Source organism: Vicia villosa, linkage group LG2, assembly GCF_029867415.1.
Source record: "Vicia villosa cultivar HV-30 ecotype Madison, WI linkage group LG2, Vvil1.0, whole genome shotgun sequence".
Taxonomy (NCBI): Eukaryota; Viridiplantae; Streptophyta; class Magnoliopsida; order Fabales; family Fabaceae; genus Vicia; species Vicia villosa.
In genome coordinates, this window is record NC_081181.1 from 91,722,708 (window position 1) to 91,794,796 (window position 72,089).

Consider the following 72,089-nt stretch of genomic DNA (forward strand, 5'->3'; position numbering starts at 1 on the left):
TTTCAGGAAACATATAAAGAGTATGCATAATTCAGCGCTCAGAAGCTTTGTCTCAAGGGTTCAGCATGCAACATCAGAACATGGTCTGGCAAGACATCAGAAGATGGTCGAAGCAGAATCAGAACATGGCTCTATGGAAGCATCAGAAGAACATGAGATCAGAAGCACTGAAGTTCTGATGGTATCACGCTCAGAAGCACTTCAAGGTCAGAAGATCAGAAGATGCTTTGCACCAAGCTGTTTGACTCTGATGATATTCAAACGTTGTATTCACAAACATCAGATCAGAAGGAAGTACAAGTGGCAAGCTACGCTGACTGACAAAAGGAACGTTAAAAGCTATTATAGGCAACGTCAATAGACACAGCGTGAACAAGGCTCGAGGTAGTTGACAAAAGCGTATAACATTAAATGCGATGCTGTACGGAACACGCAAAGCATTAAATGCACTCAACGGTCATCTTCTCCAACGCCTATAAATATGAAGTTCTGATGAGAAGCAAGGTTAACGATTCTGAACAAAACAACTCATATTAACTTGCTGAAACTCTGTTCTACTTAAAGCTCAGAATCTTCATCTTCATCAAAGCTCACTACATTGCTGTTGTAATATATTAATGAGATTAAGCTTAAACGTTAAGAGAAATATCACAGTTTGTGATTATAGCTTTTAAGAAGCAATTGTAATACTCTTAGAATTGATTACATTAAGTTGTAAGGAACTAGAGTGATCGTGTGGATCAGAATACTCTAGGAAGTCTTAGAGGTTATCTAAGCAGGTTGTAACTAGAGTGATCGTGTGGATCAGAATACTCTAGAAAGTCTTAGAGGGTATCTAAGCAGTTGTTCCTGGAGTGATCAGTGTGTGATCAGAAGACTCTGGAAGACTTAGTTGCTGCCTAAGTGGAGAACCATTGTAATCCGGGCGATTAGTGGATTAAATCCTCAGTTGAGGTAAATCATCTCTGCGGGGGTGGACTGGAGTAGTTTAGTTAACAACGAACCAGGATAAAAATAACTGTGCAATTTATTTTTATCTGTCAAGTTTTAAAGCTACACTTATTCAAACCCCCCCCTTTCTAAGTGTTTTTCTATCCTTCAATTGGCATCAGAGCGCCGGTTCTAAGGTGCAAGCACTTAACCGTGTTTAGAAAAGATTCAGGAAGAGAAAAACGCTTCAGTAAAAGATGGCTGATGAAACTGCAAAGTCTACACCTGCATCTACATCTGGCTCTGCTGAGCAACACAACGGTAACAATGGTTATACTAGACCGCCGGTATTTGATGGTGAAAACTTTGAATACTGGAAAGATAAACTGGAAAGTTACTTTCTTGGTCTAGATGGTGATCTATGGGATCTTCTGATGGATGGTTACAAACATCCAGTAAATGCCAGTGGCGTAAAGCTGACAAGGCAAGAAATGAGTGATGATCAGAAGAAGCTTTTCAGGAATCATCATAAATGCAGAACTGTTTTGCTGAATGCTATCTCTCATGCTGAGTATGAGAAGATATCTAACAGGGAAACGGCCTATGACATATATGAGTCCTTGAAAATGACTCATGAAGGAAATGCTCAAGTCAAGGAGACTAAAGCTCTCGCTTTAATCCAGAAGTATGAAGCCTTCAAGATGGAGGATGATGAAGACATTGAAAAGATGTTTTCAAGATTTCAAACTCTTACTGCTGGATTGAGAGTTCTTGACAAGGGATACACCAAGGCTGATCACGTAAAGAAGATCATCAGAAGCTTACCCAGAAGATGGGGTCCTATGGTGACTGCATTCAAGATTGCAAAGAATCTGAATGAAGTTTCTCTGGAAGAGCTTATCAGTGCCTTGAGAAGCCATGACATAGAGCTGGACGCAAATGAGCCTCAAAAGAAAGGTAAGTCTATTGCATTAAAATCCAATATCAAGAAATGCACTAACGCTTTTCAGGCTAGAGAAGAAGATCCTGAAGAATCAGAATCTGAAGAAGAAATGAACTGTCCTTGATCTCCAGAAGGCTAAATCAACTCTGGAAGAACAAGCAAAGGAAGTTCAGAGGCGTCAGAAGTTCAAAGAAATTTGAACGTGGAGAATCTTCTGATGACAGAAGATTTGACAAGAAGAAGGTCATGTGCTATGAATGCAATGAGCCTGGACACTTCAAGAATGAATGTCCAAAACTTCAGAAGGAAAATCCCAAGAAGAAGTTTCATAAGAAGAAAGGTCTTATGGCAACCTGGGATGAGTCAGAAGATGATTCAGACTCTGAAGATGAGCAGGCTAACTGTGCGCTGATGGCGACAGAAGATGACGGATCAGAATCTACATCAGAATCAGATTCTGAAGAGGTATTTTCTGAACTTACTAGAGATGAGTTAGTTTCCGGTCTAACTGAACTTCTGGAATTCAAGTCTCAGATTAGTCTCAAATACAAAGAGCTGAAAAAGCTATTTGAATTTGAAACAAAGAAGCTTGAGTTGGAGAATTCTGAATTAAAAGAAAAACTTTTAAAATTATCCAATAATGTTGGATCTCCTTCTGATTCAGAAAAATCCACTCCTAGTCTAAACCATATTCTGAAAGAATATGATTTAAGTTTCAGGAAGTTCTTATCTAGAAGTATTGGCAGAAGTCAGCTAGCTTCTATGATATATGTTGTGTCTGGAAACAAAAGAGTTGGCATTGGTTTTGAGGGTGAAACCCCATACAAACTTGAACCTGTTGATGAAATGAAATTCACATACAAGCCATTGTATGATTAGTTCAAGTATGGCCACTCCCATGATATTAGGCACACTTCACATGCTCAAAGTTTTCACATAACACACACCAAAAAGCATGTGACACAACCTAGGAAATATCATGAAACTCACATTAAAAATTATCATGCTGTTCCTCCTATTGCTTACAATGTTAAACCCAAGTTCAATCAGAACTTGAGAAAATCTAACAAGAAAGGACCCAAGAAGATGTGGGTACCAAAGAAAAAGACTATTTCTTGTGCAGATTCACTTGGCGACAAAGAAGATAAAAGTCAACATGTCATGTCACCTGGACTCAAGTTGGTCTCAACACTTGAAGGGAAGAAGGATTGTCTTCCAAGTTCTGGTACTTAAATCTGTTGAAGAAACTATGTTCGTAGGAGATCAGAAAAGAAAGTTTATTAGTCTTGGAACCATATGTTTTGTTTGTTTCTATAGCAATGATGTTTCGTTCTTGAGTATTCTGAATGCTCTAAATGCTACAGAATATACAATATTGAAACATTGATTGTGAACGAATCAATAAATATCTGGTTTGATGATAAACTTGTTTCTGATGAAACAAAGCAGCTTAAGAATTTCTGCAGATACAGTTTTGTCTTATCAGAAGCTGCAGAACAATGAAGTGAATCTCCAGAAGCTGTGTATATCAGAAGTAATGGATCAGAAGATCATTCAAGACTTATATCAGCACACTTCAGAAGGAGTGTTTCCAGAAGAGAAACTTGATCAATTCAGAAGCAGTGATCGGAATCAGAAGGCGTAAAGCCTATTGAATATTTCACACCTGTCATCCATTATCTGATGATGAACACGTGTCTCTACGGTCAGTACGAAGCGTGCAGTTGAAAAGACGCCGACCTAGGTAACTGTATTAAATCATTTCATTTACCATGCTATCTCTCCTAATGTCATTTCTCATTTAATGCAAAATGATTTAATTTATTTTCAAATCTTTTAAATAGCCCGCTTCAACTTCATTCTTTTCTCCGTCTCTCTATTTTGTTGTACATTTTTTTTCGCTGCATCTGTTTTTCTTTTTCAAACCCTAGTCTTTGTTCTAATCTTCGACATAATCATCATGAACTCTTCCTCTTGTTCATCTTCCTCAAAAGAAAGACTTACTTCTTCACAAATCCTTCTACGAAATTATGAATATGCTCCTTTGAAAACTTGCTTGATACCCACGAAGGACTTGGAGGTTTTATGTGAAACTGCTGTGGACTTAAACAATCTTAAAGCGAATGGCTTTAAGTGTGATGCAAGAATCCTTGAGCAAGGATGGTCCAAGTACCTTAATAGATTGGTTGGTCCAATTTATCCTGATCTTGTGAAGGATTTCTGGGTACATGCAACGGTTACCCCAACGGCCATCATTTCATTCGTGCTAGGGCATGAAGTGGTTATCTTTGAAAAACTGATCAGAAAGCTATACAATCTGAATGATGAAGAAGGTTGGTCTGGTTTTCGACATGCATCTGTTGATTGGTCGATAGTTGAAAAACAAATCTCTCAGACTTCTGGGATTGACTCGAATAACACAGGCACCTTGAGGCCATTTTATAGAGTATGGGCTGAGATTATTCTAGGTTCTCTTCACCACAGAAAAAGGATGCTCTCCTCTTCTTACATCAGTCCAGATCACAAGCACACTCTTTTCTGCATTGGCAAAAAGACTGAGATCAACATTTCTCACATTCTGTTTGAGAATCTGAAGACTTCAATCCTTGAGTCAAGAGAAGAGGAAAGGGCGAAGTACCCTCATCTTTCAAGAACGACTATTCCGTTTGGAAGAATGATTTCAGACATTCTTACTGAAAGCAAAGTGCTGGACTCCATCAGAAAACTCAATGCATCCCATTTGCTTGGAGTAGTTCAAGGTCCCATTTTTAATGGTGTGGATTTGTTCAGATTAGAACTCATTCAAAATGTACCTTCGGTATGCCCAAGCTTTCCTGACATTCTCTCAAGAAGAGTTGCTGTTGAAGGTTTTGCCTCCTTGTTTCAAGAAGAACTGCATCAGGTTGTCAAGTCTTACCTGGAAGATTGTGTTAGGAAGCAATCAGATATTGATCCTGCTTGGATCCGTGGCAGAGTACTTCCGTCCAAGGCTGACCTTTTGAAGAAGGATCAGAAGGAACAAAAGGCTAGGATTAAAAGAAAAGCCCGAGAAGATGAGGCTAAGAAAGCCAAGAAGTTGAGAGTCACCTTTGATCCTGACAAGGTGGACTCTGAAGAACGAAGGGAGAAAAGGATTAGAGATTCCTTTCGCAGAACCAGATCTTCTTCTTCTGTGCAAATCTCCAGGCAGGTTTTTACTCCACCTCCCTCTGTCCCTAAACCATCTTTCCAATCACCTCCATCTGAACCAAAAATAAACTTCACCTTACCAAATCTTTCTCCATCAACCTCCTCCTCTCCCATTCTAAATCCCACTCCTCTAAATATTCTTCCCCCAACTCCTTCTGATAAGACTTTCTCACCAATTCCCTTTACAAATAATCCATCCTCGTCAATCATTCTCTCAGCTATTCCCTCCTCCTCATCCACCGCACCTCCACCTTCTGTATCCAATCCCTTACCTAACAGAAAATCAAAACCTTTTTGTCCTCTCTACCCGAACTACAAATTCACCCTCAATCCGTCTGAACCTGAACTCTCTACCTACCTGGAACTTTTCAGATATGAAGTAATCAATGGCTTAGACCTTCTGAAGGAAGCCTTCCTAAATGGTCTGAATGATGTTTCTACAAGAAATATCTGGAAAAGATTTCGCAAGGTGTTTCAAGAAGAAGCAATGAGAGTACAGAAAAGACTTGTGGCTGCTGCCCCACGACCTCGTGGAATCCTAAGGAATTATGAAGACGTCTGGTTTGCTAGTCTCAAAGGAAGACATCTGTTGGAAGAGAAGCCCTTCTTGGATGAGATGGAACAATTAAGACTGGCTGCTGAAATGGAAGCAAATCCATGCAGGGATATTGTTATCTTTATTCCTGATTATCCTGTTCTGCTCGGAGACTTCAAGACTCTCTTTGACTATCTGAGGGAAAACCCTTCTGAGAAAGACCTAAGCTTGGTCATTCCAGAAGTTGTTAACCCACCAGAAAGTGAAGGTCCTTCTGCTCCCAGGAATCTAGCTGCCATTCTTCAGGCACTTGAGAATGGAGTCTCGGAAATTCCTGCTGCAGAATATGGAGATGCTTCTATGCAAGAAGCAGATGCTGAAGATCATGTTGCTGAATCAGATCCTGTTGAGGAAATCCCTGCAAATGATCTATCCATGGAAGCTACAGATCAAGTTGCTATTCCTGTGGTTGAAAGCGGTGAAGCTTCTTCTGATGAATCTTCTCGTCTTGCAAGGACTCTGGAAGAAATTCAGAAGAGACAGGATGAGCAAAGTTCACTCAATGCTGAGTATAGAGCTTTCATGGTGAGGCAAGATGGACACAACAATGAGGTTCAAGAGATGCTGGCCAAGATCTTGTCAAGGCTAGGGCCATCTTAGATTGAGTCTGTGCTGTTTCTTTCTTTTCGTTGCATCTGTCTTTGTGCATCTGATCTTACTTATCTTCATGTACTTCTGTACCTGATGTTTGAACTTCAATGAAATCATCTTCTTCCTCCGTGTGTTTCGTTTTGTTTGTTGTCATACCATAATTTTTGACCCCCCTGAGATGACATATCTTCAGGATTTTTCATCAGGTCAAGACAAGTACCCAGAGCAGTCATTTCTCCATCTGGTACCTAATCGAGGATGCTCAAAGACAAGAAAGCTCAGGCAAAGGATCAATCAATACAAAGACTAGTCTCTAATACAATCATGGGGCTCAAAAACTTCACTTTTCTCATCTATGATTGATTAGACATCCAGTCATATGAGTACAGGTTTACTCAGGTCACCAGACTAGGGTTTTGAGCCTATCAAGGACTGAAATCAGGGATCACATTTGGGAAACCCTAAAAAACCTCAGAGGATCATTCAAAGACATCAATCATCTTCAAATAACTCATATTACAAGATCTACTGGACATCACACTTCAATTCAAAGTCTACAGTCATTATTTTCACATGGTCGACAAATTAGGGTTTTGACCTAATTCACCAAGATAGTTGACTTCTGATCAGGGCATGAATCCAAAACTCAAAACATGATTCAAGGATATCTACTACCTCCATATAAACCATTTATATCATCCATTTGGGGAGAAGATCTTATTTCTACACAAAAGCCCAAAAATTCACTTTGTCAGGAAAAAGTCAACTGTGAAGGATCATCATTGACTTTTAAGGTTTTTGGTCAAAAAATGACTTTCAAAGATCAATATCATCAATATATGGATGTCAAAGTCATTTGGCCAAAGAAATTCAAAGAAATTCATCAAGGAGCGAAAAGTCGGGAATTAGGGTTTTTGAGGGCATGGTGAGATCTCAAAATTTCACCTACACAACTCAAAAAACTTCCAACATGAAAGTTGTAGATCTTGCCAAATAAAACAACATCTTACAAGGGAACTTTTTTCAAAAGATCAACCATTTATGAAGTTTTGGAAATTTTGAAGTTTAGGTCATAAACACTTAGAAATTTTTCTAAGTGTTTTTAACCTAGTTTTCTTCCAACTTTGGCCTCATTTTTCACAAATTTACCAAAGGATTCTGAAGAAGACATAAACTAATGATTTAAAGTAGATGTTTAGGGCTTTCCAAATTGTTTTCAACCTTCTCAAAATTCAATTTGAGCTAAGAGTTATGCTTGTTCAAAGTTGGCCTCATGAAGTGAAATTATAGGTCATGCATCATTTTGGAACTTTGAAGTTTTGTGCACATGACCTCAAATACATATGCTACATGACCCATAATACATCTGCAAACATGCCATGCATTCATTTTCACCATGCCATGATAATTGAAGAAGATTCCTAAAACAAGAACATGTGATTATGTAATGATTACATTTGAGAATTTATGGCAAATTGATGAATCACCCAAGGAATCTTCTCATCAACCAATTAGAGCTCACTTTGCATCTGAATTGTCCCCTAAGATCAGATAGAATCAATGGATAGGGGAGGTGGCTCGAAAATGCAATGATCACACTTGGATATTCTTTGAAATTTCTTCATGGCTAAGAAACCAAACTTGCTTCACTAAGCAAGCTCACTCTCTCACTCAGTACTGAGACATTTGCCTATAAATAGGAGAGCACAATTCAGTAGAAAAACACACCAAAGCAACCATATTACTTGCTTTCTCTTTCTCTTCTCTTGTTCATTGTTTTTCAAAGTTCTTTGGCAAGAAGAATCGATTTCTTCAAACCAGAGCTTATCTTTGGGAAGTGAGCATTCTAACATCTCAAGGGAGGTCATTTGAGGTGATCCAAGCACCTGGATCACTTCTGTAGGTGGAGGAACACCATTGTTGCTCTCACTTTGGAGCATCTGCAGTTGGAGGTCCATGGAGTGATTCAGAAGGTTTCAAGGCAAGCCAATCATCCAGACACACTCCTCAGGTCATAGTGAAGCTAACCAGATGGCTGCAGCTCATCTGTAACTCGAGAATCAATACCCTCCATGTTCACTTGAAGCTGAAATCGAGGGAGGTCCATAGAACAATTCAGGAGGTTTGAGGTCATTACAAGCATTCAGTTAGCATCACTGAGCCACAAGGAAGCTTTTGGGATCGTTCATACAAGCCCAGTTGCTCTCTATCATTCTCACGATCTCCATTTTCAGAGGTAAGTTTCTGAACTCTCTCTCTTTAATTTAAGTACTCTTTGTGAAATAGCTCGATTCTATCTTGTTCAGCATCATCAGAGGATTGAAAACCCTCTATCATCATCCATTTATCTTTCAGTATAGTCATTTAATTTAATTTTGAAATTTTAGGGTTCTTCACGATTTCTGGTAAATTAATTAGATGTAGTTAATGATAGTTCATGTTAGTTACATATTTAGAATCGTGAGTGAATTTAGAGCAAGTTTCATGTTTACATCGTTGCAAATGGTTGAGAAACGAGTAAGTTCAGAAATTCAAAAATGGAGAGCTTGAGGTTGAAGATGAAGATGGTGGTGGCGCGCAAATTTGAATTCTCAGGGGAGAGTTTATTTTATTTTGAATGGTGTGCGTTTTATTAACGACTGAATAACTTGCCCTAGTGGCCACACATGCGCTCTTAGTCTCCTCATGCCAAAGGTCTGGGGTTCGAATCCCCCTCGCCCCAGACTTTTTGGTTCTTTTATTTTTCAAAGATTTACAACTTGTTTTGAAACATAACCAAATGAAGGCAGGTCACTAACACTGAGCGCGCGTTGGCTCAGTGGTGTTGTTTTGGGCTGGTAACCTCAAGGGCGTGGGTTCAAACCCTCCAAGGGCCAAAACTTATTTTTTTAACACTAATTTCTTTCATTTCTCTTCACAACTTCACATATTTATTTAACCTATCAAAATAAATCTTTTTCACTTCATTTTTTATACACCTATTATTTAATATATCTATTTTGTGAATAGTCAAAAAAATCATAAAAATATTATTTATTTCTTGAGTTTTTAATTAGGTTTAAAATAGTATGTTTTAAGTGTTTTCTTAAATACTTTAAATATATATTATCACTTTATTTTAACCTAATCACTTTGTAAATAAGTTTATGATAAAACCCTAATTATTTAGGTCTTAATTAAGTAAAAATCTTTATTTTTACTTTAATTAAGTTGACTTTTGTCAATTTTCAAAGCTGTTATCAATCTCCGATTAAACGGATGATTAAGGTTTTCAAACAACAAAACCTTATATCATTTCAAATCATTTTCAAACTGCTTTTGTAACCAGTACTGTAAAGTACTGGGCCTCTAATAGAGTGTAAGTCCCAAAAACCTTCTCTTCTTAGCTTGTTTTTAAAAACTGTATTTTCAAAATCTTCTTTCTGTTTTCAAAACATTCCTCTGGTATTTGAAGGGCATTATTCCCGGTGAAACTCTTCAGATACCTATGTGACCTTTGTCCATCTTCACTTCTTCTGTTTTAAAAAACCATTAACTGTTTATCATATATATATTCAACTGTTATCAACAAAACAACAAAAATACTGTTGAGGCTCTGTACATACTTCTTCAATGGCCTCCACTCCATCCAGGTTAGGCTTTACAAGCTTTCAATTTACAGTCTTTATTTAAATTACTGTCAAATATAAACTGTGCATATATATATTAGTTTAGAACTACGTTTGAGTATAAACCCTAGGACAGTTAAACTATATATATATATATATATATTATAGGAATATGACCTAGGATTGAGAATGTCTTCCCGGTGAAGGCTCTTTCCTAATTAGAGATCTGTAGTTCAAACCCCCAAGATGAATTATTCCCGGTGAAACATCTTGGCAAAAACCTTAGAATCCAAATAATAGGGCACATCCACCCAAAGAGGAATTATTCCCGGTGAAACCTCTTACCCATTTGCTTAGAGCCAAAATAAGTTCAAAACCACATAAGCTTTCTCTTGTGCTATAACAAGGACCCTCGATTAGCCTCCTCTTGGGCTTTTTACAAGGACCCACAGGCTTCTTAAAAGCATTTCCAGCTTCCTCTTGAGCTTGTATACAAGGACCCATCAGGTTTCTTATAAACATAGGAACAGGTCTTTAGTCACCTCTTAGCCTACCCTGGTGAGTTTCTTCCAATTTAAAACCAGACTTTAAACAAGCTAAGTTTGTCTCAAATTCACATTGAGTACATTTTTGGAATGAGAGACATGGACAGTCTCTGTCACCCTCATCTTCATCAATCTTCCTTAGCAGAGTCTAGGATCCATGTTTGGTCATCCTCAGCATTGAGTCAGCCTTCATCTTGGGCTTTAAACAAGAAGTCTCCATTAGATAATCTTTCTGCCATTCATTTTAATAAAAACCCTGGAAAGGGTTAGCCTCCAAAATTAACTAATAAATAATTTCATTCTCTTAGGAGATAATTTCCCCAAAAGAGTCAGAATCCCTGGAAAGGGTCAGCCTCCAAAAAACATGATAAAGTCAGTCTTTTAACAGACAAATTCACCAGCTGAGTCAAAATCCCTGGAAAGGGTTAGCTTCCAAAGAAAAACAGTCTTTTAATAAATAAAACCTCCTCAGTAGAGTCAAAACCAACAAAAACAGTTAGCCTCAACCTTGGGCTTCATACAAGGCACCCAAACAATAAAACTCCCCTGTCAAGAGTCAGCCTCAACCTTGGGCATTGTACAAGGCAGATAATAGAGTCTCCCCAGTGAGTCCTTCATCACTCAGTAGCCACAACCTTGGGCTTTGTACAAGGCAGATAAACCATATCTTTCATGTGTCAAAGATTCCTAACACTTAGGATCTTTCCCCATATAATCATCCATACTTAATTCATTTAAGAGTCCGCCACAACCTTGGGCTTTGTACAAGGCAGAAAATAATGTTTTCCCCTAGCTAGAGTTAGCCACAACCTTGGGCTTTGTACAAGGCACATAAAATAGAGTCATTCAATTATCCTCAACAGTTAGCCACAACCTTGGGCTTTGTACAAGGCACACAAATAGAGTCTCCCTAAGTAGAGTCAGCCTCAATTCTGGGCTTTGTACAGAACACAAAAATACCCTGTAATTAATTCCCAGTGGAGTCATCTCCCAGAGTCAATAATATTAATTAATCAATCAAAAAGCCTCAAGCTTGGGCCTCATACAAGCCAGCTAAAAGTCAAATCTTTTATACAGTAGATAGACATAGCTTATCTCCATAGAGAGATATTTTTACTACTCTACCACATTCAAACAAACAAACATTTCATTTCAATTTTAATCAAGTCTCCCATTTAGGATTTTGAAAGGCATGAGCTGGCAGTAAAACCCAGACATGTGGTAACTTTCCCTAATTTGGATGAGCATCTTTCTTTCATTTAAGAGGCATTTGACTGGTATACTTGCACATACACAAGTAAGGTCCCCCTCTTGAATGAAATGAATTCAGTTATTCTGTCACTCCTTTAAATGTTTGTGGTAGAATAGTACAAATACCTCTCTGTAGAGATAATTTCATGTCTCTTTACTGTAAACAGAGATTTAATTCCAAGCTTCAACCTTGAGCTTCAAGCAAGGCACCAAAAATAATTAATTTCCCTAGTTAGTTCCCCGAACTACATTAAGCTCTGACTTCCACTAGGGATATGTAGGCATGAGGTTCACAAGGAATCTCAGCGAGCTAATAAAATACCAAAAATAGTCAGTCTGTCTATCTGTATGTCTTTCTTTAATCAATTCAATTCCCTCTCCTAATACAAAGGAGAAACTTTCCCAATCATTAGCAATAAACACAAACACAAATGACACAGAGAAGGTTCCTGTAGAGTACTACAGATATGTAGGGTGTTTAAACACTTCCCTATGTATAACCGACCTCCCGGACTCCAGAATTTCTAGTCTAGGTGTAAATCCCCGCACTTAGCAAACTCCTAGGGTTTAGTTGAGATCTTTTTTTCCCTTTCCTACTCGTAGGACAAATAAGAAAGTTCGTGTGATATCGTAGGAAGAACTGAAATAAAATTCATCCCACCACGGGCGCATTCTCCTTCCAAATTTCGCGTGAAGGGTTTAGCGTGCCGTCCTCCCAAGTGAAACGGGGAGGTAAAGAAAACGACACCACAGGCTCAAGACCAAGAAATGCTTCAGTTTATAGATATGAGCTAAAACATTACAGGTCCTTTTGAAAATCCACAAAAAGATATCTTTTGTCAATAGGTTACTTAAGCAATTCGAACTTACAAGCATTCGACATATACCTCAACGAGAAAACCAAGAGGCTTACGATTTAGCTCAAGAAGCCTCGGGATACAAGAGTAATGAAGAAGGTGAGCCTATTCAGGTAAGGGAGAAGGTTCGAGCAACCTTGTTGTCTTCTTCAGACTTGTCAATTATAAAATTAGGTGCAGGTGACACCAAAAATTTTGAATTTTAACTGTCGGCAGCAAGCAAGATAGCAAATGGCGTAAGCCGTTGGTCGAATATTTGCACAACCATTCAGGTTCGACAGATAGAAAGATTAAATATAAGGCTCTCAGTTTTGTTTTGATTGGAAACGAGTTATTTAAGAAAACGGCTGAAGGAGTACTACTTAAATACCTTGGGGAAAGTGAAGCATATTTAGCCGTGTCGAATGTGCATAGTGGAGCCTGCGGTGCACACCAAGCAAGTTAAATAATGAAGTGGATTTTGATGCATTCAGGTGTCTATTGGCCCTCGATACTGAAAGATTGCATCGAGTTTGCTAAAGGGTATCAAGAGTTCCAGATGCATAGGGGCATCCAGCACGTCCCTGCAAGTGGACTGCATGCCATTGTTAAACCTTGGCCATTCAGAGGATGGGCGTTAGATGTGATTGGAGAAATAAAACCAGCTTCGTCAAAACAGCAAAGATAAATTTTAGTTTGTATTGATTACTTTACGAAGTGGGTGGAAGCCGTAGCCTTAAGAAATGTCGATCAAGAGGCTGTAATAGATTTCGTACAAAATCATATCATATGTCGGTTTGGGATTCCCGAAACAATCACAACCGACCAGGGAACAATATTTACAGGGATACAAATACAGGAGTTTGCACAGGAAGTTGGCATCAAGTTGCTGACATCTACGCCTTATTATGCCCAGGCAAATGGCCAAGTCGAAGCCGCCAATAAAGTAATAATTAGCCTAATAAAAAAGCATGTAGGAAGGAAGCCAAAAAAATTGGCACCAATCACTAGACCAAGTCCTATGGGCATGCAGAACATCTCCCAAAGAAGCGACAGGGACCACGCCATTTCGACTTACGTACGGACATGACGTTGTGTTGCCGGTGGAGATACACGTTCAGTCGGTAAGAATACAAAGACATCATGAAATACCGACCGAGGATTATTGGAATATGAGGACAGATGAACTTGTCAATTTGGACGAAGAAAGAATGTTGGCTCTCGACTCACTAAGGAGACAGAAAGATAGGGTGGCCAAGGCTTATAATAAGAAGGTAAAAGAAAAGGTGTTCGTTGTAGATGATTTAGTTTGGAAAGTGATATTAGCTATGGATAGAAATGATAGAGTACTGGGAAAATGGTCACCTAATTGGGAGGGACTGTTTAAGGTGATATAGGTCTTCCCGAATAATGCTTATAAACTGGAAGAGTTAGCCCCAGATCGACAAATTTTTAGAGTAAATGGTAAGTACCTAAAAAGGTACAAACCTATCCTTCAGGAAGTCAAAATTTTGACAACATAAGAAACATAAAAAACAGGAGAAAATAAGAAACAAAACATTACATTAAAGATGGTTTGAAGAGACCATTTGTCAAACGTTTACAAGCATTATACAAAACAAACCAAAAAAAGGCCATGCGCAGATGGTCACATAAATTAGAAATGCCCAAACTATTTCTAAAAATCAGTCAAGTTGAAGTGGAGGTTGGTGGCTTGATCTTCCAAAGTTTCGGCTTTTGTTTTGAGTGCCTTTATCTACGTTTCAACTTGAGTCGTAGCGTTGCTGACAACAACGGCCTCCATGGTTATTTTTAGCATTTCCGCTTGAGTAGGAGCAATATCTTGAGCAACATCCTCTTATTGTTTAGTAATAAGCTCCAACTCTGCGTTCATGTCGGACATTTCTTTCGACAATACCTCAAGTCGACGGCGGATTTCTGTAGACCTTTCTCTTTTGGGGGTTTTCTCTTGACGTTTCTGACCAATTTGAGCCTTCAACCCCTCTATCACTTTCTTCACTTTAATCACAGTATCCACGTTCCTCTTCACAACTGCCTGCTTGGCCTCAATCGAGTCTTCGTTCTCCTTCACATTTTTGATATTTTCGAGTAGAAGAGGGAGAAATTTTTCAAAGGCCACTACCATAAGCCTGCAGAACTCAGAGATCTCAAAACGCTTTAGTTGAGCACAAGCATCTAAGAGCTTTGGACAAAGAGTCGAATCCTCGCGCAGCAACTCAGGAAAATCAGAACTGAAAGCATGTGTCCGGATTTTGTCTGTCAAGCATTTGATTTTTGTCGCGTCAGGTCCCAATTTGTCATTGTGCAATTGGGACTGGTCGGAGTCAGAAGAGAAAGTGTAGTGGCTCACGAAGTTGTTTAACCTCGCCAGTGCAGCATCAACATCAATGTCCGTGGATCAATCAAGGTCTTGTCGGTAAAGGATATGGTCGAATCAAGAGTTTTTTCTCCTGAAGGGCCATCAATGTAGGAGAAGATTTGGCTGAACCAAGGAAACTTGGATGTTGGCCAAAAAGTCCATCCTGTAGAAAGAAAGAAAAATTCAAAGGGATGATTTCAGCATATAAAAACAGGTGAAATATTAGCATACCTGTAACGCTTGGTCGAACTCCCATTGTGTGTTCTCCCCTGTCGAAGCATCGACGCCACTTTTTGGTGAATCCTGCACCTCAGCTGAACATGGCGAAGGAGGGGTGACAAGGGCTGTATCCACAACTATAATGTCACTATAGGAACCTGATTTAGTTCAAATAGTCTCGACAAGAATCATACCTCTCCTTTTGGTAACCAGAGGCGCATGGTCATGATCTGACTCTCTAGCCGATTCGACAACCATTGCATCGCTTCGAGCCCCAGGGGATTTTGCTTGTTTTTGTTTTTTAGCCTCACCACCCTTAGGAAGAGACCTTTTCTTCCTCTTTTGTTGCATGGAGCTAGGGGAGTGTCGAGGGGATTTAGCATTCTGAAGTGTTTGAAAAAAGGAAATGACGTTACATGAGGCCGAATTCAGAGGTTGAACCGAAAACCAAGATCAAGTCGAAGGGAGTACCTTAAACCCCTCAGAAGTGTGTTGTTTGTCTTTATTGGACAATTTGGATGTATCAGAGGGAGCAGTCGAAATCATTGAGTGTTTCAGACTCTGACATAAGAAAACATTAGTACCTAATGAATTGGAAGCGAAAAATTCCAATATCATGGAAAAGTCGAGTAGACATGCAGAGAAAACTAACCTTGTTAAGGGAGCGTGAAATAGGCTCCTCATCAGAATTGGCATGGCCGGGTTTTATCTGTAAAGCAAAAAATTTGGTCAGATTAGGTAGCACCAGACTAAAGTTGGTTGAATCAAGATATTTGGTAGAATTTTTGGTCGAACCGCTGTTTTGGAAGGGCTAGTCTTGTCAGATTTGTCGGCAGGAACTTCCTTGGTGGCTGCAAGAGGAATGGCTAAAAAGAAATAGCTAAGTTAATAAAGTGATTAATAAAGTTAATAAATGGATTAGTTAGCAGAGTCCAAATTGTCGAGCCACCAAGTTGGGTTGATAAGCAGCTAAGCTAGGACCCATGCTCATTATTGAATAAGAAAGGAAGCGGGGAACCAGAAGACGCCTCCAAAAAGCCAAAGACTGTTTTTTATGCTCCTCTTCCACAGGCAGAAACATATTAGCAAGCCACGTCGGAGGTTATAGTTCCTGATCTGGTTAGTAACTTCCGTCATCGACGTATAGAGAGTAATCAGTACAAGTTGTCCCAAGGCTATGTTTTCGCCATGATGCAGGTGACTTGCAAGATGAGCATATTGTTTGGCCACTTGCATCGACCTGGAGCAGAAAACACAGCGCGACAACCAGTATGTCAGGAAGGCGACATGCTCCTCTTCAGTAATGTCGGAAGTGTCCTTGAGGTGATGGGTGAGGAAGTTAGTGTAGGTTGGATTCCTGGTGTCTCCAACGTCAAACTTCACAGGTACCAGTTCAACATCCAAATGGTTAAACACAACACCAGAAGGCTTCAGCCATGTACTAGCTGCGACGTCCAGGAGGGTTAGAATGATCATACCACAGCCGGTATGGAAGGTGTTTGACGAACCCTCCCAAAAGTACAAAGATGCTGTTAACATGCTGTGAGAATATGGAAAACATGTGCACGACAGACACAACAAGGTATAAATAACTAATTCCTTCCACAAATCTCCTTTTGTGGGTTCCAAGCGCGCCATCCAAGCACTAAATTTGGGACAATTCAAAGGTGGAGTCGTCCGGAAGTTTTTGTCAAAATAACGTAGGGAGATAGGATCCATAGAAGATATCAATAGATTGGTTTCTTGATTAGTCGGGAAAAAGGCACCGTCATCTGTAACACCCTTCTAAACCCCCGAGAAATTAAATAATATTTTCAGAGTAAACATGCAATTAAGAGCGTTACAATTACTTTATATAAAATAAAACGTCTGTCATGCTATTCCGAGGAACATAAACAATTACAAACATGTTTAAAACACAGCGGAATACTTCATCAGTTGAATACTTAAAACCATCGTCTACCACATTCAAAGCATAAACAACATTATTCAACAATAAAACCAAAATGAGAGTTATTATCCAACTCTAAAACGCAAACGTTCCTCAGTGTTATAAGACCAGAGCATGACACGACTCTAACTATCGAGACATCCTACAAGCTATCCTCACCAAAGCAAGCACCACTACACTTCAATCTGAAAAATGATCAACAGTAAGGGTGAGTCTCATTCGCAATTAAACAATGTTATCAGTTCATAAACGATAGAACATCAACTACATAACATTCACCGAATAGCATATACGTTCAGATTATATACACATCCACAACACAACAGTAAATCAACACACAACATTATAACATTGGACAATCTTCCATTCATGTTATAATAATCCATACACCTAATACAATGCAACTATATGCATGTAGTACCAATCATGAGTTTCACCCATCTCACCGATCCACCATCATCAAGGATACGACTACTTCCACTCACTAATTGCACACAATGGGAATCAGCGACCACTGATCCATCTTCATCGGGATTCAGCCACCATATGATTAAGAAATGCATGCATCATCTATCACATGTTAATCACCACTTCAATCATATGAACGACATTATCATAATTCAACTCATCACACAGTACATACGACAATAATACCTTTTACAATCATGTACCAAGTACATCAAACCAACATAACAACAACAGGGGATTTACATCATCACAATACCACGTATAACATCTCCATCACAATTCATCAATTTCGAAAATACCTGTTGTATAAAATAAAAATGAGCTACTGTTAGTGCTTTTATTGGCTGATTGGCATCTATGTTTGGCTAAGACATAATAGCAGTAAAACATAACATTAATGTGAATCTTGCAAGTTTATAAAGAACAAAAAAGGTATAAGCAAGATGTTAGATGGAATGTCATGACATCGCGCCTGCAGAACTGGAAGGAAGATTCAGTTTGTACTTAATAGATACAGAATATTCTATGTGAATATTATGTAATCCTATGTGGCGCATATTTAAAGTTCAAAAGAATAATTGAAGAATCATATCAGAAGATTGAAGATTCAGGAAGAATCAGATCAGAAGATTGAAGATTCAGCAGTTTCTAATTTAGGAAACTCATGATTGAAAGACCTTATTTGTAGCAGAATATTTTTTGCATATTTGTAACAGCAAGAGTGCTGCGATTTGTAAGCCCAAATCCAATTTGGGATCAGGATATAAATAGGAAACTTTGTAACCTAGTTTGAGATAGAAAACCTGGTTTTAAATGATGTAGTCATTAGGGTTTCTATAGGTACACCACCCAGGTTGTGGGATGGCTGCCATGTCCTTCTCGAAACCTGTAGGTTAGAGAAGAAATTGTCCTCACTCGAAACCTGTAGGAAAGAGTTGAGTATTGTAAACTTGATTGAAGCTGTGAAGCAAGATCAAGTGTGTGTTCATTGTTAATTGTGTAAATAGCTGTTGCAGGGTTGTAACAGTTAGGTATCACCAGGGAGTGAGCAAAGGTTTTCTTATCTTGGATGGAGTTCTGAGATAAAGGTTGCATTGGATAGTGACTAGGTAAACTAAAGGTTGTTTATCTGTAAACCAGAGGTTGTTTATATAAAATAGTACTACTGATAGTGGAATCTTCTTCCTGGCTTGGTAGCCCCCAAAGTAGGTAGTTAGACCGAAATGGGTTAACAATTAACTGTGTTATTTATCTTCTGCATTGTTTGTTCAGTTATGAATGTTACAACTTTGTTTATAACATCAGGTTCAGAAGTGTTAGCTGTTCCTACACAGAACCATGTAAAAATTATAATCTGGTTATGTATACTGAACGTATGTGATCCCAAGTCTTATTGACTCTTTTCTAAGAGTAATTAAATAATGGGGGATCCTGCTATTCTGCTTGTGCTACATTAATAACAGATCAGATGTCTTGACATCGTGATTGACATCCGAGTCTGTCATACCAGAATTTTCAGCTACTGTTCTTTGAATTATTTAAATATATAGGAAATAAAATTATTGACTCAAACCCCAAAACGGCACCCAAAACGGACATACGGTTCAAAAGATATGGCTTTTTGAAAATATATATTTTTCCCAAAAGCTACAGCGTAATGGGTTACAGAAAAAGCGTAACGGGTTACGAACAACAAATTTTTAAAAACAACTTCAGTGTAACCGGTTACAAGGAAACCGTAACCGGTTACGCTTGAAATAACTCTATTCGTTATTATTTTTACGTGACCGTAACCGGTTACGAACGACACCGTAACTGGTTACAAATTCGTAACCAGCCCCAAAACCTCATTTTTCATAACCGTAACCGGTTACAAGCCCGACCGTAACCGGTTACACTAACCTGCAATAGAAAAAAAGCACTTGTGGCAGCAACTTATTTTCCCCAAACACAACCCAATCGAATCATTACGACTGTACACGAAAAACAAAACTAATTTACAGGTAATACATGTTATATCATCAATCAAACAACACATCCAACATCATCAAACATCACAAACATGTAATTATACATAATCTACAAAATTGAACCTAAATTTCAAAACCCCAACCTAGAACATATTTCTCTACCGAATCAATAGCATACAAAATCCCAGTCCTAACGTCTATAACCCGATAATAGAGGTTAATCGAAAGAGTCCCCCCTTACCTTAGCCAATTCTTGAGATCTCTCTTCCTTGTTGACTCTTCTCATCCTCTTCTCTTTACGTGTTCAGCTTCTCCCAATTGCTCTTGTGTTTCTATTTTTCCCAAAACTCTTGTTTTATGAAAACATAACATAACTTTAGTAAGGCCTTAGTTTTGACACCCTCCCTCTTACTAACTACAACATTGGGCCATTACTCATTATTCCATGATTTCTTCTTTAATTCCATTTTAAAATACCGAATTTCTAAATAATTAATTTAAACTCCAATTAAACTAATAAATAGAAAATATGGGGTGTTACAACTCTCCCCCACTAAAAGAGTTTTCGTCCTCGAAAACATACCTCAAGTGAAGAGTTCAGGATAGGAGTCCTTCATCTGACTCTCCAGCTCCCAAGTAACATTTCCACCTGTCGGTCCTCCCCAAGCTACTCTAACTAACGCTCTCTCTTTACCACACAGTTGTTTCAGTTTTCGATCTTCAATCCTTACAGGAAATGTCTCAACTGTCAAGTTGTCTTTCACCTGTACATCATCCACTTGGATCACATGAGAGGAATCAGCAATATACTTTCTCAACTGCGACACATGGAACATATCGTGCAAATTCGCAAGTGTCGGCGGTAGAGCAATACGGTAAGCTACTTCTCCCACCCTCTCCGTAATCTAAGACGGACCAATGAAATGCGGCGTTAACTTCCTAGACTCTAAAGCTCGACCAACACCAGTCGTAGGAGTAACTCTCAGAAACACGTGATCTCCCTCCAGAAATTCAATTGTTCTTCGCCTCTTATCATGGTATCCCTTCTGACGACTCTGAGAAGCTTTCATCTTCTCCTGAATCATCTTAATCTTTTCTGTAGTCTGTTGAACAATTTCTGGTCCAATTACAACACTTTCACCAGATTCATACCAGCATAATGGCGTCCTACATCGCCTAACATACAAAGCTTCAAACGGCGACATACCAATACTCGAATGATAACTATTGTTGTAAGTAAAATCAATCAAGGGTAGGTAACTATCCCAAGCACCGCCTTTCTCTAACACGCATGCGTGCAACAAATCTTCCAATGATTGAATCGTTCTCTCTGTCTGACCGTCAGTCTGCGGATGATAAGCAGAACTCAATCTCAACTTAGTACCCAAAGCTTTCTACAAACCTTCCCAAAATTTAGATGTAAACCTTGGATCTCTATCTGACGGGATACTCGAAGGAATACCATGTAGACTCACTATCTTCTCAATATACAACTGAGCTAATTTCTCCATCAGATAATCCATTCTCATCGGTATAAAGTGAGCAGATTTCGTCAGTTTATCCACGATAACCCAAATGGCTTCACAATTCTTCACCATCCTTGGCAACCCCAAAACGAAGTCCATAGATATGCTGTCCCACTTCCATTCCGGAATAAACAATGGTTTCATAGCTCCATACGACTTCTGATGTTTAATCTTTGACTTCTGGCAAGTCAAACATGAATAAACAAACTCAGCCATTTCCTTTTTCATTCCCGGTCACCAAAAAAACTTTTTCAAATCATGATACATCTTGGTAGCACCAGGATGAATACTCAATACACTATGATGTCCTTCTTCAAGAATACTCTTTCTCAGTTCAGCAACATCAGGAACACAAACCCGATCACCCGACCTCATTATACTATTCTCGTCAATTCTAAATTCACCTCCTTTACCTCGATTAATTAAGGTCAACTTATCAACCAACTCAACATCAGCTTTCTAACCTTCTCTAATTTCATCAAGGATACCACTCGTCAGCTTTAACATACCTAGCCTAACACTATTAGAAGTACCTTCACATACCAAACTTAAATCTCGGAATTGCTAAATTAAATCCAATTCCCGCACGATTAGCATAGACATATGTAAAGACTTCCTACTCAACGCACCCGCCACAACGTTTGCTTTACCCGGATGGTAATTCAATCCAAAATCATAATCCTTAAGGAAATATAACCATCTCCTTTGCCTCATATTAAGCTCTTTCTGATAAAAAAGATACTTCAGACTCTTGTGATCACTGAATACTTCAAACCTTGAACCATACAGATAATGCCTCCACAATTTCAACACAAATACTACAGCTTCCAACTCTAAATCATGAGTCAGGTAATTCCTTTCATACACTTTGAGTTGTCTCGACGCATAAGCCACTACCTGTTGATTCTGCATTAGTACACCTCCTAATCCCATCAATGAAGCATCGCAATAAACACCAAAAGATTCCGCCGGATTCGACAAAATCAGAATAGGCGCACTAGTCAACCTCTTCTTCAACTCTTGAAATCCTTCTTCACATTTCGAATCCCAAATGAATGCTTAACCTTTCCTTGTCAACTTAGTTAACGGTAATGCTAACTTTGAAAAGCCTTCAATGAACTTTCTATAGTAGCCCGCAAGACCTAGAAAACTACGAATCTCGGAAACAGACTTCGGAGCTTCCCACTGAGATACCGCTTCTACTTTCGCAAGATCTACGGCAATACCATTCTTTGAAATCACATGACCAAGAAAACTTACTTCGCATAAAGCTTCTTCTCTTTCAGCAATTCCAATACAACTCTAAGATGATCCGTGTGTTCTTCTTCTTTCCTAGAATATATCAGAATTTCATCAATAAACACCACGACAAAATTATCAAGATAAGAATAAAAAATCCTATTCATATATTCCATAAAAACACCAGGTGCATTAGTAACTCCAAATGGCATCACAGTATATTCGTAATGACCATACCTTATTATGAATGCCTTCTTCTGAATATCGTCCGCCTTCACACGAATTAGATGATATCCAGACCTCAAATCAATCTTGCTGAATACGCACGCCCCAACCAGTTGATCCATCAAATCATCAATCCTCGGCAATGGATACCGATTCTTGATAGTAACTTTATTCAGCTGTCTGTAATCCACACACAGTCTCATCGAACCTTCTTTCTTCTTCACCAGCAACACCGGCGCACCCCTTGGCGAAACACTTGGACGAATAAATTCCTTCTCAAGTAATTCTTCTAATTGACTCTTCAAAATTCAGCCAATTCAGATGCCGACATGCGATAAGGCGCCATCGACACAGGGCTCGTTCCAGGAATCAATTCAATAGCAAACTCGACCTCTCTCTCAGGTGGTAACTCTCTCACATCTTCTGGAAAGACTTCCGGAAATTCACATACTACCGGTAATTCACTACTCACCGCTTTTCCTTTCACTTCCAAAGACGAGATCAACATAAACACGGCAGCCCCGTCTTCAACCGCCTGCTTCACCTGTCTAGCAGTCAGCTCCAAGTCCTTAACATCGACGTCTTCAGGAAAAATAACTGTCTTTGTGAAACAATTGATATGAACCCGATTGAATTGCAACCATTTCATTCCCAGAATAACATCGAGTTGTTCCAACGGAAGGCAAACTAAGTCCATTCCAAACTCTCAACCAAAAATATCGATTGGACAATTCAAACAAGCAAACGAAGTAGTCACTGAACCCGACGCAGGAATGTCAATAACCATACTTCCATTAATCTCAGATATTTCTAAATTCAATCTTTTAGCACAATCCATAGAAATAAAAGAATAAGTTGCTCCAGTATCTATAATTTCAATTAAAGGTGTGCCATGGATAAAACACGTACCTTTAATCAATCGATCCTCAAGATTAGTCTCGGAACCAGATAAGGCGAACACTTTACCACAAGTTTGATTCTTCTTCGGTTTAGGACACTGTGGACTAATATGACCTTCTTCGCCGCATTTATAAAAATTCACAACCTTCCCTTTGCAATCAGCAACAAGATGACCTGCCTTACCACACCTATAGCACTTCTTCTCTTCACTCTTGCACTCATGGATACGATGTCCAGGTTCACCGCACTTATAGCACCTAACAGGAGTACTAGAGTCTCCTCCACTAGGCTTCCTCCAACTGCCAGCTCTTAGATTACCTTTACCATATGGCTTACCCTTATCCATAGGCTTCTTTCCCTTCTTGTCAACCAACTCGCGAGAGTGAGATGACTTCAGCTTGAGATTATCTTCCTCAAAGATTCTGCTACAATCCACCAAGTCAGTAAACCAACGGATCCTCTGGTACCTGATACCCTGCTTGATTTTGTCACGAAGACCATTCTCAAACTTAACAGATTTCGAGAATTCACTAGCCACATCATTGTTGTAATGTACATAATACTTCGCCAGCTCAACAAACTTCGCAGCATACTCTGGTACCGTCATGTTACCTTGCTTCAGTTCTAAATGTTCTATCTCTTTTCTTCCCCGAACATCTTTAGGAAAGTACCTTCTCAGAAATTATCTTCTGAACACAACCCAAGTAATTGCTACACCAGCAGCTTCAAGTTCGTCTCTACTAGCAATCCACCAGTCATCAACTTCCTCGGACAACATGTGAGTACTATACCTTACCTTCAGATTTTCAGCACAATCAATCACTCGGAAGATTCTTTCAATCTCCTTCAGCCACTTCTGAGCACCTTCGGAATCATGAGTGCCTTTGAACAACGGAGGATTGTTCCTCTAAAATTCCCCCAACTGTCTATTAGCACCAATCCCAGCTCCATTGGTATTCCTTCCTAGCACACCAGCAATAATGCCCAAAGCCTCAGCAATCACGCCCTTGTTTCTTCCACCTCTTCCATTAGAACAAAAGTATCGACAGTGTAAACTCTTACACCAGTCGCATACAAGGGATATAATGACAACAAGACTCTGGTAACAACGACCGACTATGCTCTGATACCACTATTGTAACACGCTTCTAAACCCTCGTTACAATTACTTCATATAAAATAAAACGTCTTTCATGCTATTCCGAGGAACATAAACAATTACAAACATGTTTAAAACACAGCGGAATACATCATCAGTTGAATACTTAAAACCAATGTCTACCACATTCAAAGCATAAACAACATTATTCAACAATAAAACCAAAACGAGAGTTTTTATCCAACTCTAAAACGAAAACGTTCCCCAGTGTTACAAGACCAGAGCATGACACGACTCTAACTATCGAGACAGCCTACAAGCTATCCTCACCAAAGCAAGCACCGCTACTCTTCAATTTAAAAAATGATCAACAGTAAGGGTGAGTCTCATTCGCAATTAAACAATGTTATCAATTCATAAACGATAGAACATCAACTGCATAATATTCATCCAATAGAAAATACATTCAGATTATATACACATCCATAAAACAACAGTAAATCAACACACGACATTATAACACTGGACAACCTTCCTTTCATGTTATAATAATTTCATACACCTAATGCAATGCAACTATATGCATGTGGTAGCAATCATGAGTTTCACCCATCTCACCGATCCACCGTCATCAAGGATACAGCTACTTCCACTCACTAATTCCACACAACGGGAATTAGCGACCACTGATCCATCTTCATTGGGATTCAGCCACCATATGATTAAGAAATTCATGCATCATCTATCACATGCTAATCACCATTTTAATCATATGAACGAAATTATCATAATTCAACTCATCACACAGTACATACGACAATAACACCTTTCACAATCATGTACCACGTACATCAAACCAACACAACAACAACAATAGGGGATTTACATCATCACAATACCACGTATAACACCTCCATCACAATTCACCATTTCGAAAATACCAGTTGTATAAAATAAAAATGAGCTATTGTTCTTTGAATTATTTAAATATATAGAAAATAAAATTATTGACTCAACGCCCAAAACGGCACCCAAAACAGACTTACGGTTCAAAAGATATGAATTTTTGAAAATAATTATTTTTCACAAAAGCTATAGCGTAACAGGTTACAGAAAAAGCGTAACGGTTTACGAAAAAAAAATTTTCAAAAACAGCTTTAGTGTAACCGGTTACAAGGAAACCGTAACCGATTACTCTTGACGTAACTCTATTCATTATTAATTTTACGTGACCGTAACCGGTTACGCATGACGTAACTATATTCGTTATTATTTTTACGTGACCGTAACTGGTTGCGAACGACACCGTAACCGGTTACGAATTCGTAACCAGCCCCAAAACCTCATTTTTCACAACCGTAACCGGTTACAAGCCCAACCGTAACCGGTTACACCAACCTGCAACAGAAAAAAAGCACTTTTGACAACAACTTATTTTCCCCAAACACAACCCAATTGAATCTTTACGACTGTACACGAAAAACAGAACCGATTTACTGGTAATACATGTTATATCATAAATCAAACAACACATCCAACATCATCAAACATCACAAACATGTAATTATACATAATCTTCAAAATTGAACTAAAATTTCAAAACCCCAACCTAGAACACATTTCTCTACCGAATCAATAGCATACAAAATCTCAGTCCTAACGTCTACAACCCGATAATAGAGGTTAATCGAAAGAGTCCCCCCTTACCTTAGCCAATTCTTGAGATCTCTTCCTTGTTGACTCTTCTCCTCCTCTTCTCTTTACGTGTTCAGCTTCTCCCAATTTCTCTTGTGTTTCTATTTTTCCCAAAACTCTTGTTTTATGAAAACATAACATAACTTTAGTAAGGCCTTAGTTTTGACACCCTCCCTCTTACTAACTACAACACTGGGCCATTACTCATTATTCTATAATTTCTTTAATTCCATTTTAAAATACCGAATTTCTAAATAATTAATTTAAACTCCAATTAAATTAATAATAGAAAATATGGGTTGTTACATCATCGGTGGTGTAAATCAGCAGGTAAAGGACCTCAGAAAGATAAGGGTTTTCCCTCAAGTTGGAAAGGGATTAATACCTGAGATTGCTAGATTTTCGCTTTCTCGTCTGAAAAGGGTGACTCTGGGACGTAGGGTTTACCGTTAACATGGCGGATTTAATAAGCTTTGGTCGGAGCAGTTTGTTGTTGAGTACTTGCCATTGATGAGTGAAGAAGTGTGTTTCTGAGTTTGAGAAAGGTAAAGGTATTGGAAGAAAATGAGAGTAGTAGGAGACGAAAAGAAAAACAATTGTTCTTGAAGCTAGGCTATTTATAGCCAGTACGTTGTGGGGAAAAGAAGTGGGAAAGTTTGTTTTTCCCAAAGGCCAGATCGTGTCAAAACAAAGGACACGTGTAGCTAGATGGATGCGGCAGCGTGAGGGTCCACCGCTGCCATAAAAAGGCCATCATGACACATTTAATGGATCCGTGTGTCGAGGCAGAAAAGCGTGATAAAAGGTCATGATTGCATGACGTCACGGAAAAGATGGAACAGTAGCTCCACTTTATGAGGTAGTGGGAATGTTTGGGTCGAAATAGAAGTTTTCATAGATGCCATTATCTAATAAATCGACAAACTAAAATTCGAAAATGGCATCTCTAGGGGCATTTTGTTACCCTAAAAATTCTTAAGATATAAAAGGGCACGTGTTCCCAGCTGATAGTCTTAAGAATTAAAGAAAAGTTCCTACGAGTGAGGGTTTACGTGGAAGAAAATGCATAGAAGAGTCGAAGTAAATGTGTGTCGAAAGGATATACCAGTCGAATTAGCCACAATTCGTCGACCACAAAGGTTTTCCACACTTAGGAAAATTATCATATTTCATCCTTGACAGATGTAAGCGTCGAAGCCAGGAGCGGTTAGCTTTCAGAAAATCAAAGGCGGGAAGTTTCAAATTTTAAATATCATAGGCAGTTATTTTACAAGATCGTGTGTTGTAAGCGCCAAACGCACAGAAAGATCTCATGAGACAGTTGCTTCAAGCTTTGATTCCAGCCATAGATTACTATGGGCAGTTATCTTTGTAAAATATTATAAATAGGTCATTCTGATGTAAAATAAGTGTGTTCGCTGGTACATTCAAACTACTTGCTGAAACTCTGCCAAATTTCTGACTTCAAGAAAAAAAAGTTGCTAAGTGTCTTGATGTACGTGAATCACCATTCTTATTTCAATGCAAAGTCTTTATGTTTTGATTGTGTATTTTGAAGCTTTTACTTACATTTTACTCATTGATCAACATTCGTTCTATATTTTCATGTTCACAAAAGAGTCAGTTACTCCTTATTTCGTGTAGAACAAAATCTGGATTCAATACCTCCTGTCAGTCACGAGTCACCATAGTAGGTCGGGGTCAGAATATCCAGATTTGTTGAGTTATTACGTTTAGGTTTGTTCCCGTCGTTCACGAGTTACCTGTCGATCGAACCTAATACGTCATGTGGAAAGTCGTTGTACTTGTTCCTTCAGTCTTAAAAAATTGTTTTTTAGGCTAACATCATCGACAGAACTAGTCAAATTCAAAACCTTAGAACTTGTCTCGAGATTAACTGGTTGATCTTGTAAGTAACCCTTAGTTTAAGGCTTTGGGAAGACCAGCGGTTGTTTACCAATTTCCACAGTAAACACCTGCAAGACACTTCAATGCCAAAGTGAGGTTCAGAGTGAGAAAGCAAGTATGTAAAATGGAAGTGAATGATTACTTGGCCCTCTTGTGAAATAGGGTATTTATAGCCCCCAGCGTTGGGCCAAGATCTGCTGTTTTGGGCTGGATCATGGAGGGCCAAAATAGGAGACTCTCAAAACCCTACGTGGTAGGGTAGAGCTAGCATGTGACTCCCATTCTAGATGGACTGCCCGTAGAGTTTGGATGAGGAAGATCCAATTTTTTGGTGGACAGTTGACGACGTGCTCTACGTGAAGCACGTGACTGTGACACTCCCAACGGTTATGAGCAAGTGAATATTCCGTTGGGCCTTCATGTTGACTTTCTTGGATTGGGCCTTACACGACGCTGGGCCCATCATAGGCCCACTCCAAAACACATTTTTATATATTTCTTCAGAAAAAGTAATTTTATATTAATTTGTGCGAAGCTTTGTATTTTTCCTCCTTCAAATATAGTAGTTGCTATTTTTATAAGAATAAATGAATATTGCTGTGTTTTTTGGTACATGAATCCTGCTATTTACAATATTTTACTTAAAATACGTGATTATATTCTTTTTATTTTTTATTTTTTTCCTTTTATTTTTATTTACTATTTATTTTTTAATTATTCTTTACCATTTATATTTCTTTAACAGAATACCATACTCGTCAAATTACTAATAAAGACAACTATATACATTTTAAATTAAACTTTATAAGGTATTTAAATCATACCATACCATAAATTAAAAATATTTCCATTTCCCATTTCTACCTCTCTGTGCATATCCGTTGAACCAAACCGAACTTCATAAGTATAAAACCCGCTGAAGGCTGAACTTCATTCAACTGCAAACCGTTAAACCAAAGAAAAAACGAAGCAACGTGGAAGCAGAGAGTTATCATGGATCCGAGATATGCTGATCATACTTGGAACGTTCTGGAACATGCAATTCATGAGATATATAATCAGAACGCTAGTACTCTCAGTTTTGAAGAGCTTTACAGGTTCTTTTTTTTCTCTTCATGATTTTGCTTACTGTTGTTGATTCTTAGAAAACTTTGTTTTATTTGTTGTTGTTATTATTATCATGATGATTGATTTTGATTATGATTTTGCATTCTTAGGGGATGTTTGGAAGAGCTTATTTGCTTATCTTATGCCTTAAGTACTTACTTGCATAAATATTTGGACGAAATTACGAAAACGATTTTGATTAGTTCCTCCAAATCCCTTATTGTCATAAGCTGTTTTCGGACTACATGCTTGTTTGGATTAACTTAGTGGAGCTTATCTATTGGCATAAGTTTTGTGAAACTGTTTGGTAGTCTGTGTCAATAATTCTTGGCTTGATACTTTTCTCATTATTATTTCTCGTATATATAAAGGTTACAGGGCTATATCGGTAATTACACTAAATAAATACATTTAAACTAATTCCTATTCACATCCCCCCTCAAATTGATGCTGCTTGTCAATGAGCATCAATTTGCTAACAAGAAACTGATGACGTGGACGCGGAACAGCCTTGGTAAGAATATCTGCAATCTGCAACTGAGTACTGACATGAGGAAGTGATATTATTCTGTCATCATAAGCGTCACGGATTGAGTGACAATCAACTTCAATATGTTTGGTGCGTTCATGAAAAACAGGATTCGCAACAATTTGGATGACACTTGTATTGTCAGCATAAAGTGAAGTTGGCTCTATTTGAGGAAATCCAAGTTCAGCCAAAAGACCACGAAGCCAAATTATTTCAGAACAAGCAGCAGACATGGCACAATACTCAGATTCAGTAGAAGATTTAGAGACTCTCGCTTGTTTCTTACTTTTCCATGAGATCAATGAAGAGCCAAGAAACATGCACCAACCAGTGACAGATCGTCGAGTATCAGGGCACCCTGCCCAATCGGCATCACTATAAGCACTCAATTTAAGAGGAACGCCAGTAGGAAAGAATAAACCACGATGAGAGCTTCCCTTCAAGTAACGAATTATACGTCGAACTGCTGCCAGGTGTAGGTGGCGAGGAGAGTGCATGAATTGACTTACTTGTTGAACAGCAAATGATATGTCAGGGCGAGTAATAGTCAAGTAATTAAGGCTACCCACGAGTTGACGATACAATAAAGGATCATGCAACAGATCACCATCATCACGATGATATTTAACATTAACCTCAAGAGGAGTATCTACTGGATTAGCCGATTGCAGACCAGCCATAGAAATTAAATCTGTGGCATACTTGTGTTGATGGAGGAATATGCCCTTGGATGTAGAATGAACCTCAAGACCAAGAAAATAATGCAAATTACCAAGATCTTTCATATGAAACGCTGCTTGTAACTGCTGTTTAAGGCTTTAAATGGAAGCATGATCAGAACCAGTAATAATCATATCATCAACATACAGAAGAAGTAGGACAATTCCAGTAGATGTTCTATGAATAAATAGAGAAGAATCGTACTGACTCTGAGTAAAGGAAAACCCAAGTAGAGTGGAGCGAAATTTTTCATACCATGCTCTAGGCGCTTGTTTCAAACCGTATAAGGAGCGCTTGAGCTTGCATACACCCTTAGATGACGGAAATAAACCTTGAGGAGGAGTCATATAAATATCTTCCGCCAGGTCACCATGAAGAAAAGCATTTTTCACATCTAATTGATGAAGAGTCCACCCGTTAGAAGCAGCTATAGAGAGTACCGTACGGACAGATGTCATTTTGGCAACCGGTGCAAATGTCTCATCATAATCAATTCCATATTCCTGCTTGTTTCCTAAGGCAACCAAGCGAGCCTTGAAACGGTTAAGGGACCCATCAGAATTCAATTTCACAGAATACACCGATTTGCAGCCAATGGGTTTAACATCAGGAGGACAGGAGACAATATCCCATGTGAAATTCTCTTGAAGAGCTTGAAGTTCCTCATTCATTGCTTTTATCCAACGTACATCTTTAACAGCCTGTGAATAGCAAGTAGGAATAGATATGCTAGAGAGTGTGGCAGTCAGAGAAGTATGTGAGGAATCATACCTGTCTGGTGAATATCTATCTGGTGCTCTAGATATTCGACCAGAACGTCGTGGTTCAACCATTACAGGATCAGGTGGCGGTTCAGCGTCGGGAAGGGGTGTGGGAACCTGCTGTTTGTGTTTTCTGACATATACATGACCTGGTTTATAGCGTTCTATATATTGATGCATAATAGAAAACTTAGGAAGAGTAACAATATCATTCATGACAGGAGAAACACATGGAAACATAAACTGATTATCAAAAAATGTCACATTCCTAGAAATACGAAAACGATGGTTAGTGACATCATAACACACAAATCCCTTATGAGAGTGACTATACCCCATAAACGCACATTGAACAGACTGCGCTCCAAACTTATGCCTTTCAAATGGAGGTAAGTGAACAAAACAAACACATCCAAAGGTATGTAAATCATTATAATTAGGCTGAATTTTAAAAAGACGAAAAAAGGGAGAATCGAGATCAATAGCCGTAGAAGGAAGACGATTGATCAAGAAGACAGCTGTGGAAAGAGCCTCCACCCAAAATCGGGGTGGTACAGAAGCTTGAAGAAGTAAAGTGCGGGTCACATCAAGCAAATGACGATTCTTGCGTTCTGCCATCCCATTTTGTTGGGGGGTATTGGGACAAGATCGTTGAGACAAAATGCCTTTTTGTTGAAGAAATTCTTGAAACTCACGAGACATGTACTCACCACCAGAATCACAGCGAAAAATTTTAACACTTTCATGAAATTGAGTTTCAACATATGTCAGAAATTTCTTAAACATAGAAAACACTTCAGATTTAGACCGAAGAAAATATATCCAAGTAAAACGACTATAATCATCAATAAATGTGACAAAATATTTATAGCGAGCATGAGAAACTACAGGAGACATACATCACTATGAATCAGTTCAAAACAAGAGGAAGCCCGATAAGCACCAGACGGAAAAGGAAGTGTTTTACTTTTAGCTAATTTGCAAACAGAACATGAAAGAGAGGCATTAGAAACAACACTTTTATTTCCCAATAAACCATTTTTAAATAAATGAGATAAAACAGCAGAGTTAGGATGACCCAATTTTCTATGCCAATCCTCATAAGAATTCAAGACATTTTTACAAACAAGAGATAAATGACTAGAAATAAACTGAAGTGGAAACAGTCTTCCCACTTTAGGCCCCTTCGCAACCACCTTCCCCGACACCTGTTCCTGCACAAGGCAACCATCACGAGAAAAATTTACATTACAATTATTATCAACCAATTGACCAACAGATAATAAATTGGAAGCAAGTCCAGGTGCTACAAACACATCCCGAAAATCAGAGTTGAGGTCACCAACATTCGTGATAGAGAGAGCATTACCATCCGCAATTTGAAGTTTCTGATTACCATGGTAAGAATGTAAATTGTGCAAGTATTCAGAAGAGGCGGTCATGTGATTGGATGCACCAGAATCAAGAAACCACGGGCGGGAAACATTCGAAGACTTACCCTGAATTCCCAAGGTTGATAGAGCGGAAAGTACCATCTGTTGGATTATTTCAGGTTGGAGAGCACCACCATTAGATGGATTGGTGATGGAAGGACCAACTGCAGAGCTTGTACTAGCAGAAAATGCTTGCACCGAACGTTGTGTTGATCGTGGAGGACGGGTGGGACAATCAGAGATAATATGGCCCCGCTTCTTGCAATAATTACAAAACTATTTACTGCAACTCTGAGCAAAATGTCCAAATTGTTTGCAAGAGAAACATTGGACATGTCGAATATCACGACCTTTACCTCTACTATGAGGAGCATATGCAAACATAGCAGACTCAGAAATGACAACATCACGAGACATGGATCCTTGAGTAGCAAGACGCTGTTCCTCTCTGAGAAGTTCACCGACACATGTATCTAAAGAAGGAACGGGATTCCTATTCAACAAGGCACCTCTGACAACCTCAAATTCTGCACGAAGCTTCATGAGAAATTGATTTCGCCTACTAGTATTGTAGACCTCTTGGACATCCGCGAGAGAACTTTTGGGAACATCAACATGTATAATTGCAGAGTGTTCTGTCCACAAATTCAAAAAACCAGAATAATATTCTTGAACAGACAGATTGCCTTGTTTGTAATTGGCAATGTCTAGCTCCAACTGAAAACGTTTGGCCGCATTGTCTAGGTTATAGATACGCTTCAAGTAGTTCCACATTTCTTGGGCAGTGGAAAAAGATCGCAAATTATTAATCATGTGAGGATCAATAGTACCAAGAATCCAAGTGATAATCTGAGCATCTTCTATTTCCCATGCATCTAAGTCAGTTGTCTCTAACGGTGCCAATGAGACATCGTCCAAGTGACTCCATAATCCTTTCCCTTTGACATACATCCGAAACTGAAATTCCCAAACAAGATAATTCTTTCCGGTAAAACGAACACAAATATGATTTATCTCTTCTTCGGAAGCCATAATATCAGAGATGACTTAAGAACAATTTTGTTAACGTAACAATTTTGTTAACGTGAAACAAGAAACACCAACGGAACACTGAAGAAAATACTTGCCGACACCAAATCAACACCCCAATTCAGGATACTCGCCGACACCAAGTTAAAACCCTAATTCAGAATAATTGCCGACACAGAGTCAAAACTCTAATTCAGAATAATTGCCGACACAGAGTCAAAACCCTAATTCAGAATAATTGCCGACACAGAGTCAAAACCCTAATTCAGAATATTTGCCGACACCGATACGATAACACGATCAAAGCAAACACGATTTGTAAGCACCCGAGATTAAAATTGCAATCTTGGAAGAGATTACCGAGAACCGAGATGATTTCAAGTACCGAGAAACGAGATCTACCGAGACGATTTCAAGAGCGACCCAGTGGGGTGTCGCTGAATAAAGGCAAGATTAACCTAAAACTCACAGGTTTGATCGAAAACCTACTGATACCATGTCAATAATTCTTGGCTTGATACTTTTCTCATTATTATTTCTCGTATATATAAAGGTTACAGGGCTATATCGGTAATTACACTAAATAAATACATTTAAACTAATTCCTATTCACAGTCTGAACCAAAACGGCTTATGACATATTTCTTAAACTTTTTTGAGTTTCTTTTTCATAACTTTTCCAAAATAGCTTACGAAAATAACTTGGAATATATATTAAAACAGTTTAAGTTTATTTTATCGAATGTTATAAAAAAAGCTTATGCAAGTGTATTCGTAAACGTTTATTTTGATAAGCACTTGAGCTATAAGTTGTTTATCCAAACAGTAGAGTTTACCCTTCCTCTTTGATTAAAGAATTAGGTTCACTTATTATTTTTTTTTTTAAAAAGTGTCACTTATATTGCCATAAGCTGCTTTCAGATTATGATGACTTTGTAAAACACCCATTTTCTTGCTTGGAGTGATTCCTTTTGTAGCATGCCATCCTTGTGTGAAGGCTGTAGGCTTCAAAAAAGGAAATACAGATCTATTAGATTTATGTGATGTTTTATCCTTCTAACATCTGAATAATCTCATTATTTCACTTATTAATTACAAGTGACTTGGTTATAACCTAGGTTTGAAATAGAGATCTATTAGATTCATGTGATGTTTTATGCTTTTTCTCCCTTTATAAACATTTCAATGTAAATGTAGTCATATAAACAAATATTGTCTACCTAAAGTTACCTAGTGTTGTCAAATAGCGGGGATAGCGGCTCTATAGCATAGAGGATTTCACTAAGAAAACCACGACACTGTCCTAGTTTTGCTATTAGGGTAATACTGGCTGCTATTCCAGTTTATGCTAGCTGATGTAGATACTTGTTAGACTTTGTGGCCTACTTTCATTACTGTCCTCTCTTTGAATTAATAGTTTATAAATCTGAAATAATGAATTGCTTTTGCAAATAAGATGATCTTGCTTTACAAATTTTCCTACTGACATGTGCACATCAAATAGATATTGTACTTTATCCTCTTTATTTTGGGTATTTTATCATCTAATATTTTATTGTCTTTATTTTGTGGATTTAGGAATGCTTACAATATGGTTCTTCACAAATTTGGTGAGAAGCTATACAATGGGTTGGTTGCCACCATGACTTATCATCTCAAAGAGATAGCCAGATCTATTGAAGCCATTCAAGGAATTTCCTTTCTGGAAGAACTCAACAGAAAATGGATTGATCATAATAAGGCGTTAGAAATGATTAGAGACATTCTGATGTACATGGACAGGACTTATACCACAATTACCCGGAAGCCCAGAGTTTATGCACTTGGCCTGAACCTGTGGAGAGAAAATGTTATTCATTCAAACCAGATAAGGACTCGACTGTTGAGTATGCTTTTGGATTTAGTATACAGTGAGCGTCTTGGGGATGTTGTTAATAGAGGACTGATAAGGAATATAACAATGATGCTGATGGATTTAGGTCCTGTTTATAGACAAGAATTTGAGACTCATTTTCTGCGAGTTTCAGCTGAATTCTACAGCTTTGAATCCCAGAAATATATTGAGTGTTGTGATTGCGGGGATTATCTCAAGAAAGCTGAGAGGCGCCTGGATGAGGAAATGGATAGAGTGAACCATTACTTGGACCCGAGGACTGAAAGAAAGATTACTAATGTGGTGGAGAAGGAGATGATTGAAAATCACATGCTGAGATTAATCCACATGGAAAACTCTGGCTTAGTTAACATGCTTTGTGATGATAAATATGAAGATTTGGGGAGAATGTATAACTTGTTCGGTCGTGTTAATGATGGTCTCCCGAATATAATTGAAGTGATGATTTCACACATGAGAGAATCCGGTAAACAGCTTGTGACTGATCCAGAAAGGTTGAAGGATCCTGTTGAATTTGTGCAGAGGCTCTTGGATGAGAAAGATAAATACGACAAGATTTTAAACATAGCATTTAGTAATGACAAGTTGTTCCGAGATGCTTTGAATTTATCATTTAAATATTTCATTAACTTGAACCCCCGTTCTCCAGAGCTCATTTCACTATTTGTAGATGATAAGTTTCGGAAGGGTCTAAAGGGACTTAGCGAGGGTGATATAGAGGTTACTCTTGACAAAGTGATGATCCTATTCCGGTACTTGGATGAAAAAGATGTGTTTGAGAAGTATTACAAACAGCATCTGGCAAAGAGACTTTTGTCTGGAAAAACAGTTTCTAATGATGCTGAGAGGAGTTTCATAGTCAAGCTCAAAACAGAATGTGGATTCCAATTTTCCTCAAAATTAGAGGGCATGTTTACTGACATGAAAACCAGTTTAGACACAATGCAAGGCTTTTATGCCCGCCACCCTGAGTTAGGTGATGGTCCTACACTTACTGTGCAGATTCTAACGACAGGGTCTTGGCCATCTCTTGCTAGTGTGGCATGTAACCTTCCGGTGGAAATGTTGGAGCTTTTTAAGAAATTTGAGTCATATTACCTCGGCATTCATACTGGCAGGAGGTTGACATGGCAAACTAATATGGGCACAGCAGACTTAAAAGCTACTTTCGGGAAAGGTCAGAGACACGAGTTAAATGTCTCCACCTATCAAATGTGTGTTCTCATGCTTTTTAACGATGCTGATAGATTAAGCTACAAGGAAATTGAGCAGGCAACTGAGATTCCAGCTTCAGATTTGAAGAGGTGTCTGCAATCTTTGGCTTTGGTTAAGGGAAGAAATGTCCTTAGGAAAGAGCCTATGACTAAAGATGTCAGTGAGGATGATGCATTCTTTTTTAATGACAACTTCAGTAGCAAACTGTATAAGGTAAAAATAGGAACTGTAGTTGCAACAAAGGAATCGGAACCAGAGAAACTGGAAACTCGACAAAAAGTACAAGAGGACCGGAAGTTGCAAATTGATTCAGTAATAGTAAGGATTATGAAAGCTAGGAAGCAGCTTGATCATAACAATCTTATAGCTGAGGTCACAAAGCTGTTACAGCCGCGATTCCTCGCAAATCTAACCGATGTGAAGAAACGGATCGAGTCTCTTATTGAGAGGGAGTTTATGGAGAGAGATAATAGAGACAGAAAACTGTATAGGTATCTTGCATAGAATTGAATTAGCTTGTTTGTTTCGGGGAGGTAAAATACAAATGTTTTATCTTGTGAAAATGATAAATACAAATGTTTTATCTTGTGAACATGATGAAAAATGACGTTTTAACCGATCCATTGTTCTATCGAAAAATATCTATACAATTGAATATAATTTTTCATCCATTTAATATTTTTATCAGCTAATTTAAGTAGTTATATATTAAAGTTTATAATTCATAATTGTTTTCTTTTCACTTTAATCTTGTTATCCTAAATAAATTAAAATTAATTTTTTTTTTGTCATTTTATAACTTGATAAGTTGGTATAATAACTAATTTTACTACTAATTTTACGAAACACTGCAAATTCAATAATTCAATAAATCGTTTATTTTCTATTAGACATCAATTAGTTTATAAGATATCAACTAAAATTTTAACTGCTCTCCGCTAGCAGGGCCGGTCCCGAGTTTTTAGAGGCCCAGGGCAAAGAAAAAAATGGACCCTTGATAATAAATTGATTTATTACTCGCCTTCGAAATGAAAAAGAATCTCGAAGACAAGACCAAAAATTTGAAAAATAAATTCAATACGGACAAGAAGATCATCTGCAAATCGTTAAAGAATTCAAAATCGCAATATGATTAACTGAATTAAGAATAAAAATCTTTTAAGAACCTTAATTGCTCTAATTTCTAGGCAACAAACATCGTCTCAAAGGAATGAAAGTAGTGTTTTCTCTTGCTTCAGTTGCGAAAAACCAAGTCATATGACTAAGAAATATAGGAGTAATTCTAAACAACGTCTTGATAATAATACGTAGGTTTACCTAACTAGTAAAAAAATTATTTTTATGATCTTAAAAATAATAAATCAAAACATAAATAAATAATAGGGAATTTGATTTCATAATAAAAAATTGATAATAAATAAGTTAATTATATTATAAACTTTTAAATATTTAATTATAACATATAAATAATTTCTAAAATTTATACAAAAGAAAATTATGGCTGTAGTGGGGTTTGAACTGGTGACAGAGAGTATTCAATGCAAATGAACAAAGGCTGGGATTAAATGAACAACCGCTGGACCACAATTCCTAATTTGTTTGTTAATTACGGTAGTAAATATATTTATTTTTACTTCAGTATTATAGTTTTTTATATACACCTCCCAAATGGAGGCCCCCATTTTCTTGAGGCCCTGGGCTGTGGGCCTGCTTGCCCTGGCCCAGGGCCGGCCCTGTCCGCTAGCTTATTAGGTATCTGTTATATTTGGTCCAACAAAACAATATAGTTCTTGAATTATATAATCAAAATAAGTTACAAACTCAAACTCGTAAAAAAAGGATTTTTAAATATATAAATTTATAAGTTATATATCGTAATATAAATTTAAAAATTAATATTGCCAAATAGCTTTTAAGTAAAAGAAGTACTTTGTCTTGGTTAAACAGCATAACTAGTAGTTGTGTAGGAACATTAATGAAGAATTGTGAGTTCGAACCCGCGATATCTTACTCGTTCATTTTTAATAAGACGAATTCTAATCGTGAAACCTAATATAATAAATTTTATTCTATTTCGTCACTTTTTATTATTTTTTGTACTCTTCAATTTGGACGAAATGATAAAATTGATATATTCCATAATAAAACATACAAATAATAAAATGAGTTCTTTAATTCATTTTGTCTGTTCCACTCTATTTTCCACTCTATTTTGCTCAATTTATTTTATAATATCTAAACATATTCTAAATCATTAAGGAATAAGAAAGTTTATCTAAATAGAAAATAACCCCTTAGTATAAGAGATTAAACTTTGACATGTCTCAAATTATGGCGAAGATGTGGGATGACTACGGAAGGAGATCCTCTAACTTTGAATTCTCTAACTTCCCATAACTTTAGGCAATTTTGATAAGAGAGAATTGAAAAAAACATGAAAATAAGGAGGGAAACAATATGAGAGAGAATGCACTTTTAGAGTGAGATAGAGAGAAAGGTAGAGTGCATTTCCCACCCTAAAGTTAGAGAATCCTCCTCTGATGACTACAACTTTTATGAATATGTTGAGCACATCGATGAAAGTCCTAAAGAACATAAACAACATGTTGAGTACATAAATTTAACTTATCTGGTATCTCTCACATTGTTTACATGATAAATTACTTTTAGTATTTCAGCATGTTACCTTTTCTCTTACAAATATGTATAACTCTTTACTATGTGGTAAAAATCAAATATGTGTAGACATTATTATGCATTTCCCATAACAAAAAGCTTTGATACACGAGAAGGGATAATAAGGGATTTGGATCCCCTGCTGTCTAGCAGGAGTCCAGCTTTAACTTTGTGTGTGATGAAAGAAAAAGTAAAAAATCAAAATTAATGCAAAGAGCTGAAAGAGATAGAAATGATGAGAGAGATAGACACATGAAGCAGCATGAGGGAGAGCTGCATGGGTTTGTGCAGTAGAGGATCTATATCCGATAATAAGGTAGGGGTAAGTATCTAACATGGACCTCACAACCATGTTTTACTTGATAGATTTGAATGTCATGCGTTTGTGGGGTGTATATGCACAAATAAGATGAAACATGTTACTGATTTGACAAAGTGTTATGCTCCACTGAAACACATACTTGTGTCATTCCAAGATCAAGATTCTAAGAATGTCACTCGGATCATGCAAATATGTAAACAAAAGAGTATGCAACAAAAAGAGATCATAGGTCATATAATTAAGATACAACATTGGTTTAAGTTGATATAGGATGCAAATTATGTTTATTGGAGTAGAAGAAGATTATGGATATTTTTCTATTGCGTTGATTATGGACAATACATACAAGAATAAAAAATACAAACAACTTGATTTTGTGATTGTTGGCATGACAATAACTTAATTGATATTTTTTGTTGTGTTTGCATATATGGAAGTTTAACATTGCTAGCATATCATAATTTTATGCATGTTATATTTTGTTAGATGTTATTGACGTTATATTTATTAGATGTCATTGATGTTACATGATCTAACACTTATAATACACAAGTCTCCAAATTAATGTCAATAATACATAATTCAACACTCATAATAACACATATTAATAAACAAAAACTACTATAATGGTCTTCCTTGAAATAAGTGTGATGCTTGAAAGAAGTGCCTAAACTACAGGTCGTCTTCATCATCATCATTTACTTGCTGGATATGATGTTATAGTGAGCTAATTATTATTGATAACCTAGGATCTTAAGGTCCTGCATCATGGACTCAATCAGACACGACTTCGTGTTCCTCTTGAGGAGGGGGTATTAAATGAGGATGTGATACCCTATAATACTACTACATGTAATGTTGTGAATTGAATACCAAGAACAAAGTATAATAGGGAATTAGGGAGGAGAAGAAGAACACAAGAATTGGTTATAACTGCTATTCTTTCACTTTCTCTTAAAACAAGATTACAAGTTTACAAGAATAACAAATAACCTCTCTCACCCTAAATTAGGATTTGCAGCTTAGCAATGATGAGAGACTAGTATGCTATTTATAATAAAACCTAACATACTAACTAATGGGCTTTTTCAGCAAGGCCCATTACACAAGCCAACTTAATACACAAGCTAACTTAACAAATTAGGGTTTAAACACTAAAACCTAATTTAACATGCTAACAACTCTAGCATCTTCGACATCTGCATGCTAGATCCATCTTCGACTACAGCATGCACACTTCGACACCAGCATGTGAACAATCCTTCGACTTCATGCTTAACTCTGTCGAACTGTCGAACCAAGAAGCTACCCTTCGACAATACTAGAGTTCGATCCAATATCTCACAAATCTCCACCTTGGACCTAACTCTACAACGTCAAGGAACAAACTAGCTTTCTTCATGCAGCTTTATCAACTGCATACAGTGGAAAAACTTGCAACTCGGCAATGTCTTGGTGATCATATCAGCAGCATTGTCTTCAGTCGAAACCTTCAGCACTTGGACTTCTCCACGTTCGATTACTCCTCTGACGAAATGCAGCCTCACATCAATGTGCTTAGTTCGCTCATGATAGGCTGAATTCTTCGACAGGTGTATTGCACTTTGACTATCACATTTAACAGTGATACCTCGACCTTGAAGTTTCAGCTCCTTTGCAAAACCTTCAAGCCACAATGCTTCTTTCACAGCTTCAGTTAGGGCAATATACTCCGCTTCAGTGGTTGATAGAGCAACAACCTTCTGAAGTGTTGCTTTCCAACTAATTGCAGTGCCAAACACAGTGAAAACATATCCAGAAATAGATTTTCTGGAATCCATACAACCTGCATAATCAGAGTCGACATATCCTTCTATTACTGCTTTACTATCTTCACCCAAGGCTCCACCATAAATTAGGACTCTATTCAGAGACCCATTTATGTACCTTAAAATCCACTTCAATGCTTGCCAGTGAGCCTTTCCAGGATTCGCCATGTACCTGCTTACAAGACTGACTGCGTAAGCTATGTCGGGTCTAGTACAGACCATAGCATACATCAAAGAACCAACTATATTAGCATATGGGATGCTATTCATATAGGCTCTTTCGACATCAGTACTGGGACACTGATCAATACTCAGCTTGAATTGAGGGTTTGTTGGAGTCACAACTGGCTTCGAATTCGACATACCAAACTTTTCAAGAATCTTCCGTAGATATGCCTCTTGAGATAGGCATAACTTCGACTTCTTTCTATCTCTTCGAATGTCAATTCCAAGAATCCTGGAAGCAGCTCCCAGATCCTTCATATCGAACTCCTTATTGAGTTCAGCCTTCACCCTCATCACATCTTCGACACTGTTGCTTGCTATGAGAATATCATCCACATAAAGCAACAAAATAACAAATGAATTACCAGGTCGAAATCTGAAGTAAACGCAGTGGTCGAACTGACTTCTAATGAAACTTATGCGTGCCATGAACTTGTCGAATCTCCTATTCCACTGTCGAGGAGATTGTTTCAGCCCATACAAAGATCTCTTTAACTTGCACACATAATCTTCCTTCCCCTTTTCGACATACCCTTCAGGTTGCCTCATCAGGATCGTTTCATCTAGATCACCATACAAGAACGCAGTCTTCACATCCATCTGTTCCAGTTCAAGATTGAACTGTGCCACCATGGCAAGCAACATTCGAATGGACCTATGCTTCACAACAGGAGAGAACACATCATTGAAGTCGACACCTTCTTTCTGAGTGAAACCCCTTGCGACCAGCCTTGCCTTGTATCTTTTCGACGTCACTCCTTCGATTCCTTCCTTAACTTTGAAAATCCATTTACAGCTGACTAACCTTGCCCCAGCAGGTTTCTTGATCAGTTCCCAAGTGTGATTATCATGAAGAGATTTCATCTCATCATCCATGGCCTTCAGCCATTCAGTCTTATTTTGACTCCTCATAACTCCCTTATAATCTCTAGGTTCTTCGTCTAGAACCTCACTTGCAGAGATTAAGGCATAAGCTATAAGATCTGCATATCCAAGTCTTTGAGGTGGCTTGATGACTCTTCTCGACCTATCTCTCGACAATAGGTAGTCATCGTCAGTTTCCTCAACTTCAGCATCTTCTGCTTCTTCTTCGACTTCATCTGGGATATGCAATTCAGCATCAACATGCTCCACCTCAACAGGAATCTCTACCTGTTCCAGCTCTTCGTCAGATGTTTCTGTACTTCGACCAACATCATCAGTTTTCTTAAAAGCCATTTCAGCTTCATTGAAAACAACATCTCGACTGGTGATACACCTCCTGTGACCTGGCTCTAGGCACCATAGCCTATAAGCTTTGACTCCTTCTGGGTATCCCATGAACATGCATTTCAGAGCTCTAGGTTCGACCTTGTCTTGCCTAATGTGAGCATAGGCTACGCAGCCAAATACTCTCAGTTTGTCGAGATCTGGTGGATGTCCCGACCAAACTTCTTCAGGTGTCTTCATATCTAACGCTGTCGAAGGACATCTATTTATCAGATATGTTGCTGTCGAAACAGCCTCAGCCCAGAACACCTTCTTTAACCCCGCACTAGTCAACATGCATCTGACTCTCTCCAAAATAGTTCGATTAAATCTTTCAGCCAAACCATTTTGCTGTGGAGCACCTGCAGTAGTTCTGTGCCTTGCAATACCAAAGGCAGCACAAAAACTGTCGAATGCCTCATTGCAAAATTCAAGGCCATTGTCGGTTCTCAACCTCTTGACCTTTCTGCCAGTCTGATTTTCAACCAGAGTCTTCCAACTTTTGAAATTCTCAAAAGTTTCATCCTTAGTCTTCTGGATGAATACCCATAATTTTCTGGAATAATCATCTACTATGGATAGAAAATACCTTGCTCCTGAATGTGATGGACACCTTGCAGGCCCCCAAAGATCAGCATGGATGTAATCAAGGGATCCATGTGTTCTTTGTTTGCCTTTGTTGAACTTCACTCTGCAAGATTTTCCAAGTACACAGGGTTCACAAAACTTCAGCTTTTCGACTTTGTCTCCACCAAGCAGATTTTGTTTCCCTAATTCGACCAGACCCCTTTCACTGACATGGCCCAATCTCATGTGCCAGATTTCTGTCTTCGACAAAGGTTTCGTGGATACAACATTTGTCGAACCACTTACAACTTCAGCCTCAAGGGTATATAAGCCTTGTTTCTTCACGCCTCTCAAGACTTCCTTCGACCCCTTCATGACTCTTAGGATACTTTTCTCTCCTTGGAAAACATATCCTTTCTTGTCGAATTCACCAAGAGAAAGCAAATTTCTCTTCAAATCAGGAACATACCTGACTTCAGTCAACAACCTTATTGACTCATCATGGAGCTTGAATCTCACAGATCCAACACCTGCAATCTTGCAAGCCTTGTTGTTTCCCAGCAATACTGATCCACCATCTTGATCACATAATTCCTCGAACAAGTCTTTGTTTGGAGTCATGTGCCAAGTGCAACCTGAATCCATAATCCACTCCTTCTTAGAGTCACTGCTTGAAACCACAAGAACATCAGATGATTCGAAATCATCTTGAACAATGGCAGCGTTGCCATTATCCTTACCTCCATGATATTTCAGGCGTTCAGGGCACACCTTTCTTGTGTGACCCTCCTTCTTACAATGGTAGCATCTAATGCCAGATGCTTCGCCACCGTAAGACTTCGACTGGCTTTTGCCTTTCTTCTTGTCAAACTTACCATCCTTTCGTAAGAGTTTTCCTTTAACGGCCAAACCTTCGCCAACAGTCGAAGGTTTATGCTCCTTTCGTTCATTCAAGTCCTTAGAGTACAAGGCTGATTGAACTTCTTCAAACGTCAGGGACTCCCTTCCATACAAGAGAGTTTCTTTGAAGTGAGCATGTGATCGAGGCAAAGAACACAATAGTAACAGCGCTTGATCTTCATCATCGATCTTCACATCAATATTTTCAAGATCAAGAATCAGCTTGTTGAACATATCCAACTGCTCAGCCAATACTTTGTCTTCAATCATCTTGAATGAATACAAAGCTTGCTTCAGGTAGAGTCGATTTACCAGCGATTTGGTCATATACAAACTTTCAAGTTTCACCCATAACCCTGATGCCGTCGTCTCCTTTGATACCTGCCGGAGAACCTTATCACCAAGGCTCAACAGAATTGCGCTGTGTGCTTTCTCGATCATAGTTGTCTTCTCCGCTGCCGTTAATGCAGCATTCATGGCTGCCTCTCCCTTCAACGCTTCCAAACAACCCTGCTGAACCAGTAGGGCTTTCATCTTCAAGCGCCACAGACCGAAATCATTCACTCCGGTGAACTTTTCAATCTCATACTTTGTTGAAGGCATCTTCTCCACGCTCACCGCACCAATTTGTTGTGAATTGAATACCAAGAACAAAGTATAATAGGGAATTAGGGAGGAGAAGAAGAACACAAGAATTGGTTATAACTGCTATTCTTTCACTTTCTCTTAAAACAAGATTACAAGTTTACAAGAATAACAAATAACCTCTCTCACCCTAAATTAGGATTTGCAGCTTAGCAATGATGAGAGACTAGTATGCTATTTATAATAAAACCTAACATACTAACTAATGGGCTTTTTCAGCAAGGCCCATTACACAAGCCAACTTAATACACAAGCTAACTTAACAAATTAGGGTTTAAACACTAAAACCTAATTTAACATGCTAACAACTCTAGCATCTTCGACATCTGCATGCTAGACCCATCTTCGACTACAGCATGCACACTTCGACACCAGCATGTGAACAATCCTTCGACTTCATGCTTAACTCTGTCGAACTGTCGAACCAAGAAGCTACCCTTCGACAATACTAGAGTTCGATCCAATATCTCACATGTAAGTATCATCAATCTCATACGGAGTGATCACCACAACTACTGAACCAAGCACCTTGTAAATGCTAGAATAATAACCAATCCACTAAACATCTACATCAAATGTGGTATAATTGGGAGCTGGAGGTGGTATATACCATTTATAGCTAAATAATTGCATACACCTATTAGAAAATTAGGGAAAAATTATGCTAAACCATCAAAGACATACCTTATATATACATATATCATCAAAAGACAACCCCAATATCAATCACAGTCTTCAATAGTTGGGCATCACTAAGGAGCTCCATGATCTTAGTGCACCTCTAAGCATTAACAAATATTTCTCTTTCGGAAGATATTTTCGATGGTAGACAAACTTCCACTTAGCAACACTTTCCTTATAATGGAAGAACATATTATCAAGAGGAGCGTGGGAAATACTCTTAGGGAGCTTCTTCCCAACAATTGACATATTCATAACTTTAGCACGCTTTGTAACACATTCATCAATATCGTTTTATTCTTCAATGTCACCCAAGATTTCAGTGACATGTTTCATGTTCACTGACACTAGGAACATACTACTTTATTTTCATAAACTTCACAATATTATATTTTTCATATTTCTTCTTCTTCTTCTCAATACTGGTCTTGTTCTTTTCAACACTGTTCTTCACAATCTTTTTCTTGTCACCAGTAAATTCTCCTGTTTCTTCTTGGAACCAACTAAGGAAGACAAAGGTACATCTCCCTCCGACACCTTCTTCACTTTTCTATGGGACTTTATAACAATAGAAGACACATGGACAATATCTTTATTAACATCTATGTTGACAATCTCATTGACATTTTCATTCACATCCTCACTAACTTCCTCAATGACGATATCATTAACATATTCATTGATATCTTTATCACGAACGGGGTTACTAGGTTCAACTTCAGTGGTGGGAACATAAACATTTTAAGTGTCGATTACCACTAAATAATTACCCAAAATAGGTAAAATCTCGCACGGAAAAGCATCGATTGCCACTTAATAATTACCCACTGTATTTGAAATTATTTTTATTTGTTAGAAAATATTTTTAGCTTCTTGTAGGTTCAAATGGCGCGTTAAACAGACATCCAGATAAAAAGTTATGGATTTTTGAAGTTTTACGAAAATGCAAACACCGACATCATACACCGACATCATACACTGACACCACAAAACCTCATTACACACCAACTAAATTTAATTTCCCAAACATGAAACCATTTTTACAATAAATTATACTTTATTATCTTTCCACATGTTCAAACTGCGCGTCAAATGGATTCCCGAGTAAAAAATTATGAATTTTCAAAGTTTTACGAAAATTTCCGACACAACGATGTAACGGGTTACATCATTCATGTAACCGGTTACATCAGTTCTAGAAGCAAAAATGCCCAATTTTTCTTTGATGTAACCGATTACCTCATTTATGTAACCGCTTACATCACCCAAAATACCGAAAAACATGTTTTTCAATGTAACCGGTTACCTCAACCATGTAACCGGTTACATCACTGACAGAAGTACTTTGCTGCAACTTTTTCAAAACGAAAATCACTTTAAGCCATCCCAAAACCCAATTTTTCTTTCAAATTATTTAGCTTATATTTTAACATGAAATAACCACTTTTTAAAAGTTTCAAACCCCAAATATTTTTCACCGAAAACACCCATAACTTAGTTCTGACGTTAACTCGCAACCACATGCAACAACACAACATTCACCATCAACAATTCTATCAAATGCATAATTTTAACAACAACATTACACAATTCACCATTAAATTATCAACCACAACTCAAAAGCATTAGAATACGCTCAAATCACAATTCACAGATACAACACAACAATTACATAACCACCACATCAATTATGGCTCATCCCTCCTATTCCATACTCATTAAACCTGATGCAATGGAGATGGTGATGCAAATTAGGAACTAACATAAGTGATGCCCAACATGAGATAGACAATACTAAAGGATGTCATGCTAGGTTTGGATTTTTGGATAGGTTTTACATATACCATCTGGATGCGACAATTAAGGTTAATGCTTATGATGCATGTAATGCCCTTTTTATCGTATTTATTTTTATATTTAAAAATAAGTGATGTGATATGATGTGTATGTTATGATGTGAATTATGGGGTAGAAACCTTAGAATAAGGTAGTTGCGACATGAAATTAAGGATAGAGGTAGAAATATTTATATATTCGTATTTTTAGGATTATTATTATTATTATTATTATTTTAATAGTAATAATAATATAGTTAATAATTAAATATATGAGATTTATTAATTAAATAATAAAAATAAGGAAGGTAAGATGGGATTATCATATTAGGGGTTTAAGTGTTAATATTGGGAAACAAGAGAGAGAACACATTTGTATCGATCGTGAAACCAGAGAAAAGGAGAACGGAGAAAAAAGGAGAACACAAAGGTTAGGGCAAGGAGATTGCATAGAGAATCAAGAACACTAAGGTAACGGTGGGGTTCTAATACTATAAGGGATTATATGATGGTGAATTATGGTAGAGATAACTAGTATAATTGTATGTTCATGTTTGTGTGAAATTGAGGTTTTGATGTGTATGTGATATTGTTAACGTTTGATGATAATCTTGTGTTGAATCCTCTGTAATTGATGTTATGGAATGCATAGAAACATTGGGTAAAATGGGTGTTGATGATTGGTAATGAGAAACCTTTTTTTGGGTTGAAATTGGGGTTTGGGAGAAATTTAGGGTGCTGAAATGCAGTTTTTTGGATTCTCCACGCTGGTAATCGATTATCAGATATTGGTAATCAATTACTGAAATGTATATTTTTGACATGGTTCTGTGGTAATTGATTACCACATATTAGTAATCGATTACTAGCTATAAAAATCGTTTTTTTTTTAAATTACGAGGGTGGTAATCAATTACCACTTATGGGTAATCGATTACTGCAGGCAGAAAATGTTTTACTTCAAAAATTCATAATTTTCAAACTGTAACTCTGTTTGGGTCCCTGTTTGAAGTGTTGGAAAGCTAACACGATATTCTTTTCAATAAAAATGGTTTCAGGTTCTGGAAATATATTTAATTTGTGTGTAATGAGTTTTTTGTGACATAGGTGTAATACGCTGGTGTTTGTCGTTTTGGAAACTTTGAAAATTCATAACTTTTGACTCGGGTGTCCGTTTGACACGCCGTTTGAACCTATGGGAAGATGGAATTTTTCAATTTATTTTAAGAATGAATTGGGAACAATTGGTAATGATTTTATGAAATGACTATATTATTCTGATGCTTTAGTATAATGTGTGTTTGTGAAGATGATACTTGAATTGACGAGATTTGCGATGTGAAATAATTGGGGATGTGAATGATAGTAGGTGTTAATGAACATTCCTGATGTGCATGTATTGTCATTGCGTAAGTTGTTGTAGCATATCGGTGTTGCATGCATTTCATTGCGATGTGGCCTTAGTGATAAATAGCGATGTGTCCTAAATGGCAAATGGCGATGTGGCCTTATATGGAAAAAAAAGTGACGTGTTATGGTACCACATGCATAAAGTCAATAAAATTGGCCTCATGGAATTCATGATGTTGTTGGCAAATAAGATATGAATTGTATGAATACATGTTATAAATATTGTGTATTGTTAATCAGTGTTGATGCATAAAAGATGAGTAGTATAATTATCCATGTTATACCTTATCTATTTATTATCATACTTTCATTTATATTGTTATGATATCTCATCCCTTCGGTTTGAATGTTACCCCCACATAGGTAACACACAAGTGACAAGAATTAGAGTTGCTTGAGGTATGGAGTGGCACCTAGTATTGCGTAGATTAAGTCGGGTCTTGCTCTGATACGTAACACTGGGATTAAACGCTTGTTTTGCCATTATGTTATGAGTTATTTTTGAAAGATTGTGAGAGCATTATAAACTCTCTTTCTATTTGTTGCGATGTTGGTTTTTAAGCTGTTGGACTTGATGACTAATATATGTTGATTTATTTTTCATTGCATTAATAAAGTGAAGTTAAACACAATGATGATTGCGATGTTGGTTCATCTGATTAAGTGTGTTATGTATCTATTTGTTAAATGTTTGATCAAATTACATGATGTTGATGATGTGACATCCTATTTGACGTTGATTGAAAGTTTTAATTTCTCTGATTTTATTTAATTATTGACGAGGGTGTTACAATTGGTGTCAGAGCCAGAACTCTCCCAGTATGATGTGGTTCGAGTATGAATCATATAGAAGATGGTGGACATGTAACACCCGAGGACGAAGAAGGTGAGGGATGGTTGCACCGCATGTAACACCTGAGGCCGAAGAGGGCAAGGGTGGTCGCCACATTAGAATGAGAGGGATCCTGAGGCTATGCAGGGAACGAATTGCATAGTTAAAGGAAGGCTTATAAGGATTAATTGGTACTACCTATGCCAACAAGATGCATCTTCTTTTCGGGAGCCCGTTCCATAAGAACTCCACAGTTATGTATGCTTGACTTGGAGCAATTCTGGGATGGGTGACCTTTTGGGAAGTTTCCTGGAAAGTGTGTGAGTGAGGTCAAAACATGTGAAAAGACCCGTGTTAGTTTGTGGGGTTAGTCGATAATCCTGAAAGCAGTATAAGGTGTTACAATGCACATGTAGCATATCATAGAGTATGGGCATTGCGGTCATACTTATTATATTTGGTTGGCACATCCATATTCATTGATCAAAGTGCATATTATATCGATATCATCTACTCGAGATACTTGATTGACTTGGAGAAGATTCATGAGTACAATTTATGGACCTCTTGTTTGGTTTACCTCTACTCAAAGTTAGGTGAAGCATGTTTGTGGAAGACTAGACAGATGATAGCAAGCAACGCCCTATTTATGGTAATATATTTTCACATTTATAGTTACTAATATTTCATAACACTTGTGCTACGTCGTTACTAATATTATCTGAACCATTTTCAAGCACGAATCCTCCAACACTTTCCACGTATCTCTGACTAAGCATATGTGATGGCTACATCGAGACTTTGCCATATGCTTATTGCTTCCTCCCACTCAGAAGGAATCAGGTAATCGAGTTGTTCTGAGTTTATCTTAACCGCATCACGACATATGCTACAAACTTCACACTATACAACGATCAATGCAAGACACGCCTCTTCGATGAGACATCATTCTACTCTCGATGCATGACTTATAGGTCATGACTGAAGTATTCACATCTACCTGAGCGAGTCATGTGTCACTTTGGGTATCTGTTGTATATTCGTAGAGCCCACACTGATGTTTCTCCTCCCACACTCCGCCGTAAAGATGTTGATGAGATAATTGGGAAGTATTATGGCCATCTGGTCCCAAAAGATGTACGCAGTGTGCCAACTCGTCATCAATGAAGTACTGCATTTTGCTACATATAATGATTTTTTTATAGTGTCACATCCTTACATGACACCAGATGCAGAGGAAGAGTCACCTAGGTCAACTCATCAGGAGATATTAGAGGAGGAGCATGGTAGAGTGAACCATGTCGTTGATGTGTTTCCGGTTTCTCAACGCATTGTGGCTACTAGGCAAACACGTATAGAGAACGAATAATTTCAAGAAGTCACTCATGGGAGGGCCACTTAGAGGTCATATAGTCGAGGCACAACATGTCTTGCAATATAGGAGGTAGAGGAGGAACCGGGAGGTCAAATATATTCATTAGTTGACTTGTTCTTCGTATTTTAATAATTTGTATTTTGATAATGTATGGATAATGTATGCTTTGCATTTTGACTTAATATATGATATTTTGATTGAATTACATACACTACAAGAAAAGTGTTGTGTAGCCACGTGAAATAGTGACGTGATAATCACGTGGGTAATAAAAGGTAGTTGCGAAGTGTAAAACACGTCACTAGCAATTTTAATATTAAAATATCAAACATAACGTAAATATTGTGTGTCAGGTTTTTTTTTTAAAAATAGTTGTGACGTAGGAATCACGTCGCAACAATAAAATTAATATAAAAAATTAAATAGGCGGGGAAATTCACATGGGTGAAATTTGAAAATTTTCAAAATTTCAGGAGTGACGTGTAATTCACGTCGCTAAAGTTTTGCAAACTGACATGTACAGACTTTATTGCAGTGAGAGAAATTATTTATTACCATTGGGGAGGTTGCGACGTGAATTACACGTGGCAAGGTTGCGATGTGAAATTCACGTCGCTGATAGGCTCGTAATTCCACGCCACACAATTACAGTTGGCCTATGCAGGCTTTATTACAATGAGAGAAGATGGTTTTATACCGTTGGGGAGGTTGCGACGTGAATTACACGTGACTAGGTTGCGACGTGAAATTCACGTCGTTGATGGTGTTATAAATACACGCCTTATCCTTCTCCCTCCCATACGCGTTCATCATTCATATCTCACATTTTCTGGTTTGTCTCCAAACACAAACCTTTCTCCCAATTTCAAACCCATTTTTGATACCATTGAATCACAAATATTTTTCATAAATATCACGTTTTCTTATCCTAAAGGTAAATTGCATCAGTATTTATTTATAATTTTGATTTATATTCATACTATATTATAATTTTAATGTTAAATTTTTTTTTGTTTAGATTTTGAAGGGAGAAGAAGGTGAAGGAGAAGAAGGTGGAGTAGATTGAAAAAGAGGTAAGTTTTTTTCTAAATTTTTTTATTAGATTTTTGTTTAGATTTTTATAAATTAGGTTTGTTAGGTTTATTAGGTTATTTTTTTAATTAGACATAATATATAAAATAAAAACGAAAAATTATATACATATTTTTTATTAATATTTTTTTAATAACTTTATAATTAATGCTAATTCAATTAATGTTGTTTAGATTCACGCCGAGTCGGACTGCTGCCAACGTTATAAGTTATATAATTGAGCAGAATTATAAAACATTTCTAAAGACTTTTAAAGATGTTAAGGGCAAAGATAGAGAATATTGGTTTAAGCAATTTCAGGTATATTTAAGTTATTGTTTAAGTTATGTTATTTAAATGACTTTTTCATTAGAGTTATTTAACTTTTATTTTAATGTCATACAACATTGCAGGAAAAATGTGTGTGGGAACCAATGAAAGAGAAGCAAATTAAAAAAAATTATTATGGCAGAAACTTCAAGACGACTTTCTGACATGCTACGACGTGTTAGAAAGCGTTGGGAACTTCATGGCATCCGCCCCAATTGGATAGGAGAAGAAGTCTTTAAGGAACTTCTTAAATATTGGGAGAGTGATGAGTTTCTGGCTAAATCTGAAAATGCAAAGAAGATGAGAGCATCTGAAAAAGGGGGTTGCCTTTAGGCTAAGGAATTGAATAGACCACCTCTGATGACCGAGTTGATTGCAAGGACTCGGACAAAGAAAACAGGAGGTTTTGTTGACGAGCGTACACAAAAAGCTATGGTAAGTTATTTAATTGACGTTGTTCAAATTTTTTTAATTTGTTGGCAACTTTTGTGTTGTGATTTTCATGTGGCAAGTGAGAAGTTGTGGCGTGAAAATCATGTGGCAACTAAATTTGCAGCGTGAAAATCACGTGGCTATTTTTCATATATTATTTAGTCAATTTAATTTTATTTAAATTATATTTAACTTAATTTTTTTTGTATGTGTAGGATGATTATCAGGCATTGCTTGTACGATTTTTGAATATTAACCCACAATATACTCCAAGACCGGGAGAGCCGCTTCATCCGGAAGTGGATTTTTATCTTTGGAGTGAAGTCATTGGCGGCAAGGGGCCTAACGGGTGTTTTTTTGGTGGTGGAAATATGGCAGGCACCTTGAGACCAGATGATAGAACTCTATTCCAAAGAGTTATGGACAGGGAAGGAGGTTCACGTCCCGTAACTTTGACACCGGAACAGCGAGAAACCGTAAGACAATTGACGGTAAACGAGGCGAGACGCGATGCGGCGGAACGTGAAGTGGCTTTGAAGGCCCAAATGGAGGCAATGCAGAGTGTGCATCAGCGGCAAATGGAGGTCATAGCGAAGAGACAATCGGATATGGAGGCCCAAATGCAGCAATTTCTGCAATCGTTTGATGGAAACCAAAATGCGGGTGGTTATGCGCCGACTGATCAGGAGGGCAGAAATGATGATGAGTTTCCCGACCCGGACTGGTTGTTGATTTAATTTAGTTTTTATTTTGTTGTTACTTTTGATAAATGTATGATTTGATTGAATTATATATTGTATTTTGGATTGTATTTTGTGATCAATATATGATTTGATTGAATTGTATAAGATTCATTAAAATATGCTAACAATGGAAATTTATTATCACGGAACTTAACTTCTGTAATATTCACGAATTGTGAAATAACTTCCATACTTTTTTATGTATGTAAGTATGTAAGGGACGTTCGGAAATTAGCTTCCATATTATTTTAAATATATTTTTAAATTTTTTTTAAGGCGGCTCTTCATCACTATCACTACATTCAAATTCAATTGGGTTGTGAAACAATATTCAACTAATAAATTAGTTTAAACCGACAATGAGAATACAAATAAAATCAGTTAACATTAAAGCAGTTTATGATTTTGAATTAATGAGTTTGAGTTTAAAATAAAAATATGACAGAGCATAATATAACATAAGAGAAGATTTGAAATTGGAGTCAAAATTCAACAATTTTAAAGTTAATAGAGTCTTGAAACAAATTATTGTTTACATATTGTGGAAAATAACCTTGAGATTCGCAGAAGATACATGTGTGTGTGAAAGTCATTCACCAAAGTCGTCTTTTTCAGTCTACTTTCTATTAAAGTAGTATTTTTATTGTTATAAATAAATCCTTGTTTCAAGGACATCTCTTCAGCTTAAGGAGAAGATGAGTAACCAGAACAGAAAATTTCAGATAGAGGCTTTCAAATACCGAGACATCAAGGATCAGAACTATGCTGACAAGACATGGAACATTCTGGAACGTGCAATTCATGATATATTCATCCACAACAATAGTCATCTTGATTTCGAAGATCTTTACAGGTTATATTCAATAGCTCTTTAATTGCATATTCATGTTTTGGTTATAAGACTTTCTTGTTGTTTGTATGAAATCTGAGAGACAAATTTGTGAGCTATAAATTTCATGTTTCTAATATATTTTTTGGATTTAGACATGCTTACAATATGATTCTTCACAAGTTCGGCGAAAAGCTATATTCTGGACTAGTTGCCACCATGACTTCTCATCTTAATGAGATAGCTAGATCTGTTGAAGCCGCTTATGAAGGTTTGGTTCTTGAAGAATTAAACCGAAAATGGAATGATTATAATAAGGCTTTACATATGATTAGAGATATGCTGATGTACATGGATAGGACCTATGTCCCAAGCACCCAGAAGACACCTGTTTATGAACTTGGCCTAAACCTATGGAGAGAAAATGTTATTTACTCAAACCAGATAAGGACTCGACTATCGAGTACGCTTTTGGAATTAGTATATAGCGAGCGTGTCGGGGAAGATGTTAATGTAGAACTGATAAGAAACATAACAAAGATGCTGATGGATTTAGGTCCTTCTGTTTATGAACAAGAATTCGAGACTCCGTTTCTGCAAGGTTCAACTGAGTTCTACAAGGCTGAATCCCTTAAATTTATTGAGTGTTGTGAATGCGGGGATTATCTCAAAGAAACTGAGAGGCGTCTGAATGAGGAAATAGAGAGAGTGAGACATTACTTGGACCCTAAGACTGAAAAGAAGATTACGGATGTGGTCGAGAAAGAGATGATTGAGAATCACATGATTACATTAATCCATATGGAGAACTCTGGGTTAGTAAACATGCTTTGTGATGATAAATACGAGGATTTGGGTAGAATGTATAATTTGTTCGGCCGTGTTAATGATGGTCTCTCGAAGATATGTGAAGTGATGACTTCACACATTCGAGAGACCGTTAAACAGCTTAATACGGATCCAGAAAGATTGAAGGATTATGCTGAATTTGAGCATGGATTCTTGGATGCGAAAAATAAATACGACAAGATAATTAAATTGGCATTTAGTAATGACGAATTTTTCCAGAATGCTTGTAATTCTTCATTTGAATTTTTTGGTACAGAGGAAGAAGGAAAGTCCCAGATTGATTGAGGCAGCAATAGTCCATGAAGCAACTTGATAATGCATTTCCCCCACTACAGTCCTTTATATTTTTTTAAGCAGTGTGTGTGTTTGTATATTGTAATTATGAGTCACTGAGATGGTTCAATGTGAAAACTAACTATTTGGTTGCAGACAAAGTCATTCCTAGAAACTTCCTTATTCATGAAAGTAATTTGTTTATTGGAGTGTTTGTTGAATTGGTTGGTTATTTTATTTTATATATAGTTTACTTGATTTTTTTGTCATATTGCATGATTTTTATGGTGTAATCTAACTTACGGGAATACGTTCAATTATTCCAAAATATATCAAATGTGTGGCTTGTACATTTAAACAATTTGCTAGTCATCTTGATTTTTCTAAAATTGAGAGAATTTTTTATTTCACCTCATGTTTTTCTAGTGCATGACGTAAAATTTCTAAAATGTTTATCAAAATCAGAAATGCATTTTCGGTTCGCACTATAATAAACATTAACGCTGGAACTAACTGGAAATATAACTACGGTATGAAATCGTAAGTATATTTCCGGTTCTTAGAACACCTAAAAGGCACGCTGCATCTTCCCCTCCCATTACAGTTTCAAAAATAAACACAACAATTCTCTCAATTTTATTTTCACCAAATCAACCACATTTGCAACCGAAGTTGTTCGAAAGCATCAAACACCAGTATATCGAGCATCCAACCACAATCAATCAACAAAAAACAACCATAATCAAGTAAGTCATTTTTGAACTTTTTAGATTTTATGCAAAATCCACTCAAATGTGTGTTTTAGGTTAGAAATTAGGATTTTGTGGTTTGTTTTCAACATTATGAATCATTTTGTTTTAGACATGGGAAATACTTTCAATAAAGCAAAGGGCCAGAAACAGCCGGAATTACAGAATTCATCGCCGGAAAGCCACCTATCCAGGTCCGGGATCCATACAACTTACCAAGCGACACCACATTGTGCGCATCAGAATTACTCCCTCTAGGATGATAAATAACAGAACTAACTGAAAAATTACGTAATAATATACTACATTCCGCCGCTATAGGATCAAAAGAAGCATTAAAAGAAATAGAATTGATACAGTCTACCACTATCAAAGCATCAAATTGGAACACAACCTTGTCCAACCTAAGGTCAGTTGCCATTGGATACACCATTTAATTGCCAGAAGTTCTGCAGTGCTCACGTCAACCTCAATGTGAATTTTCTTTCTGGAAGCTAGAATGATTTCTTTCAATGGACTCTCGATCATACATCCATAAACCGTGTCCCCTACCTCAGAGAATCCAGCATCAATATGTGCAAAGTGAACATCCAGGGGGGAAGTCTCATGAACCCTATTAACAGCAGAATTCTTGTGTATATCATGACATGGGTTCACCCTGTCATATTCCTGGACGCAATCAGAAGCACCACCTGCAACCGCGACCGGACAACAAACTTTTTTCTGGAATACAACCAAATTTCTAGCATCCCATATTTTGTAAAGGCAAGCACAAATCAATTGAGAACTATAAGAGTCACCACACTTCAAAACCGACTGGATCCACTGGTTCACATCTAGACAAGGGGGAATACGATAGCAAATCGACGATGAAAACAGGACTTGTTTTGCAAAGACATAATCCATGAAAATATGTTGCACAGTCTTAATTCCTGAAGTACAGAAAGGGCAGGCAGGATGACGAGACATACCTTTCCTCAAAAGATTTCCTCTCGTGGGTAATATGTCCTTAGCTACCCGCCAAAGGAAGTTTCTTTGTCTGACCAAAATGGGTGCATTCCAAATCAGTTTCCAAAGCTTCAGATTTGATGGATTTGAAGGGCCAGGAATGAGAGAATCTTTGTAAGCCCGCGTTGCATGATACGCCGTTTTGACGGAAAACTCTCCATTCTTTTCAAAGTGCCACACCAACTTGTCTTCATTAGGTAACCTCGACAGCGGGATACTCACAATCTTTTTAGCTTCTTCAGCTGTGAATTTTCCAAGGATAGCATCTCTCTTCCAAACTCCAAGGTCTTTGTCGATAAGATCACTAACACAATCATTCTCCTCAACATTATTCGCTCCAAAGAGAATTTTAAATTCGTTGTTGCTCGGGATCCAACTATCCTTCAGGATCCTTACCTTTTCCCCATTTCCTATCCTCCCCCTAGCACCTCTCTGCACTACTTCCCTTGCTCCCATAATACTTCTCCACGCATAACTAGGATTGTAGCCCACATCACACTTGTCTATGGAGCCCCTAGGGAAGTATCTTCCTTTTAGGACTTTTCCCACCAAATATCCTTCCTGCGACAACAGCCTCCAATAGTGTTTCCCAAGAAGACTCGAGTTGAAGTCACTAATACCCCTAAATCCCAAACCTCCCACACCTTTCTCCTTTAACAATTTCTCCCAACTTAGCCAATGCAGCTTCCTCTCCCCGTTCCTCGCACCCCACCAGAAGTTTGCAATCAAGGACTCTATCTCGTGGCAAACATATTCAGGGATCTTGTAACAGCTCATCACGTACGTGGGAATAGCTTGAGCGATGGCCTTGATAAGGACTTCTTTCCCCGCTGAGGACAAGAACTTTTCTAACATTATGAATCATTACTAAGGTGTTAGAAATGTCTTTTTAATGATCAATGGCTATTTTTGTGTGTTCATTTATGGGGGTGAGGATCCATTAACGCACCTGTGAAATTACAGCCGAAACCGGAAATGCATTTCCAGTTTTCATCAAGAACAAAATCGGAAGCGCATTTTTTTCGTTTTTTCTTTTATGTGTTTTCAACATTTTTCCTTGAGTTAACATTTTTTCTAGGTTTCTACAAGATCAATGACTAAAAGAGCATCTCGATAGAGACATGACAAGGTAGCACAACATGCTTATGTGCAGAGAGAAAGGAGTCAGGCAACCCAGCCTCCTCCTACATCTGGACAGGCCATACCAAATGCACCACCTACAGCTCCATCTTTTGGTGTTCCTGCTGCAACTCCTATTACTTTGCCCACCTGCAGCAGGCGGGATTCTCCAGTCCATCATTCTCTACCCCCATCCTTCAGCAAACGCACCTCTCTATCGACAACATTTGAGACGGGAGAGACCTCCGATTCTAAGGCAACACCAGAGGCCCTGTCACAACCTCAGTCATGGCCTTCATCCCATCCTCCATCACAACCCCCATCATAGCCCTAAACGAAACTTGAGGCGCCTCCTTAATCATCGCAGGCACCTGAGCGTGCACCTGCACAGGCTGCTGCGCCTCAGGGTTTTAGATGAGAACCATTTCATTTATCCCTTTTTCCTCTTTACCCTGACCATGTTGCTAGACGTATATGGGACAAACATGTATGAATTTTAAATTTTGATTTCTATTACATTTTAAATTATGATTTTTTTATTAATTTTGGATTTTGGTTTGTTGATTAAATCCGTTTGCATATTTATGCAGAACGTGATACACTCGAGGTTGATGGTGATGTTGAGCAGGTTACCATTCATAGGAGGTTTTCTATGAGAGCATACCTTTTGTATCTTGGTCGCACATAGATTTCTGTGGACACCAGTGCCACTTATACTGATATCATGTACCATCGGTTTTTTGTTGATTTTGAGACGATCCACCCGTGGAACTGGAGATTTGCTTGCCTGGTATACTTGTACACGAAGTTGGATGAAGGGATTCAGTGGAATACGGAGCAGATAACCGGCAGCATGCCACTCATGACGATATAACTTCTTTTTCTTTGTGGCATTTGTTAATTATTTTGATTCGGGAAACTATATTTAATTTTCTTACTTTAGAGATGGATCCTACAACACTTCCCCTGCATCTCGGGTTGGTCACTTGCGAAAGGTTATACTGAACATAAGCCACGTGCCTGCTCATACGATTCCCTCCAAGGGAACCAGACGATAGAGTCGTTCTGGTTGTACATTGATCGGCTGACACATGAGGACATACATTTCTCTTCATACGTCGACCACCATGAGATGATACCATTTAACATGTGTTGTTTACTGGATGGTTGGCTTACAGGATTCGCAAGACGGCTGCCTATATGGTTGAGCGGGTGATGCGTTAGTTCGAGCTCACCCAGACCATTCCACGGGATCCTGCTGTAGCTGCTTCTCCGAAGGTGAGACCGAGGGATATGGATGAGTTATTTGATGATTTTGAGAATCATCTTGTTACTGAGGAGGTCGGGAGTATTGTAGCTACCAACGACTGAAGCTACGAGTACGGTTACATGTTATGGTTTTTCCTGATGTCCCATCCATACATGATACAGAATGCTCCGAGAAATCCACCGAGGCCAATTCATCAGGAGATCCTAGAGGAGGATCAGGCGAGGGTCGATCATGCGACTGACGTGGTTCCCATGTGTTTTTCGTATATGGACTTGCGCGGGATGGTATTGACAGAGGTTCGTTTCTTGATGGATCCGATGCGAGACGTGTTCTGGATGCCATCATGGCGGAGGCTCGGGAAGTTATGCTTTACAGGAGGTTGCGAAGGGACACCTCGAGGGTGACAAGCCTATTCATCATTTTCCATGCTCAGATATGCATTTATGTGATATGTATTTAAACCAGGGTGAATTCTAAGGTGAGGATTCAATTAAGTCCCTCACCGGTGGTTCATTAAAAAGATACCGTTAGATCTAATTGATGGATTAGATTTATTTTTACAATATAAACAAATTGTATCTTTCCACACACAATTACACCCTATCTCTTCTCCATTTATCTCTCCAACCTATCTACAAAATATATTGCCGTTAATAATCAAAGAAATGTGATAAGAATAATGTTTGCAAACCCTTAATTGGAAAAGGGCATCGATAGACAATTGATGATGTTAATTATGTATCATCATGCTAATATATGTCTATAATCTCCTATATAAAAGGGCTGAAAATTAGAAACACATGATTCATTAAATAATGTACTGCAAACGCGTCTTCTTACTCTCCATATAGGAAGAGAAATTGATAGAACATTTATAGAGTCACTATAAATGCTTACATTTATAGAGTCACTATAAGCATTTATACATCTCAATTTTTTCCTATTGTTTGACATTATTATGATTAAAATAATAGACTTATTATAAACATATTCTCTTGTTGGCAAAGAGACCGTTATCAACACTATTACTCCTATCTCTCTCCATCTTCTTTATTGTTAAATTTTTCAATAAGTATCTACTAATTTTGTTAAGTTGGAGAGAATCAATTAAAAAGAGATAAAAATATAATTGTTCTTTCAAGAATCAGTTTTAAATGAGTTAGAGAGATAAACGAGATAAAGTGAAATTGTGTGGAAAGATATAGTTGTTTTTTATAATTTAAAACTAAATCTAAACCATCAATTAGATCTAACGGTGTTTTTTTAATGTTTCACCGGTGAGGGTTTTAATTGAACCCTCACCTTAGAATTCACCTTAAATCAGAATCTATCTATTAATTATTGTATCTTAAATTTTGAGTGAAATATGAGGCATTCAATTTAAATCGTTTGGTTATTATTAAAAGTTCTCAGTCCTCATAATAACCAAAGTTCTCACTTGATACGTCCCATATATATATATATATATATATATATATATATATATATATATATGAGGAGGGATATATTTACTCCAGGAGTAAGTGTTGAACACTTACTCCAAATCTTAATCATTGATTATCATTAATCTAACGACTTTAGTTAATTTTTTTATATAATAAAATATTTCTAAAAATAATCAAATTAAATGATCAATTAAAACCGTTAGATCAATGAAAATCAACGGTTAAGATTTGGAGTAAGTGTTTAACACTTACTCTTGGAGTAAATATATCCCTCCTCTCTCTCTCTCTCTCTCTCTATCTCTCTCTCTCTATATATATATATATATATATATATATATATATATATATATATATATATATATATATATATATATATATATATATATATATATATATATATATATATATATAAGTCTTTCATATATCCAAATTGTACAGTTATTTATATTTAGTGCGAATCAATCGTAAATAAATTAAAGCTAAAAAAGACATATACTGCCAAAAATGTTTCTGCAACTAATAACATCAAAAACCAGAAATATATTGTCGGTTTAAAATCGCAAATATAATTTCAGTTTCCAATGAAGTTTAACAAAAAAAGGTGTGCACCGGAAGTATACTTCTGATTTTAGAGGGACGCTTAAGGAATTACAAAGGGTATTTCTTTTGGGCATGGGGTGGAATAACAAAATCCCAAAATTGAATTGGGACACAACCTTGGGTCAGAATCAAGAAACTTTTATTACAATTATCATGCCACCTCCCAAAATTAAACCTAGCACCCCCTATATTTTTATGTTGGTAAAAATGTCCTTTCCATTATTTACCTATCAAAATTTTATATTAGATAAAAAATTTACTTTAGAGAACTGGTAAAAACGAAAAAATCTGATAGTTATGCTGAAAAATACGATACGAAAAATTTCAAAGAAGGCGAAATTTATGCAATTTTATCCGATATTTTAAAAAATGGCTATGAGTTTTTTCCAATCCGGTATTTTTTGAAAATTTGTTGCATTTTTCTGCATATTTTAGAAAAATCCAGAATTTTTGAGGAATTTTTACCGCATTTTTTAAAAATCCGATACATGTATATCTAATTTCTTTTTGAAATATCTGTTAATTATAAGGAAACCTATATCTTCTACCGAATATTTTAAAAATCTTAATAAACTATATTTTTTAGCCTAGTGTAAAAAAATTGGTAGTTTAGAGTGCTTCATTTATATGATCCAGATCCTAATGGTTCTCCTGCAGATTTTACATAGTTTTTCACCACTAATGTTGTATGTTTTACTTTCATGTTTTATTTTTAACTTGTTCCATACTTAATATGCTTTTATTATCTTTGACATTGATAATTTATCATGTATATACTGACAGATATTTCTCTCTTAAGTTGACGTGTTAGCATGGGCACAGTGCATTGGTAAACAACATGGTATTATTATTATTGTTATTATTTGTTCTGAAATCGTAAATGTGAGAGAGAAGAGGAAACTACAAAAAGAAGAATTCTTTTGATGGAAGATATAGTTTGAAAGTTAAATATCCATTTGTGCTGAGATCTTTGCCAAGTGGTAGCGGTTGGAAGGTTGTGGTTAGGTGTGGGTTTCACAATCATAAAATAGCTAAGAACTTTGGTGGCAATGATGTATTAGGTCGTTTAAAAGATGCTAAAAGATAGTTTGTGAGTGACATGATAAAATACAATATGGCTCCCAGTATTTGCGACTTTGAAAGATAGGGACCTATAAAACCTCACGAGCGTTACCCAAGTGTACAAGGAAAGATATACATACAAGATGAGCAAGAAAGGTTAGGTGACTAAAATGTAACATCTACTGAGTCTTATTCATGAAGATAAATACATGTACATGACTAGAAACAGGGACGATTCATATATTTTTGTTGATATCTTTTGGACGCAACCTAATTCACTGAAGTTATTGAACATGTTTCATTTGGTGTTGACTTTTGACTCTACATACAGAACAAATAGGCAATGCAACCCCTGATAATGTAAATTTTCATTTATTTTATTGTGGGTTGGAAGATGTTGATTATTTATCATACATATAAACAAACAGGTATCAGATACCACTACTTATTTTGTAGGCATTACATTTTTAACCAAGGCATCGTCTTTTGTTGATGACAACTATGATGACAATGATGATGACAACTATAAAGTAAATGGTAAAGGCATCTATAAGGTCAACCATAAAAGACAACTGATGATAAGTCAAGCATAGTGCTTAAGCGATTAAAGATACAAATCCAAAGTGATATGATTGATGAACTTGAGCATTCAAAGAAGGCAAACAAAGTTCATATATCTAAAGCCTTAAAAGACCTCAAGTAGTGTCAACACAGAAGATAATAACTTGAAAAAATCTTGTAGAAGGAGTTAATATCCTAGGTTAATAAGTGAATGACCTTTTGTAAAAGCAAATGGATTTTTCACAAAAGTATATGGCTATAAGCGCACGCGCGCGCGCACACACACACACACACACATACACACACACACACTTAAACCTTTTTTTTAAATCCTTTATCCAAGGGAAAACATTTTCAAAATTGTCTCAAAGTTGTGCCAGATGACTTAAGAGCAGTGGAAATAGCTCAAGGGAAATATTTAATCAATCTAATAAATTAGGCCCTTTTGCTAATCAATTAGATCAGTTCAAGCTTAAGCCCCAAACTATTTAGACAGTGCCTCAATGATGTACAACGGCTAGATATCTCTTCTTTCCTTTTAGAATGACCACCAATAGCTATTTTTCATAATCTAATCGATTAGGCCAAAGTGATAATCAATTAGCCAAAGGTCAAAATAATTAAATGAGAAATCTGTTTTGGGCATTCTTTTTTCCTTTAAATAGAGGTCTCATTTCTCATTTCAAATCTCTAGAAACGTGTTTTGACACTTCCCTCTCCATTTCTCTCTCTCTAAAGTTTTATTTTAACTTTCTCTCACTAGATGTTATAGCCAAATCCTTTTGTGAGAAAATTCCTTTGTGAGTGAGGATATCAATGTAACCTTAGACGGAGTCTTCGTGTTTCCCTAATTGGATGTGCATCACTTGGGCCAATACTATACAATCTCTGATCATAAACTTAAGTTGATTAAAGCTAGGTTATAGAGGTTCACTCAAATAATAAGCAACCAAAAAATGCCATCCATGTTATAAGAATGATACATCATATAAAGAAATAGCAAAAATAAAACATAAAATATTAAATACGTTTAAAAGAAAACAAATAAACAATGTTAACATTCATCGCAAAGTTAACTAAACCAAGCTTGACTCTCTTATATCCCAGCAGAGTCGCCAGGTGTCGCAGCGCGACGAATTCTCGAGAATACGAACCCTCGAAAGTTAACAAGAGTCACCATCGAAGTTTATTTTGAAAGGGAAAACATTGCTTGCTACCTAGTCACGGGAGTATGGAACGTTGTGAGTCCATCACGTTAGAATGGATAAAACATGATACAAATTTTCACATATCGTGTTTTAATCACACTTGAGCAGACAATGTTGCTTGCTACTTGCACATGAGTGGAATGAAGTGTTAGTTCGTGCTTCGCCTCAAAACAGATTAAGCATCATTCGTTTGTGAAAATGTTTGCGTCGCGCTAAGACGGAAAAAATAGGTTTGATGTCTTGGAATTGTTTTTAGATGGACTAATAATATTTGAGAAATGAAGCATACGACAATCTCCTGTTTACTCGAGGAGCATATCGATGTACATCCACTCATTCCTTTTTCATCCAATTTTGGAATTTTGAAAGTTGTTGGCAGAAGACAAATGTTCGATCATTATGGCGTTCGCCAACCAACCGTTGATTTGAGGAACAAGTGGATGTCCATCCTCCCATTACTTTTTCATCCAATTTTGATTAATGTGTTTTATTAGGAAGATGAATATTCGATCAATATGGCATACGACAACCTATCATTTATTCGAGAAACAAGTGGATGTTCATCCACCCATTCCCTTTTCATACAACTTTATTGAGAAAAAGATTTTTGTTTTAAGGGGAAAAAAAATTAATTGACGTTGATCAAGTTGTGAAAGATATTTGATTCTTTTGATTTGAAAATGCTTTAATTTGAGTTTTTCTATGAACAAACTCGGTCTCCGATGTAGCTTTGGTGAAGCTTATTTTTCACTTTTCTTTATAGATTTGGACTCCCTGTAACTTCATCTACCTCTTCCAACCAAAATTAACTCGAATTGAACAAAATTTTCAAAATTGAAGTTCAAGCTGAAATTGAATTTTGAAGGTGATGGAAGTATTTTTGGCTTGTGTTTGGATGTGTGATAATACTAAACTAAGAACAAAGGGAATTTTTTCTTCAAAGTGAATTGAATTTGGGAGGTGAATTTGATGCAGAGTTTTGGCAATGCTTAGTAGTGATTCTTGTTGTTATTTTCGGATGGAAATGGTTTGATTTACAGGCTTAGAGATTAGGTTAAAGGCTAGTTTAGGGATTATGTTAAAATGCAAAGTGTAAGTGAAATTTGAATGAAATTTTTGTGAAATTTTGAATTGAATTTGAATTTGAGATGAAAATATTTGAATTGCAATCTCAATTTTCTGATATATTGTGCAATTGGTTAGAGATCATATGATGTGTGAATGTATGATCATGCATGATTAGTTAGGCAAAACAAGTGTGATTCAATTTTGTCTTTTAGTGCCAAAATCTTGAATTTTTTTTTACTTTTTCCTTATGATGCATGGTGATGATTTTCCAATGATGCAATGCACGAGTTATTATGATTAAAATTAATTAGAATGCCCTCTTTTTATTTTTATCTTATATGTAAGTTAGAAACTTGATGGAAAAAACCACATGAATACATATACACATGACTATTCCCATTAAAAAGAATAATCATTTTATTTTATAATTAAATGCATGTAATTAAAATGTAGGAAAAAAAGTATATGAAAATGCAAAAATCACAAATATGAATAAAAATGCAAAAATATGAAGAAAAAAAGTGACAAAGTGCAAAATTATCAAATAAATAAAAAATTAAGGGACAAAATTAGGGTACAACAGTGGTACACAAAAGTCTTATCTAAACTATCCTTATTTCAAATCACTTTTCATAATACTATTCATGAACTTCAACTCAGACTCCCTTAAATGTGAGATCCCCTCGTTCCACTCAAAACTCTCCCAAATTTTTCTAATCTGCACGAATAATAATGTGATCAACTTCATGAAAGAAAATCACAATTCTTTCTCTCAAAGAATGGTAGAAAATAACATAGGACAAATTTGAACACAACTCGTATACATCTTGTTTCTTAATCAACAAAACATCCATTACAAGTACATGTGAAGAGTCTATGTTTTCTCTCTTTATATAGAGTCAATTTGGCTAGTAAGGCCATTAGGTTTTCAAAAAAAAAACACATAGCATAGCAAATCTGAAACAAAACAAATATTTTCAAAATAAATCACGCAGAATATGGAACAAAATAACATACAATCATATATGATTTGTACCTAAAAAATCATGTAGAATTCAAAATCAAACAAAATCTACAAAAATAACACACCAATGGATAACAGGGGCAAAATGTCTCAATAACATACATGACATCTTTCTTATATTTTGTCGATAAAATTATATCAATGCATATGAATTAACGTGAAGATTTTTTTTATTAAACTTTTTCACTATGGACCTCCACACTTAAAAAACACAAACTAGTCCATTATATTTCTACATTCCAATTTAGTATGTGAAACAATATTCAATTATAAATTAGTTTTTTTTTAAGTTTGATATCCGATCTTGCGACCGACTAGTTCAAGAGGACCAATCCTACTATTTACTTGTGGGGATCCATTTAAAGTCATAGCAAATCTTTGTATGGACTTGACCCAATACATAAATTAATAGTACCTAGCGATATTTGAATTTAAAACCTTGAAAATAACACAATCTCAAAACTCAAGTCTTCACCAACACACCAACTCCTAAGCATTGACTATTGATTGGTTTTATTTGGAAATGAGAATAAAAATAAGTTAACATTGAAGTAGTTTATGATTTTGAATGTATGAGTTTGAGTTTATAAAAAGATGATAGAAGGCGAGATTTGGAATTGGGACTAAAATTCAACAATTTCAAAGTTAAGAGTCTTAAATATGTTCAGTGTTGGAATTAGAGTTGATTAAAAAGAATGGACTCGCAGTCTGTTGTGGTGGTGGTGGTCTGAAGCTTCCGATAATGTTAGCATTGCAACGCTCAAATCAGTTAAAGGATGAAAATAGAGTTTGAACGATAAAGGATTTGAATACATGTGACACTTTTTCTTCATTAAATAGAAAAAGTGGTTGACAACTGAATGCGGATGGTGAGGCGTGAGATGCGGTGAGCCGAGATTGATCTGGATGATTGGGAGAGTGCTCACCTAAGAGATTTCCTGCTCTTTCAGATCTTCGCCAAAGGCTGCCTCAAATTTTTCTTGGACTTTCGGTTCTTTGGCCTCGTAAACAACGTAGAACAAAATCATTGTTTATATTTTTTAGAAAACAACCTTGAACTTGAGGTTATTGGATTCGCATAAGATACATGTATGTTAATATAACAATAACTCTAAGGAGACTATTTCCAGTCCACTCCTAGTCCTAATAGACGACTAACTGAAAGTCATTCACCAAAGTCGTCTTTTTCAGTCAACTTTCTAAAAGAGTAGTAATATTTTTTTTGTTATATCAATCTTTCTTAAGTTTGAGGAGTTTTGGATCATGGGTGTTTGAGTTTTTGTATAAGGAGAAGATGAGTAACCAGAAGAGGAATTTTCGGATAGAGGCTATCAAATACCAGGAAATCAAGGATCAGAAATATGCTAATAAGAATTGGTATTGATCCAGAAAGATTGAAGGATAATGCTGAATTTGAGCAGGGCCTCTTGGATGCGAAAAATAAATACGAAAAGATTATAAAATTGGCATTTAGTAATGACGAATTGTTCCAGAATGCTTTGAATTCCTCATTTGAATTTTTCAGTATAGAGGAAGAAGGATAGCCCCAGATTGAGGCAGCAATAGTCCATGAAGCAACTTGATAATGCATTTGCCTCCCCTACACTCTTTTCTGTTTATTTATGCAGTTTGTGTTTGGATAGAGTTCGGAGCCTAACTTTTGTACCAAGCCATAATGCCTTTCTTGAGGGTCGTGGGAAAGAGTCGACATTTGATGGCTCCTCGAACGATGCGGTAATTGAGCATGGCTTCGATGTTCTCAATATGGTCGTCCGGGTCGGAGGTGCCATCATAGGTACATAGGGAAGGTGGTTCTCCATCCCGTGGGGGAGTGGAGTCTCCATGATTGCTCGGGACAGTGGACCGCGGGGGTCGCCCTAGTCGCTTCTGATCAATGTGCAGGATGCGGAAGACTCAACCCGAGAGCTCTGGTGGCGGCGAGGCGGGCTTTTTGGCCGACTCTTCTTTTCGGTAGATTTATTTTTCTTTTTTGCTAGGGAATTTAGCTCCTTCCCGGGGGCGCGTCCCCGCTTCTTGGGAACTTCTGGGACTGATCGCTCCAGTCGAGGCTCAAAGATTCATCTTGCCGGTATTTCCGTTAGGGAGAACGAGAGCGGTTGCCTCGTCGTCGCAGAGATGGAGTGCGAGACCTGGATCGGTGCTTCCTCAGGGTTGGAGATTGGCGTTCAGCCTCCAACATTGTAATTCGCTGATTCTGCTGGAAGACATGAAAGTTCGTCTGGTTAATGGCCAGGAGCATGGACGCGGTGGTCGGTTCCGCGTTTGGCGGCACATGGATCTCTTGATAGGTGTCGCCGAGGAGATGTTGTTGGGCGGCATTGTAGCCTGTGTCCTCGAATGAGGGAGAGTTGGGCTGCTCATCCCTGGCGTCACCTTGCTCGGGACCAGTTGTCCCATTGTTTTCCTGGTTTTCGGTGACGAGGAAAGGGTTCACGTTGTCACTGTGTTGGCTGGCAATTATGATCGGTAGGTTGATATTGGATTGCTTTGGTTTAATTCGGGAGAAGACGTGGTAGCAGTTCAATTCCCACAGACGGCGCCACTGATCGTACCAGGATCAGAAGATCCTTTAGACCTGCAACGTGATTCTGGTCGGTCCAAAGAAGAGGAAGGGGTATCTACAAGACACTCCGATGCTAAAGTGAGGTTCAGAGTAGGAAAGCAAGTATGTAGAATGGAAGTGATTATTTATCTGACATTTTGTGAAAGAGGGTATTTATAGTTCGCAATGCTGGGCCAAGATATGCTGTTTTGGGCTAGATCGTGGAGGCAAAAATAGGACACTGCCAGGATCCTACGTGGCAGTGAAGAGTCAGCATGTGACTCCCATCCTAGATGGACTGTCCGTAGGGTTCGGAGGAGGAAGACCGAATCTTTCGGTGGACAGTTGACCACGTGCTCTACGTGGGACACGTGGCTGAGACGCTCCCAACGGTCATGAATATGTGAATATTTTGTTGGGCCTTTATGTTGACTTTGCTGGATTGGGCCCTGTCCGACGCTGAACCAGTCATAGGCCTAGCCCAAAACACATTTTTATATATTTCTTCAAAAAAAATATATTTTTATATTAATTCGTGGGATTCTTTGTATATTTCCTCTCCTTCAAATATAGTAGTTACTATTTTTATAAGAAAATACATGAATATTGCTGTGTTTTTTGGTACATGAATCCTGCTATTTACAATATTTTACTTAAAATATGTGATTATATTCTTTTTATTTTTTATTTTTTTCCTTTTATTTTCATTTACTATGTATTTTTTAATTATTCTTTACCATTTATATTTCTTTAACAGAATACCATATTCGTCAAATTACTAATAAAGACAACTATATACATTTTAAATTAAACTTTATAAGGTATTTAAATCATACCATACCATAAATTTAAAAAATTTCCATTTCCCATTTCTACCTCTCTGTGCATATCCGTTGAACCAAACCGAACTTCATAAGTATAAAACCCGCTGAAGGCTGAACTTCATTCAACTGCAAACCGTTAAACCAAAGAAAAAACGAAGCAACGTTCTGGAAGCAGAGAGTTATCATGGATCCGAGATATGCTGATCATACTTGGAACGTTTTGGAACATGCAATTCATGAGATATATAATCAGAACGCTAGTACTCTCAGTTTTGAAGAGCTTTACAGGTTCTTTTTTTTCTCTTCATGATTTTTTCTCTTCATGATTCTTAGAAAACTTTGTTTTATTTGTTGTTGTTATTATTATTATTATCATGATGATTGATTTTGATTATGATTTTGCATTCTTAGGGGATGTTTGGTTGGAAGAGCTTATTTGCTTATCTTATGCCTTAAGTACTTACTTGCATAAATATTTGGACGAAATTACGAAAACGATTTTGATTAGTTCCTCCAAATCACTTATTGTCATAAGCTGTTTTCAGATTACATGCCTGTTCGGATTAACTTATTGGAGCTTATCTATTGGCATAAGTTCTGTGAACCAAAACGGCTTATGACATATTTCTTAAACTTTTTTGAGTTTCTTTTCATAACTTTTCCAAAATAGCTTACGAAAATATCTTGGAATCTATATAAAAACAATTTAAAGTTATTTTATCTTATGTTATAAAAATAGCTTATGTAAGCTTATTCGTAACGATTATTTCGATAAGCATTTGAGCTATAAGCTGTTTATCCAAACAGTAGAGTTTACCCTTCCTCTTTGATTAAAGAATTAGGTTCACTTATTATTTTCTTTTTTTTTAAAAGTGTCACTTATATTGCCATAAGCTGCTTTCAGATTATGATGACTTTGTAAAGCATCCATTTTCTTGCTTGGAGTGATTCCTTTTGTAGCATGCCATCCTTGTGTGAAGGCTGTAGGCTTCAAAAAAGGAAATAGAGATCTATTAGATTTATGTGATGTTTTATCCTTCTAACATCTGAATAATCTCATTATTTCACATATTAATTACAAGTGACTTGATTATAACCTAGGTTTGAAATAGGGATCTATTAGATTCATGTAATGTTTTATCCTCCTAACTTCCGAATAATCTCGACATTTCACGTATTAATTACAAGTCACTTGGTTATAACCTAGGTTTGAGTTCCCAGCAATGGACTCTTTTTTACGTATTAAATATGTTGATGCTAATGACCCAAATTGAATCTTATTTGGAAAGATAGCATTTATTTCATTTTGTATTTCTGAAGTAAGGAATGCTTTTTATCATCTAATATTTTATTGTTTTTATTTTGTGGATTTAGGAATGCTTACAATATGGTTCTTCACAAATTTGGTGAGAAGCTATACAATGGGTTGGTTGCCACCTTGACTTTTCATCTCAAAGAGATAGCCAGATCTGTTGAAGCCATTCAAGGAATTTCCTTTCTGGAAGAACTCAACAGAAAATGGATTGATCATAATAAGGCGTTAGAAATGATTAGAGACATTTTGATGTACATGGATAGGACTTATACCACAATTACTGGGAAGCCCAGAGTTTATGCACTTGGCCTGAACCTGTGGAGAGAAAATGTTATTCATTCAAACCAGATAAGGACTCGACTGTTGAGTATGCTTTTGGATTTAGTATACAGTGAGCGTGTTGGGGATGTTGTTAATAGAGGACTGATAAGGAATATAACATTGATGCTGATGGATTTAGGTCCTG

General features: G+C 37.1%; 3 protein-coding genes across 4 annotated transcripts in view; all 3 read left to right on the forward strand.

Annotated features, from left to right (window-relative positions):
- Window positions 1-29,049: 29,049 nt before the first annotated feature.
- LOC131651636 (cullin-3A-like) lies at window positions 29,050-37,283 on the forward strand. The gene is made up of 2 exons (XM_058921304.1): window positions 29,050-29,165; window positions 35,226-37,283. The coding sequence occupies exons 1-2, from the start codon at window positions 29,062-29,064 to the stop codon at window positions 37,258-37,260; spliced, it is 2,139 nt and encodes a 712-aa protein (XP_058777287.1). The 5' UTR covers window positions 29,050-29,061; the 3' UTR covers window positions 37,261-37,283.
- A 17,019-nt stretch (window positions 37,284-54,302) lies between these two features.
- Window positions 54,303-55,819, forward strand: LOC131649580 (cullin-3A-like). The gene is made up of 2 exons (XM_058919334.1): window positions 54,303-54,709; window positions 54,841-55,819. Exons 1-2 carry the CDS (start codon window positions 54,552-54,554, stop codon window positions 55,817-55,819), a joined length of 1,137 nt encoding a protein of 378 aa, XP_058775317.1. The 5' UTR covers window positions 54,303-54,551.
- A 12,396-nt stretch (window positions 55,820-68,215) lies between these two features.
- LOC131646418 (cullin-3A-like) overlaps window positions 68,216-72,089 on the forward strand; it is a 5,525-nt gene continuing 1,651 nt past the window's right edge. The window contains exons 1-3 of one of the 2 annotated variants that reach the window (XM_058916450.1): window positions 68,216-68,260; window positions 70,484-70,596; window positions 71,683-72,089. The exon at window positions 71,683-72,089 is cut by the window's right edge and continues 1,651 nt beyond it. In XM_058916450.1, the coding sequence (XP_058772433.1) occupies window positions 68,216-68,260; window positions 70,484-70,596; window positions 71,683-72,089 (565 nt within the window). Of the gene's footprint in view, window positions 68,261-70,473; window positions 70,597-71,682 lie in introns of both variants that reach the window. The other variant, XM_058916451.1, reaches the window with a different exon arrangement.

Bases quoted from the DNA above. Each gene is read 5' to 3' on its own strand.
- LOC131651636 (XM_058921304.1), top strand. From the start codon at position 29,062: ATGGATCCGAGATATGCTGATCATACTTGGAACGTTCTGGAACATGCA. The intron at 29,166-35,225 runs GTTCTTTTTTTT...TTGTGGATTTAG, and splicing joins AGTTTTGAAGAGCTTTACAG to GAATGCTTACAATATGGTTC.
- LOC131649580 (XM_058919334.1), top strand. From the start codon at position 54,552: ATGAGTAACCAGAACAGAAAATTTCAGATAGAGGCTTTCAAATACCGA. The intron at 54,710-54,840 runs GTTATATTCAAT...TTTTGGATTTAG, and splicing joins GATTTCGAAGATCTTTACAG to ACATGCTTACAATATGATTC.